This window comes from Macaca mulatta, chromosome 1, assembly GCF_049350105.2.
Source record: "Macaca mulatta isolate MMU2019108-1 chromosome 1, T2T-MMU8v2.0, whole genome shotgun sequence".
NCBI lineage: Eukaryota > Metazoa > Chordata > Mammalia > Primates > Cercopithecidae > Macaca > Macaca mulatta.
The window spans coordinates 1,684,736-1,755,545 of record NC_133406.1 but is presented as its reverse complement, the minus strand read 5'-3'; the positions used below and the strand labels follow the sequence as shown (position 1 = coordinate 1,755,545).

Genomic DNA, 70,810 nt, shown 5'->3' with positions numbered 1-70,810 from the left:
CACCTGTCCTAGCTCAGTGGCCTTGACACTCACCTGAAATCCCCCAGCGCTGCCCTCTCCCCAGCATCCCACCATCTTCTCCCTTGTTCCCCACTGTCCCCTCCCCCTGTACCCCATTATCCTTCTGTACCCCATTTTTCTCTCCTCTGCACCCCACTGCAGCAGAGCCACCTTTAAAAATACAAACTTCAGCCAGCAAGGTGGCTCACACTTGTAATCTCAGCACTTCGGGAGACTGAGGCCAGGAGTTCAAGACCAGCTTGGGCAACATGGTAAAACCTTGTCTCTACAAAAAATAAATTAAAAAATTAGCCAGGCATGGTGGAGCATGCCTGTAGTCCCGGCTACTTGGGAGGGTGAGGTAGAAGCATAGCTTGAGTCCAGGAGTTCAAGGCTGCAATGAGCTATGATGGTGCCACTGCACTCCAGCCTGGATGAGAGAGTGAGACCCTGTCTCAAAAAATAAATAAAGTAAAAATGTAAACCTGGTTATGCTACCTCCCTGCTGTGATAGGGTCTCAAGGTACATTCCAACAAGATCTGTTGCCACTCTGTCCCTTGTTCCCAAAGCTACATGGGTCCTCCTGAAGTCCGTCCAGCCATGGACAGCCCTGCCTCATCCCATTCCTGTGCTGCCTTTTCTTCATCTTCCACATCTGCCTTTCAAAGTTACTTCTCCTGGAAGGCTTCTGTGCCCTACAAACTAAGAGAAAATTCCCTGATACATTCTCTATGTATTCCTAATCTGTAGCTCTTATCACAGTGGTAATTTAAAAATCATTTATTAGTGTTCGTTACTTTATGCCTGAAAGATTCTCCCCCGGGGCCTGAAAGCTTAAGCAGATGAATAACTCCTCCCTCCTCAGGCCCAGTCCCAAGGTACAAGGCCGCTTGCGCCAGCAGCGTGCGTCAGCAAGATAGCAGAAGCTGGAAGAGGACCCGCCGGAAGACACGTACCTGGGCCGGGAGACACCTACCCTGGCGGGGAGACACCTACCCCGAAGGATGGAGAGAGGCCATTCAGGTACTACATAGCAGTCCGGTCAGAATGGGATACTTCCTGTTTACAGGACACTATAAAACCCCTGCCCCATCCTCATTTGGTGCTGACGCCATTTTAGGCCTCAGCCCGTCTGCACCCAGGTGCCCAATAAAACAGCGTGTTGCTCCACACCACCTCGTGTTGTTTGTTGGTGCGCTCCGGGGGTTCAAATGATACCCTAATCTGGTGCTGAAACCCTGGAGGGGCTCAGGTCTGCCTCCCCCGTGGACCTACCCCTGCACCCCGGAGAGCCGGCCACAGCAGTGGGACAAAGGAAGCTCCTCAGCCTCCAGTCGCCTCTCTGCACGCATCTCACCTACCTGTAAGTTTCCCGGAGCCCGGTTAACAGGGAAAAATCCTCAGGGCCTCTCTTGGTTTCTCCGTTGGAAAATCCAAGCTTGGTCCGAAGGCTAGGGCATGTGCCAGGCACTCGCTGATCATCTGGTCTTAGGGGGTCGCCTCTAAACCATTTGATCCCGTTCCCGGACGAAAAAGGCAGGGGTGATAATCGCTCCTTTTATCTTCTCCCTCCGGCTGTCCAGGATGGTCTCCTTTTCATTGTTCTCCAGAGCCTACCCTCTGTTATGGGAAATTCTCAGTCTTCCATTCCAAAGGACAGCCCGCTAGGCTGCCTCATAAAAACCTGCAAACCTTAGGCCTCAGGCAAGATGTCTGCCCTAAGCGCCTTGTCTTTTTTTCAATTCAGTCTGGCCGCAGTACAAATTAGATAACGGGCCTGCAAATGGAACATTCAACTTTGCAATTTTAACTGACTTAAGCAACTATTGCTGATGACTGGAGAAATGGGGAGAAATTCCTTATGTCCTTATGTCCAGGCCTTTTTGCACTCAGATCACAACCCGACCTCTGCAGTTCTTGCTCACCTGTTTCTTCTCCTCCATTCTCGCCGCCTTGATCGCATTTCTCCTCCCAACCCTACCTCTTTTTCCACGTGTGATCCAGCAGACTGCTGCCCACCCCTCCCAGCTCCTTCCTCTCCCTCTCAACCTTTTCTTTAACCCCCCCCCCCCCAGGCTCCTCTGTATCTTCGCAGCCGCCATCTTCCCAGTCAGCAGTATCCACTCCTTTTCCCACACCATCCGGTCCTCAGGACAATTTAGTATCGCCTGTAGCCATTCTCCTCCCCCATCGCCCTCACCTGAGGCTTGTAAACCCTTCTTGCCACCTTACACCCCTATGTAGCCTCTACGGCCTGTTAACTCAACCCGGCTTCCCCCTTCAAACCCTCAGCAGGAACCACTTCCAGGTCCTTCCTTCTCTCCAGCCCCTACTCCCTCAGGCGCCATCTTTGGCCCATGCCCCACCCTTACTTCAGTGCCTGTGCTAGAGTGCCCCCTTCAGGAAGTAGCAGGAACTGAAGGTATTGTTAGAGTTCATGTTCCCTTCTCCCTCGCTGATCGCTCTCAAATTAACAAAAGACTCGGTTCATTTCCAGAAGACCCTACCTCTTATATTAGAGAATTCCATACCTCACCCAGTCTTATGAACTAACCTTGCATGACCTCTACTTTATCCTCTCTTCCACCATCACCCCAGAAGACTGAGACCATATCTGGACCCTAACTCAGGCACCTGCAGATACAATTCATCACCAGGCTCCTGCCCAGCCTCCTGGCACAGAGGCAGTCCCCAACCAGGACCCCCTCTAGAATTATCAAGACGGGGCTTCTGGACGCCGCCATCGAGACCACATGATTGTGTGTCTCCTGCAGGACTCAAAAATGGGGCCCATAAAGCAGTCAACTATGAAAAACTTTCAGGAATCACCCAAGGTCCCGACGAAAACCCAGCCCTTTTTCTCTCTCGTTTAACTGAAGCCATGAGAAAGTATACCAACCTAGACCCAGCCAGCCCAGAAGGAACTACTATTTTTAACCTTCGGTTCATCTCCCAATCCACCCCTGATATCTGGCACAAGCTTCAGAAGGTTCACGACGGCCCTCAAACTCCACAACTAGCCTTCTTAATTTAGCTTTCAGAGTCTTTAACAATCATGATAAGGAAAATAAAGGCAAAAACAGGCAGTTCCAAATGCTTGCCTCTGCCATCAGGGGCCCTGCAGGCCCACGGGGCTGTGGGTCCACACGGAAGCCTCCTGGTAATCCACCTCCACCTGGCGCCTGTTTCAAGTGCGGCAATGTAGGCCACTGGTCCAGACAATGCCCAAACCCGGGTAAGCCCACCAGGCCATGCCCCCTCTGCGGAAAACCCCACTGGAAGTTGGACTGTGAGCGGCCCCTGTAAGGACCACCCCCATCCCTTCCTGAGCCAGCCAAAACCTCCTACTCAGATCTCATCGGCCTTGCTGCTGAAGACTGATGGTGCCCTGGAATGGACGCCCCGGCAACTACCATCACTTCATCTGAGCCAAGGGTAACCCTGATGGTGGCAGGTAGGCCAGTATGTTTTTTAGATTAATACCAGGGCAACATACTCTGCTTTACCTGACTTTTCAGGACCCACCCAGTCCTCCCAAGTCTCTGTTGTAGGAATTGATGGACAAGTCTCCAAACCCTGAACCACCGCTCCACTCTTCTGCTCCCTTCATGCCTTTTCCTTCACTCACTCTTAGTCCTGCCCTCATGCCCAACTCCACTTCTAGGCAGAGACATCCTTTCAACACTCTACACTACTCTCCACTTCCACATTCTCCATGGTACCCAACGCATCCACCCAGACCCCTCCCGTACTTCTAGCTTTCTTCTACTCCTCCAACCTCCCACCCTAAAACATGCAACCTTTCCTTATTCCCCATCCATAGTTACCCCATAGTTTGGGATAATTCCACACCCTCAGTCGCAAAACACCACACCCTCATCTGCATTACCCTTAAAGAGCCCCCCAGTTCCTCTCACAGAAGCAGTATCCCACCCCCAACCAGCTCTCATAGGCCTAAAGCCCTATCATTTCTCGCCTCCTCACCAGTCACCTACTCCACCCAACAGACTCCCCTTTTAACACATCAATTCTACCTGTTAAAAAACCAGATAGAACTTACCGCTTAGTCCAGGACCTCAGATTCATTAGCCAAGCTGTACTCCCAGTACATCCAGTAGTTCCTAACCCATATACTTTACTTGCCACAATTCCCTCCAATACCACCCATTTTTCTGTTCTAAACCTAAACGATGCTTTTTTCACAATTCCTTTACACTCTGATTCCCAAAACCTCTTTGCCTTTATGTCGGAAAACCCCGACACCCTCGGAGTCCCTGTATATAACTTAAACAGAGGAAAACGGGTTGTAAAGGTAAGAGGATGCCGAAGACGGCAAGAGGACGAGTGGCCTCCGCCAGGGATCATCAAATATTATGGTCCTGCCAGCCAGGTGGAGGATGGTTCACAGGGTCATCCCATATACATGCTAAATAGAATAATCAGACCACAGGCTGCTCTAGAGACCATAACCAACCAAACCGCCTCAGCCCTGGAAATGCTCGCGCAACAACAAAACCAAATGCGTGCGGCAATTTATCAACACAGGCTGGCACTAGACACTTACTAGCAGAAGAGGGTGGGGTCTGTGGTGAGTTTAGTATCTCCAATTGCTGTCTTAACATAGACGATAACGGAAAAGCGGTTCTAGAAATCACCTCAAACATCGGAAAAGTAGCCCATGGACCAGTCCAAACCTGGAAGGGATGGGACTCGGAAAACCTTCTAGGGGGTGGTTCTCTAATTTAGGAGGATGTAAAATGCTGGTAGGGACGGACATCTTCACCACTGGGGTCCTCCTGTTTCTCCCCTGTGTTATCCCACTGATAATGAAAGCCATTAAAAACTCTTGTTGAGGGGCCGGGCGCGGTGGCTCAAGCCTGTAATCCCAGCACTTTGGGAGGCCGAAACGGGTGGATCACGAGGTCAGGAGATTGAGACCATCCTGGCTAACACGGTGAAACCCCGTCTCTACTAAAAAATACAAAAACTAGCCGGGCGAGGTGGCGGGAGCCTGTAGTCCCAGCTACTCCGGAGGCTGAAGCAGGAGAATGGCATGAACCCGGGAGACGGAGCTTGCAGTGAGCTGAGATCTGACCACTGCACTCCAGCCTGGGCCACAGAGCGAGACTCCATCTCAAAAACAAACAAACAAACAAACCAAAAAACAACCTCTTGTTGAAACTACAGTAAACCGCCAGACAATCCAGATGATGCTCCTGCTACAACGGCAGGGTGGATGCCAACCCGTCTCTCAAGAATCCCCAAAATTGGTCGGGCGTGGTGGCTCAAGCCTGTAATCCCAGCACTTTGGGAGGCTGAGACGGGAGGATCACGAGGTCAGGAGATCGAGACCATCCTGGCTAACACGGTGAAACCCCGTCTCTACTAAAAAATACAAAAAACTAGCTGGGCGAGGTGAGGGGTGCCTGTAGTCCCAGCTACTCGGGAGGCTGAGGCAGGAGAATGGCATAAACCCGGGAGGTGGAGCTTGCAGGGAGCTGAGATCCGGCCACTGCACTCCAGCCTGGGCGACAGAGCGAGACTCCGTCTCAAAAAAAAAAAAAAAAAAAAAAATCCCCAAAACTAAGTTTTCTCTTTTGTTTCTGAGGTGCCCACGCCACCCGCTATGTCACACCTGAAGTAGTTATTGAGAACGTTGTCCCTCTTCCCTCTTCTATAGAAGACAGACAGGAATGAAAGATTCTTCCTGGGGCCTGAAAGCATGGGGGGATGAATAACTCCTACCTTCTCAGGCCCAGTCCCAAGGCGCAAGGCCACTTCCGCCAGCAGCGTGTGACAGTGAGACAGCGGAAGCAGGAAGAGGGCTGGCCGGAAGACACCTACCCCTGAGGATGGAGAGAGAGAGAGGCCATCCGGGTACCACGTAGCAGTCATGTCAGACTGGGACCCTTCCTGTTTGCAGAGGACTATAAAACCGCTGCCCTGTCCTCATTTGGTGCTGACACCATTTTAGGCCTCAGCCTGCCGGCACCCAGGTGCTCATTAAAACAGCACGTTGCTCCACACCACCTCGTGTTGTTTGTTGGCACGTTCTTGGGGTTCGAACCAATACAAGAACCTTTCAATGCCTTTCATTACTCTGTTAGCATATAGCAGCTCCACGCGCTATGAAATGCCCAAACTCTGGACAGGCTGCCTGAATTGAAATCTTGGGTCTGCTGCGTGTCCCTCAGCAACTTCTTCTATCACTGTATGGCCCATCTGTAAAATGGGCATGATGATTGTGCCTCCTTTGCAGGGTGATCATGAAGATTCAGTGAGCCGCTATGTGCCAAGCTCTTCCAAGAGGGCCTGGCGTTTCAGCAGGTGCCACGGGAGGTAAATGGTGAATAATGCAAGTCTCTTCTTCCCAGTCATAGGAAGGCTCCTAAGTCTTGTTCTGCTGGCCTGATCATCATCTACCAGAGGGAGGGCAGCTTGAGGTACAGTTAAATCTTGAAAAAAAAGTGTCCCTGGCCACTCCCCCGCCTCACCCCTCCATCCCCCCAGCTCAGGTTAAGGGCTTGCAGGCACAGCTGCACCTCTGCCCAGGCAGCCCCAGGGCGGTGCCCTGGAGCTGCTTCTACAGACTCCTAGGAAATTGCTCAGAGCCACGCAGCACTGTTGAGAATGGAATCCAGGCAGGGCTCACCCCTGCATCTCCCTACCGAGCACTCTCTGGAAAACAGACAGGCAGACTGGAGATTGGAGTTGGGAGAACTGAATACCCCCAACTTAGTGGTGCACAAGTGGTGTTTCCATGACTTATGCCAGAAAGTCAATTCAGTTATCAAGACAACTATGGACTAGGATGCACCACCATACGCAGACCTGCACCCCGCCTGAGCCTCTACTGCAGCACGGTTGGATTAAACCCATCCCAAAAGTGATGCTTTGGGATTGCAAAGATAGCTGCCCCTCTGAGGAGACAGGAAGGGGGCTGTGAGGGTCACAGGGCAGCAGAGCCACGGCGTCCTGGACTTTCCTAAGCCCGTTTCCGATGGGGCTGGTGGCTGCGGTGGCTCTGACTGGGCAAAGGAGAGGGCATGGGTGGCAAGAATGGCTCCTAGGCATTTCCAGGCAAGGGAAGTCCTCCTCTCACAAAGTCCCTTCTCCCCGACCCCATTTCAAAACAGACCAGGGTCTTCCTTTAAAAACCTTTGTTTTCTTCTCTGGATGTGTCTTCACTTCACTGTTACTGTCAGGCCTGAGGCTCAGCAGACGTCCTCTCTTCAGCCACATCCTGAGACTGAGCACAGCCTGGGGAAAGCCCACCCTCTGAAGCAGCCGCTCCAGGCTCTACCTGGAGCTGAGAGGCGCTCAGGCGGGGAGGAAACTGCCCTGCTTCAGCCATGCTTTGTCAGAAACTTCTTCCCATTCAGCCGTAAGATGCAAAAAAGTAATTGTTTCTTCCTGCTTCTTGAAACCCAGCTTAGAAAAATTTCATCGGCCGGGCGCGGTGGCTCAAGCCTGTAATCCCAGCACTTTGGGAGGCCGAGGCGGGCGGATCACGAGGTCAGGAGATCGAGACCATCCTGGCTCACACGGTGAAACCCCGTCTCTACTAAAAAATACAAAAAACTAGCCGGGCGAGGTGGCGGGCGCCTGTAGTCCCAGCTACTGGGGAGGCTGAGGCAGGAGAATTGCGTGAACCCGGGAGGCGGAGCCTGCAGTGAGCTGAGATCCGGCCACTGCACTCCAGCCTGGGCAGCAGAGCGAGACTCTGTCTCAAAAAAAAAAAAAAAAAAAGAAAAAAAAAAGAAAAATTTCATCTACCTCCATCCTGCCAAAAACAATGACAAAACCACTCACTCATTCAGTATTCTCAGACTGTCCCGTCTGAGGCTTACTCCTCCTCCAGCTTGAAGCCACCCACCGGAGGACTGTGGTGAGCAGCGTGGCTTCACTGCCACCCTGCTGAGGCAGTCTGAGGGCAAGGCACTTACAGTCCCTGCTCTTCGTCCTCGCCTGCCGCGGCGACCGCAGGATCAGTCCCAGAACTGAATGAGGTTGCAGGAAACTCGGTTCAGCCCAAACTCTGTGACCTCAGATAAAACGTTTAACTAAGTTGTCCCCCCTGGCCAAAGGAGGGCTCTGGACAACTTACTGTGTCTCTTTCAGCTTTAACATTCTAGATTCTTTTTTGTTGTTTCTGTTTTTAGACGGGGTCTTACTGTCACACAGGCTGGAGTGCAGTGGCGTGATTGAGGTTCACTGCAGCCTCGACCTCCCAGGCTCAGGTGAACCTCCTGCCTAAGCTTCCCAAGTAGCTTGAACCACAGGTGCACACCACCACACCTGGTTACTTTTTGTATTTTTTGTGGAGACAGAGTTTTGCCATGTTGCCCAGGCTGGTTTCAAATTCTTGTGCTCAAGCAATTAGCCTGCCTCGGCCTCCCAAAGTGCTGGGATTACAGGCATGAGCCACCACACCCAGTAACACTCTAGATTCTTGACTAAATGTGAGTAGCTGAGTTTCAAAATGCACTTTAAAACTCTTTTCTTTCCTCCTTTCTTTCCAGTCTCAAGATATAACCTTGAAACAAACTGTAAAAACCTTTTTTTCCTTAGTCTTAAAATATAGCCTTGAAATGTACTTTGAAACTACAGCCCCTTCCCTTTTCCACTGCACACTTCCTTACCCCATGCACCTTTATCTAACCCTACGCTTGTTAGGAAATTCCAGGGGTTAGTTTAAAATACACCAGGCATACAGGTCCAGCTGCGAAATTCTCCCCCACTTACAGATTGCCTCAAGATGGATAATCTACAGCCTGATTGTAACCAGCAAAAAAAGGCTCTGGCTGCTCGCTGCTTGTGGAAAGAAGTCAAAATAATAAAAAGTTGGCCCAGCATCGTGGCTCATGCCTGTAATCTCAGCACTTTGGGAGGCTGAGGCAGGCGGGTCACCTGAGGTCAGGAGTTTGAGACTAGCCTGGCCAACATGGTAAAACCCCATCTCTACTAAAAAATACAAAAATTAGCTGGGCATGGCGGCACATCCCTGTCATCCCAGCTACCAGGGAGGCTGAGGTATGAGAATTGCTTGAACCCAGGAGGCAGAGGCTTAAGTGAGCCCAGATCATGCCACTGCATTCCAGCCTGGGGCACAGGGCAAGACTCTGTCTCAAAAATAAGAAAGAAAGAGAGAGAGAGAAAGAGAGAGAGAGAGAGAGAGAGAAAGAAAAGAAAGAAAGAAAGAAAAGTTATTATAGCTTGAGACTAGAAGGTTCAAGGAGGAAAGGACAAAGGAAAAAAAAAAAAACGTTTTAAAACATGGTTTGAGGCTTAGCTGCCAAGCTGCTCAGTTACATGGCTGTGGCCACTGTGGAGATGGTGCCAGCCTGCGCTCCAGGTGGACCATAACTCAAGACAGCCTTCAGGGCAAGACACAGCCCCTGCACCTGCACAACTCCAGCATGGCTTTCACACCAGGCTTCCCTTTTTTAAGCCCCTGCCCTCAGCCCAAACTTTGGAAGTGGTTTCTTTAAGGTCTTGCCATTTCCCATCAGATAGCATTTCATCAGTAAAGCTGCTCTCCTTTGAACACACCTTGCTTCTTGTGAGCAGCTGAACTTGAGTTGGTTACATGAAGACAACTATTTCCTGAGGGAGTATCACTTTACTGTGGAAACCAGAATGTGGAGGGCAGCTTTGGTTTCCTGGAGTGGTAGAACACTATTGATTACCTAACTGGTTTTGAGGTTTAAATCCTCCCTTAAAAGAACTGTAGTGGTTTGAATGCGGCCCCCATGAAGATCTTTCTCTGGGGCTTGTGAATGTGACTGTATTTGGAAAGAGTGTTTGCAGAATACCTAGTTGATGCCAGAGAAACAGTGTTTGCAGGATACCTAGTTCATACCAGAGACTGGTGTCTAGACAGTGGCAGCTCTCCCCAGCACCTGAACATGCCGGTTTCCCAGCACCTGCTTGGATGGGAGTTTTGTTTCTTTTGGAGGGCAGAAGCGATGGGGTGCAGCGCTATCCAACACATACCAAGCTCTCATTTTGCAGAAGCACGTTGTCTTAGACTGCAAGCTAGATAATGTAAGCAGACACAGACAGAGGTCTCTGCCCTTGGTGAGTAACCATGGAGAAAGTGGTAAGAAAGGAATGTGTTGGATATCATCTGTCCTCTTCTTCTCAACTATAATGCAAGTCTGTACTTGCCATCTTCGAGTCCCAACACTGCACACCTGGCCATTATTTAATCTAACTGTGATCCACTCGTCCAGTGCAATAGGCCAAACATCCACTCTGAGGTTTGTGGCAGGAGAAAGGAAGGTGTTTATTTGCAGGATGCCAAGCAAGGAGAATCAGGCAGCTCACACTTAATATCTGACCTCCACAGTGGCTTGCAAGAAAGGGTTTTTAAAGGCAGGGCGGCTGGTGCAAAGGTAATGAGTTATCACGATTGTTCACAGTCAGTTACACATCAAACGCCTTGTTCTACTCTTTCCCCGATTCTCACTACTGCATCTGACTAGTCATTAAAAAAAGAAAAGGAAGAAAAAAAAGAAAAAGAAAAGAAAAAGAGAAAAAAAAAAGGCAGGGTAAATTTTAGGAAAGCAGAAATTACAAGCAAAATTGTAAATCAATACATTGAAATTACGCATTGGTTTAGCCTCAAAAGGACAGGATACCTTGAAGCGGAGGCTTACAGGTCATAGGTAGAATTCACAGATTTTTCTGATTTGCAATAGGTTAGAGAAGAGCAGCTTTGTTTAACATTTGGGGTCAGTAGAAAAGAACGTTAAGTCTGTCTCTTGGGAACGACTTCCTCCAGGGCCCTCAGGAGGAAATTTAAGACAGTACCAGTTAGAGTTTAGTCCTTAGGCCCCTTATCTGAGGTTTATGTGCCAGTGAATCCTTGACCAGCAAGGAGCATGCCTTTGATATGCAAACTAACCCATTCAGACCCATACCTCCAGTATCTGACAGGACACTCCAGGAGGCAACATTCCTCCGTCTTATGCATCCCAGAATCTGGTGCCAGGCAATTAGGAGCCATCCCTGTAACTCAAAGCCCATAGAAATCATTCAAACTAGCCAATCCTACACTGTTCCCCTTGCCCTGCTTTGACTCTCTCCAAGAAAACCACAATAAAGTTAGTGGCCCAAACCTTCTCCTTGCTCCCGTCTTTTGCTTCCTGCCTCCTGGTGTCTTTGCCATGTGGCCCTGCCTGGCCTGCTGTGCCTCCTGTCTCTAGGATCTGTGAGTAGAATGCACTTCGTCTTTTCCTAAGACTCTCCTCCATCTTCTCTTGTGGCTATACCTGATTGATCCTCACGTAAAAAGGTACAAAATAGCAGGTATCCAACCCCTCCGTATTTTGACAAGGCATAGGAAGACCAATATAATGGGGGCAGGATAGACAAACCATACCAGAGCTTTTTTTTTTTTTTTTTTTGAGACGGAATCTTGCTCTGTCACCCAGGCTGGAGTGCAGTGGCCGGATCTCAGCTCACTGCAAGCTCCGCCTCCCGGGTTCCCGCCATTCTCCTGCCTCAGCCTCCCGAGTAGCTGGGACTACAGGCGCCCGCCACCTCGCCCGGCTAGTTTTTTGTATGTTTTTAGTAGAGACGGGGTTTCACCGTGTGAGCCAGGATGGTCTCGATCTCCTGACCTTGTGATCCGCCCGTCTCTGCCTCCCAAAGTGCTGGGATTACAGGCTTGAGCCACGGCGCCCGGCCACAATTTTTTTTTTTTTAAAGCACGTGATGGAAAAAGGGTGGTTCCCCTGCCATTTGGTTGTGTGATTAGAAGACAGCCCTTTGTCACATAGTTGTCGGCCTGCCTGTGATATTCTTGGCTATGGCCAAGATGTGTGAGGTAAGCCCCTGGTTCCTCCCACTTCCGTGTATTCCTGAGGACTCTGCTTTCCCACACTTAGAGTTTTGCATCTTCTCACAGGGAATTTCTATGGCTTCTCTGTACTTTGGTGATTATATGCACATTAATCATGGTGACCTGGCTATAGGCTATGGTTTCAAGAGAAGATAAAGTTCCCAATTGGCCTCCGATGGGCAAAACAGGTACAGATGGACCCCCTGGGCTTTGCCCTTGATGAGCTCATGATTGCTAGAAACCATCCCCCAGATGCTGGACCACTGGCACTCTACCGGCTGCCCTATATATGGGTCTGGGCTGCTGGAGGTACCTGGTCTTTCAGTGGTCCCCTCAACACTCCCTTTCCTGTGGCCAGTCTGCCCTAAGCAAGTTTTCTAACCTCTAGCCTTGCTGCATGGACTAGTAGTGGGCACTGACCATCACTTTTAAGACCAAACAGTATCAGTGTTTGTTGCTAATATTAAGTGTGGCTGGAGACTGGGTGTGCTGGCTCACACTTACAATCCCAGCACTTCGGGAGGCCATGGTGGGAGAAGCTCAGGAGTCTGAGACCAGCCTGGGCAAAATAGTGAGAGCCCGTCTTTAGGGGAAAAAATAAAACAAAATAAAAGTGGGCTTATTTGATGGAATTGCTGAAGTGCTATAATCATCGCTGAGTCGTCTACATAACTCTGCAAGCAGAAGTACTTGTGTCTGGTCCAACTGCTTTTGGCAGAGGAAGGGAAACCATCTCACAGGAGAAAAGTGACTTGGACAAGATCTCCACAGCTTCAACGCTGGCCTTCTCTTTCCTTTGTACCACAGTATGATTTAGGACTGATAGGGACCCTCCCACCAGTGGCCTCATCTTTTTAATTTGTTTCTTCTTCTAGCTGAGGCAAGAGTTGGGGAGATAAAGAAAACAGAAAAAAGACTAAGGTTGGCTTAAATCTGTGGTGTGACCAGGAGTACAATCTATCCCCAGTGTATGAAACAGTTATTTCTTCTTCTTTCTTTTGGGGAGGGGCCAGATCAGGTGACCAGAACTATCTAAAGCCTACAGGTCTTAGAAAACATCTTTTGGTTGTGCTTCACATTTTATGTTATTTTTTTTTGAGATGAAGTCTTGCTCTGTTGCCCAGGCTGGAATGCAGTGGCGCTCCACCATTCACAGCAACCTCTGCCTCCTGGGTTCAAGGGATCTTCCCCCACCTCAGCCCCCCAAATAGCTACAGGCATGTGCCACCACAGCAGGCTACTATTTCTACTTTTTTTCGTAGAGATGGGGTCTCACTAGTTGCTCAGGCTGGTCTCAAACTCCTGACCTCAAGCAATCCTTCTGCCTTGGCCTCCCAAAGTGTTGGGATGATAGGAATGAGCCGCCACGCCCGGCCACATTTTACTTTTCAAATGAAAATGAAAAGCCTAACAGGAATGTTGACTCAGTGAGTTATTATGCACCTGTGGTTTTGTGGCGATGCCAAAGGATCAGAGGAACGAAGAGGGAGGATGTTGCTCAGATGGGGTCTCAACCTCCAGAGCAAGGTGGAGACATAGCTCCAGCCAGCTACCCAGCCCCTGGAGTGGGGGGGAAGGACCGAGGGGTAGGTGTTCTCAGCTAAGGCCAAAGGTATCAGTGGTCAAAAGGGAGACAAAGATCACTGGGGTGCAGCCCCCTCCACCACCATGGTGAAGGGTGTTGGGCTGGAGGGTTGGCAGACCTCTCCTGAGAGCCGGTTCCCCCAGCTGCTCCTGCTGCAGGCCTCTCCTGAGAGCCGGTTCCCCCAGCTGCTCCTGCTGCAGGCCTCTCCTGAGAGCCGGTTCCCCCAGCTGCTCCTGCTGCAGGCCTCTCCTGAGAGCCGGTTCCCCCAGCTGCTCCTGCTGCAGGCCTCTCCTGAGAGCCGGTTCCCCCAGCTGCTCCTGCTGCAGGCCTCTCCTGAGAGCCGGTTCCCCCAGCTGCTCCTGCTGCAGGCCTCTCCTGAGAGCCGGTTCCCCCAGCTGCTCCAGCTGCAGACCTCTCCTGAGAGCCGGTTCCCCCAGCTGCTCCTGCTGCAGACCTCTCCTGAGAGCCGGTTCCCCCAGCTGCTCATGGCATCAACCTGGGTTTCAGCTACATCACCCAGGAGGATTTCCAAATCCAGAGGCAATTCCATTTCCTGAGGTGCCTTGGTTGGCTCTGCATCGGTGGTGGGGACTCAAGAGACAGCCTCCCTGTGGTTTCCAGTCCCCTCACATTCCCTTTGTCGCTTTCTCCTTCATGATGTGGTTTTACACAGAAAACACTCTGGTAAGTAGAACAATGTTCTTCTCTGAGTCAGACGTCTGAAGCAGGAAGGTGAACAACCTTCTCAAGACCTCAGAGGTACTGAGAGAATCCTCAGGACAGGTAGGAGCACACAGGTAGGTGGGGTAAACGTGCACAGACAGCCTGGCTTCTACTTGGAATTTTCCCCTCCCTTGGCCTTAAAAATCGGATTTCTCCCTTTTCCAGATATGATACAAGAGACAAACTATTTAGAAAGCAAAAGCCTCAACCGTTTGTGTTCAAAGTATAACCAAATGATTTTATTGCATTTACTGCTCCTGGGCACGCAGAGGCATCTACACAGAAACAGTAGTTGTGGTTATAAAATCTTTTAACGAGTTTGGGGCAGAGGCTTTTAAATTATTTTTGAGACAGGGTCTCATTCTGTCATCCAGCTTGTGCAGTGGCGCAATCTTGGCTTACTGCAACCTCTGCCTCCCAGACTCAAGCAATCCTCCCACCTCAGCCTCCAGAGTAGCTGGGGCTGCAAACATGCACCATCACACCCAGCTAATTTTTTGTATTTTTGGTAGAGATGGGGTTTTGCCATGTGGCCCAGGCTGCTGTCACTGAGCTAGGCGATCCACCCACCTTGGCTTCCCAAAGTGTTGGGATTACAGGTGTGAGCCACTGCGCCCGGCCCAGAGTTTTCTTGATGTGAAAATTATGTGAGTGACAAGGAGCACCAGGAGCTCTGCCTGGCTCACTGCCTGTTGGTAGGATCTGACATATGAATAATACAAAATACCCGTCTGGTGTGACTTGCAGATTAAGTCACTGCTAGACTACAGCCTTGATGCCCTCTCTTGCTGACCCTAGCCAACATAACCAGTCTTCCAGGAACAATACCACGTTTTAAATTGCTTGAGGTTTCACTACCCACTGTCACTCAGTCCAGAATCCCAGCAGGAGACACAGCTCCAGCTGGCCTGCCCAGCCCCCATCAGAAGGCAGGGAGGAGGGGAATTTGTCAGCCTTAAGGCTACTGAGTAAGATTCTTCCATGCAGAGGACACCTGCCCTGAATGCCAAACTTGCGTCTGAACACTGCCTTCGAACAGTGAGCAAGCTCACTCAAGTTTGTATTGACTCATCTGTGAATCAGGAATGATAGCATACCTCACGTTTATCCGGAGTCACGGGCTGAATGCTGTCCCTTTCAAATTCCAATGTTGAAGTCCCAACCTCTAGTACCTCAGAATGTGACCTTATTGGTAAACAGCTGCTGCGGACACAGAAGACATTATAATGGAGTTGGTGGGATGGGCTCTATTCAGATATGACTGGTGTCCCTAAACAAAGGGAGGCTTGGGGACAGACACGCCACAGCAAGACTGCCACGTGGGGATGAAGGCAGAGAGTGCGTGACGCTTCCACACACCAAGGAACGGCAACTGCCAGCAAAGGCACGAAGCCACTTCTCCCTCACAGCCCTCGGAAGGCACCAACACTGAGGACATCCTGATCTCGAATGTGCAGCTCCCACAACTGTCAGGGAATACACTCCTGTTGTTCTAAGCCAGCCAGTGTGCGGTACTTCGTTACAACAGCCCTAGCAGGGAACACACTCCTGTTGTTCTAGGCCAGCCAGTGTGCGGTACTTCGTTACAACAGCCCTAGCAGGGAACACACTCCTGTTGTTCTAAGCCAGCCAGTGTGCGGTACTTCGTTACAACAGCCCTAGCAGGGAACACACTCCTGTTGTTCTAGGCCAGCCAGTGTGCGGTACTTCGTTACAACAGCCCTAGCAGGGAACACACTCCTGTTGTTCTAGGCCAGCCAGTGTGCGGCACTTCGTTACAACAGCCCTAGCAGGGAACACACTCCTGTTGTTCTAGGCCAGCCAGTGTGCGGTACTTCGTTACAACAGCCCTAGCAGGGAACACACTCCTGTTGTTCTGGGCCAGCCAGTGTGCGGTACTTCGTTACAACAGACCTAGCAGGGAACACACTCCTGTTGTTCTAGGCCAGCCAGTGTGCGGCACTTCGTTACAACAGACCTAGAAAATGGACACACCAGCACTCCAAGCTAATGTATATGTAAAGTGTGATGTCAGGGAAGGTTCTGTTCTGGAGCTTGGCTCACGGGACAGGAGAACCCCTCACTGGGGGCTGAGCTCCACATTCCCAGACAGGACAGATTGGAAGAAGGGACTTAAGTGCCTTTTAAACGATGACCACACAGCTTCCAGCACGCAAGCATTTACCAAGGATCTCTGGGGTATAAAGACACTATGGGGTGGGTGTGCAACACAAATTAAAATGTAAGCTTTGTTTTCGGTGAGCTCCGGATGCTTAGTAACTGGCCCTCAGGAAAATCAAAAGGTATGATGACTGTTACCAAACCTGAAGAAGGAGCTCTGCAGACCCCTGCCACAGACTCCAAGCCCAAAAGGGCTGCCTGATCATCTTGGATCTGCAGGGTGCTCCTGCCTACCTGATGGCCACCAATCTTGGGCTCAGACTTGACATGTCTGGCTCAGTGTGCCTGACCCTGCTCCCCACTGAACCCGCCAGTCCCACCCTGCCTTCTTCCCTCCTCCAATCCAACACCCTCCAGCAGCTTCAGTGGAAGTGCAGGCACCCTGAAGCTTCAGGTTCAGACAGGGAAGGGAGGGAGGGAGTATACTGAGGTTTGGCTGGTGACCAGGGTGCCGCCCCGACGGGGGATAACCGTTTTACTCCCCGAGCTTGGGGAGCACGGGGCAGGGGTCTCTAAGACGCAGAACACCTGGCATGTCCAACCTGGTGGTGGCACATCCCCCCGTTTTTTGGCACAGCAGAAACAGAACACTCACTTGGCCACTCTTTCAATGCCCGGGGGAGGGAGAGTGCTCCCACGGCACCACCCGAAGGCTCACTACCTGAGAGCAAGGACAGGAGGGAGGTGTGCTCTCTATCCTGGGGAAGGGGCGTCCTGGGTGGGGGCGCTGATCAGTACCAATGTGAGGGGGCAGCACCGGCCAGGGTGAGGCCGCCCCAGGTGGGCAGGCTCAGTAGGAGTTCAGAGCCTGCTTGGAACGGCGCTTCATGTGTAGGCGCTCGTGGCGGAGGAGGTCATAGTTCTGCGAGAAGCTCTTGACGCAATACCGGCACTGGAAGGGCCGGGCTTTGTCCTTCAGGTGAAAGTGGCTGCGGTGCCGAGCCAGGTGGTCGTGCCGCTGGAAGGCCTTCCCACAGTCACAGCACTGGAAGCTCAGCTTGGCCTTGCCATTTTCCAGCGGCTCTTTGGGACCCTCGTCCGCGTCCTCGGACGCCTCCTGCTCTCTCTTCTCCACCGGCTGGAGTCTGTCCGGCTGCAGGTGTATCCGCCGGTGGGAGAGCAGGTGGGAGTTGAGTCGGAAGCTCTTCCCGCAGGCACCACACCGGTAAGGCTTCTGGGCCTCGTGGCTCTCCAGGTGCCCATCCAGGTCCTCGCTGTCACTGAATAGCTCCCCGCACACTGAGCACTCGTGCGGCTTCTCCTGCTCCCTGCGGCTTCGCAGGTGTCGGATGAAGTTGACCCTCCAGCGGAAGATTTTCCCACAGTTCGGACACACGTAGGACTTCTTGGAGGTCTGCACCTCGCCCCCAGCCTCGGCGCTGCCCCGGTGGGAGGCGGGGAGGCTGCGCTGCTTCTCTTTGGGGCTCTCCGGCTCTTCCGTGCAGTACGGGCCGTGCTGGGAGTCTTCGTCCCCAGAGCTGGACAGAACGATCTCGATGGTCACTTCTTCGTCCAGGCTGTTCTCTAGAGATCGCGGGTTGCCGCCAGCTACAGGAAGGCAACATGCAGGTCAGCGGTGCTGCACAGGCCACATCCCAGCCCCTACGACCCCGGCGCAGGAAGACTCAGCTTGGAGTTTACAAACCCTTATTTTTACAATGTTCCTCGATGACCAGGGCGGCCTGGCCAGCCCTGCAGGGGCCACTGGTGTAGCCTGTGAGGAAGAAATCTTCAGCATAGGCCACGCTGTGTCCAGAGCATGCTGGACACTTTGCTCTCCCTCTTCCCAGCCATTTTCCCTTATCTTCACCCCCAACCCTTTTGATCTCTACCACCCCATCCCCCCAAGCTCTAGGAGTCTGTATTTATCTGTGCAAAGCCTTGGCCATTTACAGATCACGTACTTAACAAGGCATGGGGGAAAGCTCTATCAGGAGAGTGAAAGGCCTTGGGAGAGGAAGACTCTACACCCTACACATATCATGTGCTGGGCACCTGCATGCTCCAGCGACTGTGCTAGACTTCTGACAGGCACATTCCTATCTGCTCCTGGATGCAACCCGATGACCTATTGGTTGCCATGTTTACACATAAACTAAGGTGATCTGTCCCAGAAAGGAGGGCTGAAATGCTACTCAGCCTTGCTGGGCTGCTCAACAGTCCCAGACTGCGGGTGCCCCACGGCTCCCCGGCTCCCAGTAGCACCGCATTTCTGAGGCTACAGGTGGTGATGGGTAAAGCTGCTCTGGACTTCCTGCATCCTGAGTCTGTGATGCTGGGAAGGTGGAACCACGGGGAGGGGCTGGGTGGGCAGTGCAGAGCCCGGCCTGAGTTCATGGCTTACGGAGCAGAGCCCATCATACAGGTGGCCTGTTTCCTCACTGCTGTGAAATGCAGAAGTCAAATCTAGAACTTGGGGGAGTGAATCAGGCCCTCCTAGATATGAGTAGGAACATGGTTGGTCTGGGCTTCATGGCTGTGGGGAGGAGAGCCCTGACGGGTCAGAGCAGCTCAGGACAGGATAAGCTAGACAAACGGAAGCAGCGCGAGGAGACACAGAGGCTATGGAGAGCAGAGAGATGAAGGGCAGTGGTGGAAGCGGTGGGGGCATTTGTCCATCAGTCACAAGGGGGTCGGGGGAACATGAGTCTGCAAGTGGGTACTGAGTCTGCCAAGAACCCATGTAGTGTAGGAGGGAAATCACCAGATGAAGACATAGATTGTGTGTGTGTGTGTGTTTTAAATTTTTTGTAGTGATGGGGTTGCACTATGTTGCCCAGGCTGGTCTCAAACTCCAGGGCTCAAGCGATCCACCCATCTCAACCAATCCACCTGCCTCAGCCTCCCAAAGTGCTGGGATTACAGGTGTGAGCCACTGTGCCCCGCCGAGAGGCTATGTTTGACGCTCATCTCGACTCTTGGTTTTCTAGCTACAGGTACCTCGTTCCAGCCAGACAGCTTCTCAGAGCTTGGGTAACCTCGTCTATAAGGTGAGCATGACAGTGGCAGCCAGTCGATCTAAGGTGCTGGTGGGGCAGGTGAGGTCATGTGTGTGATGTACTCTGTGGACCTCATTGGGTGGAGACAAGAGCAAGGTGTAACTTTTACCAGGCTGCCGACAACACGGTACTTGATCGGCAGTTGGCTTCTGTTAATGGATCTGGGTGGAAGAAGAAAACAAAGTGACCAGGTGGGCCGCTAAGATCTCTTACTTGTTAACTGGGTGAGGAGACGGAATTGTGAGAGCAGACAGTGCGTGTTATTGTGTCCCCCTGAAAATTCACATGATGAAGCCCTAACCCATAGGGCCTCAGAACATGACTACTTGGAGACAGGGTCTTTCAAGAAGTAATTAAATCAAAATGAAGTCACATGGTGGGGCCAATCCAAAATCACTGGTGTCCTTCTAAGAGGAGGAGATTGGAGGCAGACTTCAACAAAGGGAAGGACCCTGTGAGGACACAGCAAGATGGGAGCCGTCTCCAAGTCAAGGAAAAGGCCTCGGAAGACACCAGCTCTGCTGATGCTTTGATTCTAGACTTGTTGCTTCTGGAATTGTGAGAAAATAAGTGTCTGTTGTTTAAGTCACCCAGCCTGTGGTACTTCGTTATGGTAGCCACAGTAGACTAACATAGACTTTGGCCCAGGAAGTAGGGTGCAGCTAAAACAAAGACCAAAAACTGTCGAAGTCATTTTAGAACTAGGTAATGGGTAGAGGCTAGGAGAGTTTTGAAGTGCATGTTTAAAAAGCCTTGAGGAGGTGGCTGGTAGAAATACAGACATTATAGGAAACTGGAGAAAAGGAGATCCTCCAATTATAAAGTGGCAAAGAATTTGGCCAAAACTCTGTGGAAACAGAAATTGTAAGTGACGAACTTGGATACTGAGCTGAGGAGATATCTAAGCAAAGTGTCAAAGGCAAAGACTAGTTTTTTGCTGCTTACAGTGAAACGTGAGATGGGAGAGAAACTCAGGAAGGAACTGTTATAGCAAAAAGGAACCATGACCTCAAGATTTGGAAAATTCTGTCTGTCCATTCTGCAAAAAATAAGAAATGTGCGCACTGGGGAGACATCAAGAGTGAGGCTGGCTCATCATCTGTTGAAGAGATTCTGAGTGTGATTCATGGATCCAATCTACCATCTCAAGAGAAGCCAGGAACACAGATGAGGTTATCCAGGAAGGTCTATGGAGGACACCCTCGTCCGACGGCCTGCAACCCTGTGAACTACATGGAGGGCAGGGTTTCTGAGTGTTATACACCAGCAGAAACACTGCCAGTTGGGACTGAAACAAAAGAAGGCTATTGGACTTCTGGGATTCTACAAACTGGCCGACAGAGCTATCTGGCTATGAATATGGACTATCCTTCAGGAAAAGGGAAGAATGATTCCAAAGGTGGCTCAGAGGGTACAGGGCTGCCGCTGTCATCACGGGACCAGAGGGTACAGGCTCAGGAGGTGAAGTCGTTTCCTTCTGAGTTCCAAAGAGCAGGGCCAGTAGCCTGCTGGGCCTGGAGAACAGAGAACTGAGCCAAAGGTTATTCCTGAGCCTTAAAATCCCATGGAAATGACCTGCTAGATTTTTTTTTTTTTGAGATGGAGTCTCGCTCTTGTTGCCGAGGCTGGAGTGCAATGGCACAGTCTTGGCTCACTGCAACCTTTGCCTCCTGGGTTCAAGCAATTCTCCTGCCTCAGCCTCCTGAGTAGCTGGGATTACAGGTTTGTGCTACCACGTCTGGCTACTTTTTGTATTTTTAGTAGAGAAAGGGTTTCCCCGTGTTGGCCAGGGTGGTCTCGAACTCCTGACCTCAGGTGATCCGCCCGCCTCAGCCTCCCAAAGTGCTGGGATTACAGGCACGTAATACACACCTAGCCCTGACCTGCTAGATTTAAGACTTGCTTGGGACCCATTACCCTTTCTTCTCTTGGATTTTTCTTTTGGAACGAGAATGGTCTATGCTATGCTGTTCTCACAGTTGTACTTTGGAAGCAGAAAACATCTGGCTTCACAGTTCATAGCTGGAGAGGATTTTGCCTCAGGATGAATCATACTTCAAGTCTAACCCATACCCATTTGAGACGTTGATATTTAGAGGAGATTTTGGACTTACAGTTGATGCTGAAATAGGCTGAGAATTTGGGGGCTGTTGGGATGAGGTGAATGGATTTTGCATGTGGGAGAGACATGGATTTTGAAGGTCCTGAGGGTGAGGTCTTACAGGGGATGAATTGTGTTCTCCCAAAATTTCATGTTGAAGTCCTAACCCCAAAGGACCTCAGAATGTGACTGTATTTGAAGATAGGCTCTTTCAAGATGTAATTAAGTTAACATGAGGACATATGGGTGGGTGGGCTCCACAGTCCAATATGACTGGTGTCTTTATGAGAGAAGATCAGGACACTGACAAACACAGAGGTAAGACCACGTGAGTACACAGCAAGGCAGTGGCCATCTCCAAGCCAAGGAGAGAGGCCTCAGAAGAAACCAGCTCTGCTGACACCTTGATCTTCTATTAGTTGCCTCTGCAATAGTGAGAAAATAAAATTCTGTTGTTTAGGCCACCTAGTCTGTGGTACTTGTTATGAAAGCCCTAACAGAGTAATATAGCTCACAGTGGACAACATCACCTCAAATCAGCTAAAATGACCAAAATTCGATGCATAATTTCTACAAAAGGGGAAATAAATCAAGGATAGTCCTATTATGTGCTATCAACACAACAATATGAAGAAAATTCCTTGGAGAAAGCAGATGAGACTGCTAGAAGTCTGCCCAAAACACCAGAGGGTAAGCAACATCTGGGAGTGTCCTGTGTGGGCGTGGATATAGAGAAGCAGACCTGTCACCAGCTATCCGGCATCAGCTGGCGGGAAAAGCCTTTTAGGAAGGCAAGCTGGCAGGAGCTACCAAAATAAAAACAGTGCCCACTCTTTGAAATCTATCATCTCTCCCTTCTCAGTAGCAACCCTTGGCTTCTGACTGTTTCAGAGCAGTCTGTGTCAGAGTCCAACAAGGGAAGAACGGAGTTGAAAACTCCTGTGTACAAATGAACATCCATCCATCTTCTAAAAGTATATTAATAGGGCTGAGAGACATGCTATGGGCAGAAAGAAGCTGGAGAAGATTCAAAGTGCATCACAAACATCAAGCCTGCGCTTGAACTCCACGTGGACCCCAAATGAATGCATCACCCTTGGCATGCAGAGGTGGGCTTCTTAGAAAACCAGGGGTGGGCATCCATGCTTGTGGAGCAGGATCTCATCCTTTCAGATCTCCCACACTAGAAAAGCCCCTTTGTCCATGCATGAAAGGGGGCCAAGTACAAGATGCATGGAGCTGGGTCAAAATGGCACAAATCTTGCCTTCAAAAGCATCACAGGTAGAACACATAATGCGTGTGAGTCGGTCTCCATAGCTGCAGAAAACTACAGTGACACGTGGGTTCCGGTAAGAATCAGAGGCTTGGGTTTGATATTTAGAACTTATGAAAGACGGCAGCATTGCAGCCTCTGCTTCTGGAGGTGGTGACTTTTACCAAGACGACTCAGAGTCTACACTGTGGCTATTTCTCTGAAAGCAGGAATGGAACATACACTTTCCAAGAGTCCTGTGCAGCTTCAGTACACTAGAAACCTGCTCTTTAATCCCAATTCCAAGACCCTGTGCCAGGATGTTGGTCATCCATGCTGAGAGAAGAAAAACATTCGCACATCACCAACAGCACTACAGCAGCACCCTGCTTTGACACACCCTCCCTGGTCCCCAGAAAAGGCAAGGAGGGTGAGCCTGGGACTGGGAGTGAGCTGGAGAATGACCACAGCACAGAGGAATCTGGGCAAGCAGGTAAGAACACCACCGCAGCGGTCAGCGGAGATCCTAAGAAGTTCAATTCCTAACTGTCCCATGCCCTCACCACCACACATTTCCATCACACACCCACATGCCCCCAACACACAGGTGCACCTGGGAACGCACACACGCACACATGCAGCACACCACACACACCGTGTGTATGCACGCACACATGCATTCCACACCACCATCCCCCATCCACACGTGCACACATACATTCATGCGACACACCAGATACACACGTGAACACACAGACACACAGGCACACACCCCACACCTCCCTGGCCCTTCTTTACCTGGGTAGGTGTTTTGAGGCACCACCGTCTGTGGGCAGGCCTGGAACCCCGGCACCTGCAGCTCCTCACGTTTCCTCCTTTCTTCTACTTGGAATGGCTGGAGACTTGGAGAGTCTTTCCAGAGGAGGAAACGGAAAAATTGATTTGTCTTGCACCTACAGCACTACCTGGAAGGGTGCTATCTGAACAGATGCCAGGCTATGATCTGGGGGCGGCCCTGGGCTCCCTCCTGGGGACTGGCAGGGGGCGGCCACTCAGGAAGTGTCTGCTGAGCGAATGAACTTGAAGGCAGAATGGGCCAACTCCACAAACATGAGCTCTGAAGCTAGACAGAGTCTACGCAGATCCGGGTTCTACTCTACTTACTCTATGGCAGAGACAAGTACCTCCCCGAGCCCCGCATTTATTCCCACTTTCTGTGGTGGGTTTTCCGTAGTCATCACCACAGGCTTCTGCACACTCTGCACACATCCTGCACAAACAGCTTGTGCAGAGCCTACGGGGTAGAGATGGGACAGGAGCTACTGTGCTACGCCGTCTCTGAACGCTTGTTCCAGGTGGGGATGGTGTGTCAAAACCTTGTCTGCTTCACGCTCTAGGTCCCAAAGGGGAAGGAGGTGTGGAGCTGCTGCTGATTCTGTCAAATTTCCTCCTGAAGGAGCAGGTGCCTCGAAGCACCATGGCATGGAGATCATGGGTGCAAGCGCTGGTGACACAGCCTGAAGGAGGGCTGGAAACTGCTGCTGCTGAGCCCCAGCACCTCCCCACACCCCAGTGTCCTCACAGCACCCCTGCACCAGGCAGATGGAAGACTAGACAGGTGAGGCACCTCAAAGGGCTGTGCTCGGTGCCCAGTTAGGAGGAGACACTCCCTCTGCAACCAGGCTTGTCGTGAGTATCTGACCTCACTCCTGGAGGGGCCGCTGTATGGTCAGCACAAACCAGATGTTACTTACAGGCAGAGGAGACAGACATTCCTATTATTTCCCAGTCCTTGGCTGAGGGAGTACAATCCCAATGCCTGGCAAAATTAAGATCCCCCATTCTTTCTATGAAAAGTCAGGGACAAGGCAAGACATGCAAGACCCACATAGAGTCTGGGGAAATGAAGAAGGCAAGTAGGGGCTGCAGAGAGAAGCCAGCAAATGGGTTCATCTCTGGCTGCCAGCAACCCTTCACCCTACTCTGTCCACTCAGTTCCGGAATCACTACTCACCCAAGTAGGAGACCTGGGGCACTTCTTTCCCCTGCAGATCCTGCGGCTCTGGAACGCGAGGCTCATTCTCCTCTCTCTGGGAGAGATCCGGCTGGGCCGCTAGCTCATCTGTTCAAAGAAAAAGGCAGGATACATGTTTATTAGTAATCTGATCCTGCAGCAACCAGGGCTGGTCCAGAAGAGAAAAGGTGGAGGGATGCCCAGCGGGCGTGGCACCATCAGGGGCGAGAAGTGAAAACGCCAGAGCCGGCAGCGCAGGGGCAGTGGGGGCAGCACACGCAGGGAGAGCTATGGGCTTGGGGGTCTCTCTGAGGCTTTTGGGTGTAAAGCAGAAGTAAAGGGACGAAAGGGTAAGAGCGATGGAAGAGAAATGGACATACAGCACATGTTCTATTTGGTTCTGATAAGCCTGATGAGGTGAGATGGCAGGTGATCAGTCGGACACACTGCCTATAGGGCCGCTGTGTGCAAATGACTTCCCATCCAGGTTGGGGGTGAACAGAGAAATATGATGCAGGCCCCGCTTCCCTGATCTTATGGGACGAAGTTGACTCTTACTCCAAGTGAGAACCCCCTGCCCAGTTCCCTGGTCTTGAGGTACGGGGGAAAGTTAAGTCTTACTTGGAGGAATTGAGACCCCGCAATCCTCCCCAATGATGAACTCTCCATAGAAGCCAGTCTGGGCAGGATCTAGAAGGGACCAATCCTCTTCAGAGAAGCATAAAATCATGTCCTTGAACGGAGAAACCCGATTCTGAAAGCACAGTAGAACAGGGATGCCTCAGTCCGGGACGAGCTAGGTGTCTCAGTCTTAGTCCATTGAGGCTGTGATAACTCAATGCTGTAGGACAGGCAGCTTCTACACAACAGAAATCTGTTCCTCACAGTTCTGGAGGCTGGACATCCAAGATCAAGGCACTAGCAGGCTGGGTGCCTGGTGAGGGCCCACTTCTTGGTTCAAACACAGGCATCCTCTGTGTCCTCACAAGATGGAGAGGGCAAGGGAGTTCTCCGGGGCCTCTTTTAGGAGGGACTAATCCCACTCATGAGGACTGTGCCCTTGTTACCAGATCATCTCCCCAAAAGGCACCACTTCCTAATACCATCATCTTGGGGATTACAATTTCAACACAAATTTTGGGGAGATACAAACACTGAAACCATTGCATTCTGCCCCGGTTCCCCCCAAATTCATATCCTTTTCACATGCCAAACAAATTCATTCCATCCCAATAACCCCCAAAGTCTTAATTCATTCCAGCATCAATTCAAAAGTCCAAAGTCCAACATCTCATTTAAATATTATCTAAATCAGTTACGGTTCAGACTCAAGGCACAATTCTACCTGAGACAAAATTTTCTCCAGCTGTGAACCTGTGAAATGAAACAAGTTATGTGCCTTCAAAATATAGTGGTGATGCCAGCGTGGTGGCTCACACCTGTCATCTCAGCACCTTGGGAGGCCAAGGCGGGCAGATCACCTGAGGTCAGGAGTTTGAGACCAGCCTGGCCAACATGGTGAAACCTCATCCCTACCAAAAATACAAAAAGTAGCCCGGCGTGGTGGTGGGTGCCTGTAATCCCAGCTACTTGGGAGGCTGAGGCAGGAGAATCATTTGAACCTGGCAGGTGGAGTGCAGTGAGCTGAGATCGTGCCACTGCACTCCACCCTGGGCAATAGGGTGAGACTCCGTCTCAAAAAAAAAAGAACCCCCCCCCACACACACAGAGGTGGAATGGCACAGGATAAACATTCCAATTCCAAAAAAGGGAAATAGAAAAAAAGAAAAGGAGTAACAGGTCCCAAGCAAGTCCTAAACCTACAGGTCACAGCACATTATGGTTTACGGCCTGAGATTAATCTCGAGAATAATCCTTTTTGTCTTGATACCGTGCTCCCTAGGCCCACTGTGTTGGGAGGTGACCCCACCTTCCAAACCCACAGGTGGCACCTTCACTGGGCAGGAGTTGAGCCCCCAAGGCCCTGGGTGGTCCTGCCCCATGGCAGCCCCTAGTGAGGGCCTGCCCTCAAGGGGGTTCTCTGTGGTGGCCCCACCTCTGTGGCAGCTCCACCTCTGTGGCAGCTCTGTGTCTCCTTCAGAGGTCCAAGGCTCTCTTGGGCTGGAACTTTGCTGATGGCCCTACCATCTAGGGCTTCAGGGGTGACTGAAGCGGGGCTCTCTGCTATGGTCCCCTGCTTGCTGCGGGTCTTGTGCTCTGGGCCTGTGATGGGCGGAACAGCTCTGATGATTTCTGAATTGCTTTTGGGGTCATTTTTCCATTTTCTTGGACTAGCTCCCAGCCTCAGTTTCAATGGCAAAACCTTTATCTTCTCTCCTAAACAGGCTGGCTCGCTCTTATCAACATAGGCTGACAAATATTCCTGATCTTTAAGTTCTGCTTCCCTTTTAAGTAACAGTCCCATCTTTAAATCACTTCTCTCTTTTCACATTTCACAAGCTGCACCTTCAAAACTTTGCTTAGATATTTCTGTGGCCGCATATCCAATTGCAGTGGCCTGTAAGTTCTACCTTCCACAAAACACTAATACATAAGCACAGTTCAGCCAAGTGATTTGCCACTATAAGAAGGATAGCCTTTCCTCCATTGCCAACCACACATTTCTCATTTCCATCTGGGATCTCATCAGAATAGCTTTACTGTTCACATTTTCACCAACATTCTGGTTGAGAATATCAAATCTCCTCTTTTCTTTTGGAGCCTCACCAGAATCACCAGTAATAGTCTGTTCATGGGCTGGGCACGGTGACTCACACCTGTAATCCCAGCGCTCTGGGAGGCTGAGGCTGGCAGATCACCTGAGGTCAGGAATTCCAGACCAGCCTAGCTAGCCAAAATGGCAAAACCCTGTCTCTACTAAAAACACAAAAATTAGCCAGGTGTGGTGGTGCACGTCTGTGATCTCCACTACTCAGGAGGCTGAGGTTGCAGCAAGCAGAGATCGCGTCACTGCACTCCTGCCTGGTGACAGAGCAGGACTTCATCTCAAAAAAAAAAATTGCCTGCTCACGGCAACACAGGCTTTTTCCAGCCTGCACTTCAAACCCTTTCAGCCTCTACCCACTACCCAGTTCCCAAGCTTCTTCCATGCTGTATTTGTTAATAGTAGCACCCCAAATTTTTGGTGCTACTTTTCTGTCTTAATCCATTTGGGCTGCTCTAACAAAATACCGCAGATTGGGGACTCATAAACAACATAAATGTATGTCTTACAGTTCTGGAGGCTGGAAGTCTCCAGCTGATACCCGCATAGTTGGGTTCTGGTGAGGGCCCAGTTCCTTGCTCCATAGATGGCCATCATTTCATTGTGTTCTCACATGGTGGAAAGGGCAAGGCTGCTCTCTGAGGCCTCTTTTATAAGGGCACTAATCCATTTACGAGAGATTTGCCCTCATAACCCGATCATCTCTCCAGTGCCCCACCTCTTAATGCCAGCAGCTTGGGGGCTAGCATTTCAACATGTCAAAGTTGTGGGGAGGGGACACAAAAACATTCAGACCATAGCACTAGGGGAGCAGGGGGTGGAAGCTGGGGCTGAGGGAAGAGCCCAAAGCAACATGTGCAGATAGAAGGGAGAGAAAGGAGACTGACTACCCCAGGTCCAGGCTCCAGGGGACACACTGCTTTGTAATTTCTGCTCTTGGATCCACCTCATCCCTATCTTGTTTGGCAAAACCCAAATGGCAGCTACCTTGCTGGGTGGCCAAGGATGTGGAGAAACAGGTCTTCCTACTCTGCTGGGGAGGCTGCACATCCACCACTCCTATGGTGGGCTGCTGGACAATGTCCAGAAGTAACCAGCGTGCTCACCCCTCAATGCAGAGATTTCTTAAGTTTATGTCGCACATGTACAATGTGAAGTCTATAAAAGCTGCTTCACTGCAGCATTGATCTAATAAATACTGGAAACCTTGACACACATCAACAAGACAGCGGATTAAGTAAGCTACAGAAACCTCCCAAGGGATGATCCTACACGCACAGAAAGAACGAAGGCCTCTCTGCACCGAGAAGGAATTCTCTTCAAAGTGTGTTGTTGCAGGAAAACACCTGTGCATGATGGAATCCAGATGGCCACCAAGTGCAGGGCGTAGGAGTTCCGAAGCTTAGCTGCCTCTGAAGAGGGACCTAGGACTCTGGGGTTAGGTGTAGCAGGGAGATTTTTTTCATAAACTTTGAATCATGGACCATGGGAATGTGTCAAAAACTGATTTTAATTTCTATTTTTATCTTTATATTGTTTTAGACCGTCTGTCACCCAGGCTGGGGTGCAGCTGCACAATCACAGCTCACTGCAGCCTCAACCTCTGGGGCTCAATCCTCCTGCTCAGCCTCCCAAGTAGCTGGGACTACAGGCGTGAGCCACCACGTCTGGCTAATTTTTTACTTTTGTAGACATGAGGTCTTGCTGTGTTACCCAAGCTGGTCTCAAACTCTTGGGCTCAAGCAGTTCTCCCACCTCAGCCTCCCACAGTGCTGGGATTACCAGTATGAGCCATGGTGCCTGGCCTAATTTTTGTTTTAAAAATGATGGTATATCCATACAATACTAGGAAACCAGGAAAATAAAGCAGTCCTTTATATAATTGGAAAGGACCACAAAATAAAATTTTTGTGGAAAAAATAAAATTAACTCATAGGACTTTTATATTACTAGTATCTATGTGACAAGCAAAAAAGGAACAGAATAATTTTTAAAACATGCCTTGTATCTGCCTACCTCTCTGGAAAACTATCAGTTACTGTCAGATGGTTTCCCCAGGTGTTGGGGCCAGGCATCCAGGACAAGGCTGGGAAGGAGTGATTTTCTTTCTCTATTTTTTGAGGAAAAATAGAATGAGAGGGTGGGGGTAGGTGAAGAAGAGAAAGAAATAATGGGGAAAGTGAAGGAAAGGGTATTTGGAAGTCTCTGTACTGTTCTTGCAATCTTCCCTAACTTTAAAATTAATTCCAAAGAAAAAATTTAAAATAAAAATAAAGAGAATACCTCAAAAATTCTAAAACTGCATCAGGGTTTTGGAACAAGGACTCTTGCCTGTACATATGAAACACAGGCACAGGCATCTTGGTAAAAATTCTGACTCAGTAGGTCAGGGGTGGAGCCTCAGAGGCTGCATCTGAATGAGCCCTAAGTGGACCTGCTGCTAGGAATAGGTCAGTGCGGAAAAGCCTCTGTCTTCCCAGGCTGTGCCACAGAATCCAAAACAGGCCTCGGGAAGCCACTGGATTTCCTTACAAGGACTTGTGGGAGACAACCTGATGTTGGTTTCTTAAACCATGGTTGACAAAAAATACAAAAGAATCCAGCACTCTGACAAGACTTCCCAGAAGGGTGTGTGTGTGTGTGTGTGTGTGTGTGTGTGTGTGTGTGTGTGTGTGTGTGTGTGTGTGTGTACGCGGGCAGAGTATACATTAACAACAGATGGGCTGCTTTTTCCTTTCAGCCTTGGGGGTGTGTGTGTGTGTGTGTGTGTCTGTGTGTGTGTGTGTGTGTACGCGGGCAGAGTATACATTAACAACAGATGGGCTGCTTTTTCCTTTCAGCCTTGGTTAGGTGTTTGAGAATCTACTTGCTATAGTGTGAATGTGTCCCTGAAATGTCTTGTGTTGGAAACTTGATCCTTCACGTGGCAGGATTGAAAGGTGTGGCTTTTAAGAGGTGATGAATGGGTTGTCATGGGAGTGGAACTGGTGGCTTTGTAAGCGGAGGAAGAGAGACTTGAGCAAGCGTGTCAGGACACTCAGCCCCTCGCCATGTGACGCCCTGCACCCACCTCGGAACACCACAGAGCCCCCACCAGCACCAAGGCTCTCACCAGATGGAGCCCCTCGACCTGAATCTTCTCAGCCTCCATAACTATGAGAAGTCAATCTATTTTCTTTATAAATTACAGTTTCAGGTATTCTGTTATAAGCGACAGAAAACTGACTAGTCAGTCATGGCATCGCAGGAGCAAACCCAGGTCCAAGGGCCAGGTGGGTGGACAGCCAGTACTCCAGTCACCTACAGAATCCGACACGGCCACTTGGCAGGATACCCAGGGAGCTTTTAGAACCATGAGGACCAATGCTTACCTGTTGGGGAGGAGGATAAAAACAGGACAGTGATCTACAGCAGGGTCCTTTTATTTGTGATAGATTTGTTTGTGAGGCACACAAATAAACTGGCAGAGAAAAGTCCAGAAGGGAGATCATTAGACCATGCAGAAGCTTCTCACATGACTGGGAACGAGTGGTATCTTTTCACTTCCTACATTTTGTTGATTTTTCACATGAGAAGGGATGGGGAAAATAGATAAACATGTCTATTTACGATTAAATCTTCAGAGGAGATTTTTCTAATGCCTCCCACTAGGCACAATGAAAACCCTGGCCATTGCGCATAAACGAGCACAGGAGACTCTGAAAGGTGGAGAGAGGGTGGCAGAATAGTCAGGGACCTTGGAAGAACATGTGCTAAGTTCACTGGTTTTTCTTTCCACCACGTATTTCCCTGACTTGAAGCCAAAGGAGCCAGCCACCAATAAATACCCATGGGCATAGACCAAAAAAAAACTCCAACAAAAGCCTGCTCTCTCAGTCACAGGACCCGGAAAGGGGCAGCCGAGACAAACAGATAATAACTGCTCTTCTCCACTTAATCCCATGTGAGAAAACCGTGGCCCCTTCTTACCAGCACCAGCGGAGAATGAGTGGGCAGCCTAGACTTCCACTCTCACCGGGTGCAATGAGGTTCCCTAACACCCCTGCTGGGGTGGTCTCACAGACGGCCAAACAGGAAGCTGGGACCTCCCCCACGGCTAGCTAAGAACAAGCCCCCTGCCCGCCCGTGGAGAACATGTAGGGAGCTGGAACTCCACTCCCACTCAGGCTTACGAGGAGCATCCCCACTTTGGTGCCCGGGAAGACCCAGGAGGAAACCTGACATTCTCTCACCAGGTAATAACAAGTGGTGGCCCACCTGCCCTTCTCTTGCTGGAGCAATGTCAAAAACAACACAGCACAACCAAACAAAACCAGCTACACCAAAGTTAAGGTCCAGAGTCTCATCACACAAAAATATGCAGGCAGAAAATCACTCACTATACCAAGAACTGGAAAGATCTGAAACAGAATGAACAAAGATAACCACCAACAGATGCCAACCCTCAGGCGACAGATATGTTAGAACTATCTGACAAAGAAGCCGTCATAAAATACTTCAGTGAACAATTATAAGCACACTCCAAACAAACGAAAAAACAGACACAGAACGTCTCAGCAAAGAAACAGAAGATACAGAAAATAATTAACTAGAAATGTGAACAGCACACACCACAATATGAGATAAGAAGCTCAGTGAATAGGCTCAGCTGAGGAGAGGACAGAAGAAAGACTCAGTCAACTTGAAGACGGAAAAATAAAGTTATTCAATCTGAACAACAGAGAGAATACAGGCTGGAAAAAAAAAATGAACAGAGTCTCAGGTACCTTTATAAATGACACAGTTTCTAACAAGAGATCTAAAACCTGTCTCCTTAGCACTTTGGAGAGGAGAAAGAGAGGGAATAAAAAAGTACTAGAAAAATCTAGCTCAAGACTTCCCAAACTTGGAAAGAGACATAAACCTAGAAATTTAAGAAGCTGAGCAAACCCGCTGGGGCACGGTGGCTCACGCCTGTAATCCCAGCACGTTGGGAGGCCGAGGCGGGCGGATCACCTGAGGTCAGAAGTTCGAAACCATCCTGGCGAACACGGTGAAACCCCGTCTCTACTAAAAACACAAAAAATTAGAGCCAGGCATGGTGGCACACGCCTGTAGTCCCAGCTACTTGGGAGGCTGAGGCAGGAGAATCACTTGAACCTGGGAGGCAGAAGTTGCAGTGAGCCGAGATTGTACCACTGCACTCCAGCCTGGGCGACAGAGCAAGACTCTGTCTCAAAAAAAAAAAAAAAAAAGTATTAAAAAAAAAAAAAAGCTGAGCAAACTCTAAACAGGTTAATCTAAAGAAATCCATGACAAGACCCAGCATAATTTAACTTCTGAAAACTGAAGGCAAAAAAAAGAAAAAAATCTTAGTCAGAGTAAAATAATACCTTCCTTATAGGGAAAAAATTTTTGAATGACAGCAGATTTCTCATCAAAAGCCATGGAGGCCAGAAGGAAATAACACAGTATTTTTCAAGTGCTGAAAGAAAACTGTCAACTGTGACTCTTTCATCTGGTGAAAACATCCTTCAGGAATGACGGGGAAATGAAGACCTACTAAGATGAGGAAAAAACAGGTAAGTCCATCACCAGCAGATCTATTTTAAGAGAACGGCTAAAGAAACACTCTAAACAAAAAGAAGGAACCTTGAAACATAAGAAGAAAGAAAACAGTAAGCCAAAATATGGGTAACAAATAGGTTTTCTTTTTCCTTTTGAGTTTTCTGAATAATGTTTGACAGTTGAAGCACAAATTACAACACTCTATGATGTGGTTCTCAATGTACGTAGAGGAAATATTTAACACACTGCATTATAATAGGGGAAGAAGGGTGAGGGTATGTAAAAGGAGGCATATTATATTTCTTTCTTTCTTTTTCTTTTTCTTTTTTTTTTCTGATGGGGTCTCACTCTGTCACCTGAGCTGGAGTGCAGTGATACAATCACAGCTCACTGTGCAGCCTCAACCTCCTGGGCTCGAGCAATCCTCTGCCTCAGCTTCCCAAGAAGCTGGCACTATAGGAGCGCACCACCTTTCCCAGCTAATTTTTTAGAATTATTATTTGTAGAGACAAGGTCTCGCTATGTTGTCCAGGCTGGTCTCAAAATCCTGGGCTCAAGCAATCCTCCCACCTTGACCTCTCAAAGTGCTGGGATTATAGGCGTGAGCCACGGCACCCGAACAAAGGAAGTAAGTTTCTACACTTCACTCAAACTGATAAAATGATACTCAGTAGATAAGTTATGTATATATAATGTAATACTTAGAATAACCACTAAAAAGGCTAAACAAAAATATACATACACTCAACACCACACTAGGTAAATCGAAATGGAATTCTACATGTTCAAGTAACCCACAGAAAAATAGGAAAAAGGAAACAGAGAAACAAAAACAGAGCCAGAAAAATAGAAAGTCTTAAGCCCTAACATGTCAGTGATGACATTAAATACAAATGGTCTACACACATCAATTAAAACACAGTAAATGGCAGAGTAGATTAGAAAACATTATCCAAATATATACTGTCTAGGCCGGGTGCAGTGGCTCACACCTGTAATCCCAACACTTTGGGAGGACGAAGCAGGTGGATCACCTGAGGTCAGAAGTTCAAGACCAGCCTGGCCAACACGGTGAAACCCCGTCTCTACTAAAAACACAAAAATTAGCCGGGCCTGGTGGTAGTACTCTCAGTTACTAGGGAGGCTGAGGCAAGAGAATTGCTTGAACCCAGGAGGTGGGGGTTGCAGTGAGCTGAGATTGCGCCACTGTACTCTAGTCTGGATGACATGAGACTCCGCCTCAAACAAAATAAAACAAAACAACAAATATATACTATTTAAAAGTAACTCACTTCAAATATAATAATGTAAGCAGGTTGACTGTAAAAGGATGGAATAAATATATTATGCAATTAGTAATCAAAAGAAAGAAGAGAAGCTATATTAATATCAGATAAGAGCAGTTCCTTACAAAACTAAACACGTACTTACCAACGATTGCATACCCAGGCATTTATCCCAGAGAATGAAGACTGATGTGCACATAAAAACCTGCACACAAATATTTAGAGCAGCTTTATACAATAATGACCCCAAAACAACTTGGATGTTCCTCAACCAGTGAATGGTTAAATGAACTGCTGGACCTCCATGCCATGGAATACTACTCAGCAATGAAAAGCAATGGACTAGTAACACACGCAACAACCTGAATAAAGCGCCACAGAATTGTGTTGAATGAAAACAGCCAATCCCCAAAGGTTACATACCATACTAATCCATTTATATAACATTCTTGGCCGGGCGCGGTGGCTCACGCCTGTAATCCCAGCACTTTGGGAGGCCGAGGCGGGCGGATCACAAGGTCAGGAGATCGAGACCACGGTGAAACCCTGTCTCTACTGAAAATACAAAAAATTAGCCGGGCGCGGTTGTGGGCGCCTGTAGTCCCAGCTACTCGGGAGGCTGAGGCAGGAGAATGGCGTGAACCCGGGAGGCGGAGCTTGCAGTGAGCCAAGATCGCGCCACTGCACTCCAGCCTGGGCGACAGAGCGAGACTCCGTCTCAAAAAAAAAAAAAAAAAAAAAAAAAAATTCTTGAAATGAAACGACATTATAGAGCTGAAAAACAGATCAGTGGTTGCCAGAGGTTGAAGAGAGGGTGAGGGTAGGAAAGAAATGAGTGTGGACATTAGGTAACAGGAGATATCCTTCTGGTGAAGCACCTGTTCTGTATCTTGAACGTATCAATGTCAATACCTTGGCTGTGACATTGTACTACATTTACAGAATACAGATTTTTACTCTATATTTTACCATTGAGCGTTTAAAAAGTTCACAGGATCTCTCTGTGTTATTTCTTACAATGGTATGTGAATCTATAATTATGTAAAAATAAGAAGGTTAATTTAAAAAGAAAAACAAAACTTCATGTGTACCATGTTCGTAGCAGCATTATTCACAACAGCCAAAATGTGGAAGCAATGCAAATGTCCATCGACAGATGAATGGATCAACAATGTGATATATACACACATGGGATTATTATTCAACCTTAAAAAGGAAGGGAATTCATGGTCGGGTGCAGTGGCTCACACCTGTAATCCCAGCACTTTGGGAGGCCGAGGTGGGTGGATCACGAGGTCAAGGGTTCGAGACCAGCCTGACTAACATGGTGAAACCCTGTCTCTACTAAGAATACAAAAATTAGCCAAGCATGGTGGTGGGTACCTGTAATCCCAGCTACTCGGGAAGCTGAGGAAGGAGAATTGCTTGAACCCGGAATGCGGAAATTGCAGTGAGCCGAGATCGAGCCACTTGCACTCCAGCCTGGGTGACAGAGCAAGACTCTGTCTCAGAAAAAAAAAAAACAAAACGGAAGGGAATTCCGACACACATTACGACATAGATGAACCTTGAGGACAGTATGCTGAGTGAAATAAACCAGTCACGAAAAGGCAAATAGTGTACAATTCCACTTATATCAGGTATTTATAGTCAAATTAGTAGGGACTGAAAGTAGGATGGAGGTTGCCAGGAACTAAGGAAAGGGTAAATGGGGAGTTATTATTTAACATATAGGGAATTTCGGTTTGGGAAGATGAAAAAGTTCTACAGATTGGGTGTACAACAATGTAAATGTACTTAACACCACTGAACTGCATACTGAAAAACAGTTAAGATGGAAAATTTTATGCTATGTGTATATTACCACAATTAAAAATAGAAATTAAAAAAACACTTATAAACAAGATCTTCACGATGGCAACCTTTAGTGCACTGGGAAGAAACTATCAGAGTAACAAAACAACACTGACTTATCGAAATCTCTGTACTGTGCTCGCTACGGCATTTACCAGGGACTGCAAGAACTGAAAGATGAAGACCAACCTCAATAGGTACCGAATGAACAGCATCCCCTTGTGCGTTACACTGGTTAAAGACGCAACTTTTAATAAGAAATACTGGTTTTACCTCCTCATGTTTGGGAATGGTCACAGTACGTAGCAAATGCTGACATGTATGTGTTGAGCATCAGGGTAAACGGGCGTGTGTCACAGCTTTGGTGGGGCAAAAGCAAGTTATGGAGATGCCCCCTAACTGGGTAACCTGGCTCACTCCTTCCCATCCCTAGCCCTCCCTTCTCCAAGTTTGAAGCCATGTCGGCTGCGCACAGTGGCTCATGCCGGTAATCCCAACACTTTGGGAGGCTGAGGCAGGAGGATCACTTGAGGTCAGGAGTTCGAGACCAGCCTGGGCAACATAGTGAGACCCTGTCTCTACAAGAAAATACAAAACTAGGCCGGGCGCGGTGGCTCAAGCCTGTAATCCCAGCACTTTGGGAGGCCGAGACGGGCGGATCACGAGGTCAGGAGATCGAGACCATCCTGGCTAACACGGTGAAACCCCGTCTCTACTAAAAAATACAAAAATCTAGCAGGGCGAGGTGGCGGGCGCCTGTAGTCCCAGCTGCTCGGGAGGCTGAGGCAGGAGAATGGTGTAAACCCGGGAGGCGGAGCTTGCAGTGAGCTGAGATCCGGCCACTGCAGTCCAGCCTGGGCAACAGAGCAAGACTCCGTCTCAAAAAAAAAAAAAAAAAAAAAAAAAAAAAAAAAAAAAAAAAAAAAAGAAAATACAAAACTTAGCTGGGTATAGTGGCATGCACCTGTAGTCCCAGCTGCTCAGGAGACCGAGGTGGGAGGATGGCTTGAGCTCAGGAGTTTGAGGTTGCGGTGAGCTGCAACTGTGCCACAGCATTGAAACCTGAGTGACAAGGCAAGACCCTGTCTCTAAAAATAAAAATATAATAAAGTCATGGCAAATGAACTGTGCAGAAAGCAAACTGCTCAGTTTCTGACATTCTGCTGAGATATGATAATAGTGTGTCTACTGTTTTTCAGTTTTCTGTTGGGTAAGGAGCAACTAAACAAAAACAGGAGCCACACCTCCTGTTCCCACGGGAGGGGATGATGCTGTCATAACTAAATCTCATGCCAGCCAGTGGAAAGTATTAGGAGGGAAAGTGAAGGAGATACGGCCAGAAAACATGGTCAAAGGCAGCAACTGGGCTAGAGAGAGGTGAGTAAGATCACCTGCTGGACCAGCCCCCAGCCCTGACTCCGACTCCTCAGAGCGCCCGAGTAAGCAAGTCTTATACAAAAAAACGAACGAGAACATTCGAGGAAATTCTGGAATGACTCACCATATAGATCTGTGACAGGACTGAAATTATCTGTGCTTTCTTCCCTCCACTTCCTAACATTTCTAAAATATAACCATTGCTGCGATGATTATTAAATTGAAAAATTCTCTGTAAAATGAAAGAGCAGAGAGAGCTCCTTTTTCACAAGAGGGGAACTTAGACACGCTGAGAGGCCCATCAGTGGGGACTCATGGGCCTTTGTTTCCTGCTATCGTCTGCACAAAGCTTCCTGAAGGTGGCCTGATGACAGTCAACCCAGTGAGCGGCGGCTGGGACCATAGGGCAGGAGGAGAAATGGGGCGTCTCTTAAGCTGACGCTCTGCCTATTTTAGCTTTTCTGGGCCTGGACTGAACATCCTGTGTGGCAGTCAGAAAGCTGGCTGGGGCCCTAGGAAAGCTGCCCTGTAGCCTACAGAGGCAAACGCGGGATTATCAAGGACTCCTGTAGAAACCACTCACCGGGGGTAGCTGGAGGGTGGTCACCTGCTGTGTGTCCCGCACATTCTCTTCCTGAAGAAGGAAAGCATCTTGCAGAACTGAAAGAGATCAGAAAATGGTGTCCCAAAGAGGACCAGGGCCAGGCCTGGTGCTGATACCTTCTGAGCTTCCCATGGCTCTTCACTTCCATTTTGGTAGCAAAGAAAATCACAAGAGAGGCACCAACAGGGAGCTGTTCCACGGTGCTTTTCATAAAACCCCAGTCTCTGTTCCTACCTGTAAAATGAGGATTACAAAATGCTGCACATGAAAAGCACTCTGTAAACCACAAAGATTGCTGCGACTTTGTTTCCAGATATAACAAGGGGGGCTATAACAGAGAGTGCCTGGGTTCATGATGACACGGTCAAAAACGAACTCTTTCACCTCGGGTAGGTCCCTGGACCTCAGCACTGTTACCCAAACCATGGGAAAATAAAGGTTAAAACTCCATGGAGCTCAGCCATGTGTGGTGGTACAAGCCTGTAATCTCAGCTCCTCCTATTCTGGGGACTAAGGTGGGAGAATCACTGGAGCCCACGAGTTCCAGACCAGTATGGACAACACAGAGAGTATTTGTCTCTTAAAAAGAAAAAGAGAAAAAAAAAAAAATAGAAGAAAAAGAAAAAGCCGTAGAGTTGAGGAATCTGTAAGAACTGTTAGGGTCTGGACGTGGTGACTCATGCCTCTAATCCTAGCTCTTTGGGAAGCCAAAGGGGGAGGACTGCTTAAGCTCGGGAGTTCAAGACCAGTCTGGGCAACACAGTAAGACCTCATCTCTACTAAAAATAAAAAAACTGGAAAGCTGAAACAGAAGGATTGCTTGAGCCTGAGAGATCGAGGCTGCAGTGAGCCACAGCTACACCACTGCATTCCAGCCTGGGCGACAGAACATGGCTCTATCTCAAATGAAAAAAAAAAGTAAGGGCTATTGGCAATCAGAATTACTGTGGAACTCCATAAAAAAAGAAGGAAAATCCTGTCATTTGTGATGACATGGATGAACTTGAAAGACATGCTATGAGCAATAAGCCAGACACAAAAAGAGAAATACTCCATGTTCTCACTTAAATGTGGATTCTAAAAAAGTTGAACTCATAGAAGCAGAGAGTAGAATGCTGGTTACCAGAGGCTAGGGAATGGGGGACTGGGGAGACACTGGTCAAAAGGTACAAAATTTCAGTGACATGAAAGGAGTAAGCTCAGGAGTCCTATTGCATAACATGGTGACTATAGGCAGTAACAATGTACTGGGTGCTTGAAAATTGCAAAGAGGGTAGATCTGAAGTATTTTCACCACACGCAGAAAAAGGAGAGGTGTATGAGGTAATGCATTATATTAATTAGCTTGACTTTTTTTTAAGAGACTGGTCTCACTATGTTGCCCAGGCTGGAACAGAACTCCTGAGCTCAAGGGATCCTCCCACCTCAGCCTCCTGAGTAGCTGGGACCACAGGTGTGCCACCATGCCCAGCTAATCAGCTTGATTTAATCATTCACAGTGTGTATAGATATCAAAACCTCACACTGTTCACCGTAAATACATACAATTTTTTGTCAATTTGAAAACAGAAATTAAACAAAGAAGAAAAACTGTTACCACCGTAGGTACTCCTGAAAGAGCATTTGACACAGTGCCCTAAAGACCCTCATACAAAATGTAAAGTGTGGCTTTGGGACCATCTCACCAGCCTTATTTTGGGCTATCAGGGACTCTGCCACTCTTCTCCTGAAATTGGAAACTACCCCTTGTTGAGGCTTCTGCCATGAGCTACATTCCCTGCCAGCAGGGCAGCCATGTAAAAATGAGCTCTGTGTTTCCAACAGTACTCTTTTCTCAGATTAAGACTTGGAGAGCTGTGCTACAGTCTATTGGTTAACCCCAGGTCATATGTTAAGTCACTATCAAAGCAAACCCCAGAGGTCAGTGTCCCTGGCCTTTCAGAGCTGGGACACAAAGCCTGCAGGAAACAGCAGCTGCAAGAGTGGCTATGTGGAACAAAGGATGGGGTCAGGAGCCCACACAGATGGCAGTGCCATTCTAGGGGTCTCAGTGGAAGGCAGCCTTTTCACTGTATCTGAAGGGAAGCTCAGGCTGGATGGGTGTAGATTTGAGGAGGTGGTATTTTTGTGTGTGTATGTTCTATTTTAAGTTTCTATCTTCATCTTTATTTAACTTACTTTTACCTCCCAGTTTTATTAAGGTATAATTGACAAAAATTCTATGTATGAAAACTGTACAATGTGATAACTATACATTGTGAAATGATTAAGCTAGTTAACAAATCTACACCTCATACATTTTTGTGATGAGAACATTTCTTACTTTCTTAGCAATTTTCAAGTATAAGATGCATTATTTTTAATCAACATCACCATGCTGTACCATAGATCTCCAGAATTTATTCATCTTATCTAATGGAAACTTCGACTCTTTGACCAACATCTCCCAGAGGGGATGTTTTATTTTTTAGAGGTGGGTTCTCACTATGTTGCTCAGGCTGGTCTCAAACTCCTGGCCTCAAGCAATGCTTCTGCTTCAGCCCCCAGTAGCTGGAACTATAGGCGTGAGCCACTGTGCCTGGCTAGCAGGTGGTATTTTAGTTCTGCTTCCTCACACCTGCCACCTTCTGGGATATGCAGCTATCCCAGATATATATATGAATATGTAGCCCCACCCTACCTTTGGCCCCGATAAATGAATACATGGACCCTTTCGAGAATCACTTTGGAGAGCTGCAGACCCTACACAGAACCTAGGGGAAGATCTTCAAGATGAGGAACTATACAGCTATGACGGGTAGTGCATTCCAATGATAAATTGTCCTAATAGTTAAGGTTTTCCTGACTGCTAACTCTTGTCACACCTACTTTGCCTATTGCTAATTGCTCATGGAAATGGGAGAGCTGGCCTTGTTTTCCTAAACCCCATCTGTGGTTGCTGGCTTATCTCAGAACTTTATCAAGAAGCAACTGCACAGGCTGCTGTAGTTCCTGAAACTCTTCCCCTCCTCCTACGTGCCTTCCCAGACCCCACTACAAGGCCTCTCACAGCCCCCCACTTCCTGCATAACCCAAGCTACTTGCACGTGCATTATGTGGGTGACTGGCTGCTTCCCTTATGCCTGTTGTTACGGGCTAAGTTATGCTCCTCTCAAATTCCTATGTTGAAGCCCTAATCCTTAGGTACCCCAGAAGGCGACTGTATTTGGAGACAGGGTCTTTAAAGAGGTCATTACGATAAAATCAGGTCATACGGGTGGGCCCTAATCCAATAGGACTGGTGTACTTACAAGAAGAGGAGATAAAGCACAGACACACACAAAGGAAAGACCATGTAAGAGACCCAGAGAGAGAAGGTGTCTGTTACACTCGCTCTGCAAACTTCTCTTAGTGTAAACATCTTCCTCTTCCTCTCCCTGAAAGAAAACTGCCCGTCACCAAGAGTCCTGGCACAAAGCTTGTTGTCAGCTTTCAGGGCCAGATATTCATAGGTTTTTACGGGTCCCAAGGAGAGCCAGTGGCATAAGAGACTTCCCCTCCCAGCTCCTTCTTTTGTTTTGTTTTGTTTTCTTTTTGTTTTGAGACGGAGTTTCACTGTTTTTACCCAGGCTGGAATGCAATGGTGTAATCTCAGCTCACTGCAATCTCCGCCTCCTAGGTTCAAGTGATTCTCCTGCCTCAGTCTCCCGAAAAGCTGGAATTACAGGCACCCACCACCACACACAGCTAATTTTGTATTTTTAGTAGAGATGGGGTTTCACCATCTTGGCCAGGCTGGTCTCAAACTCTTGACCTCAGGTGATCCGCCCGCCTCAGCCTCCCAAAGTGTTGGGATTACAGGCGTGAGCCACTGCGCTCAGCCCCTAGCTCCTTCTAAATGCCTATCTGCAAACTTCTCTTAGTGTTAACATTAGGCACGTCTAGAGCCAAGGAGAGAGGCTTCAGAAGAACCCAAGGCTGCTGATACTTTGACTTCAGACTTCCAGCCTCCTAAACTGTAAGAGAATATATTTCTGTTACATAAGCCATCCACTCTGTGGTACTTTGTTATGGCAGCAAACAACACACCAGCCTCCTGAACTGTGAGAGAATACATTTCTGTTACATAAGCCACCCACTCTGGTACTTTGTTATGGCAGCAAACGACACACCAATCTTGACTTACGAGCAAGAAAAGGCTGAAGAGTTTGTATGATTTGTACAGGAGTCACTATAGTTTTTCCACACAGAGATATTTAATAGGCATTTTGGTTTTATTACTGAAAAGCTTATCATAAGGCCAACACAACTTCTGCAAATCATAAGAACGCCCCCTGGCCCCCCAGACACTTTCTTTCCATTGTACCTATACAGCACTGTGGCAAGTCCACCCAGAGTCCTAAGAAAGCCCCCCTGGCCCCCTAGACACTCTCTTTCCACTGTACCTACAGAGCACTGTGGAAAGTCCACCCAGAGGAACCCACGTGCCAGACTTCCTTCAACCCAAGAGTACTGGTTTCCCATGATATGTACTTAAAAGTTTTGGGCGGCCAGGCGCGGTGGCTCACGCCTGTAATCCCAGCACTTTGGGAGGCCGAGGCAGGCAGATCACCTGAGGTCAGGAGTTCGAGACCAGCCTGGCCAACATGGCGAAACCCCGTCTCTACTAAAAATATAAAAATCAGCCAGGCGTGGTGGCAAGCGCCTATAACCCAGCTAATTGGGAGGCTAAGGCGAGAGAACTGCTTGAACCTGGAAGGTGGTGGTTGCAGTGAGCCGAGATTGCGCCACTGCACTCCAGCCTGGGTGACAGAGCGAGACTCCGTCTCAAAAAAAAAAAAAAAAAAAAAAAAAAAAAAAAGTTTTGGGCATCTCTGGCTTTGTGCTCAGCCTTTTATAGGTTGTATCTCATTTAATCGTCCAAAAACCCCAAAAAAGGTAATTACTATCTCTGTTGGACAGAGGAAGAAACTGAGGCTTTCGGAGTTTAGAAGCATGCCTCATGTCATACCCAGAAGATTCAAATCTAAGTTTATCTGATGACAAAACTACTTTTCTGTAGCAACCATGTACTTCATACACATACTCAAACCATGTCTAGCTGATGTTCTGGTCCCACACACTAGATACCATCCTCTGTTCTCCAAAGTATTTTTATATCTCTTTGCAGAATCACAATGCTCCTGTAAATAGGAATTGTTTAGCCAAAGAAACAGAGGTTCCAAGAGACAAGAGATGGCCATGCTCCATTCATGCAGCAGGTCCTAGCTGTCATCAAACTGACAAATCCTGCAAAGATGCATCCTCAAAGAGATGAGAGGGCACCACCTCAGTGACACCCACTTACAGAAGAGTTAGCTCTGAGAGGATCTAGAACCATGAAGAGAACAAACATCCTGATGAGATTCTCGTTTAATTGCTCCAGGAAGGGACTCAGACCCTGATAACAGCTCACAGCCCCTCAGGGAACAGGAGAAAACTGCTGATGCAAAAGCCATCAGCTTAAAAACCACCCCAGTGTATAGTGTGTGGTGTGCACTCCCCCAGATCACCCCTGCTACTCCCCGGGCTGCATACCTGGATCCCCGCTGAGCTGGCTTGGTGCTCTGCTTGGGAGCCCCAGGCACTGTGCCAGGGCTATGGGCTGGGCATCCTGGCTCTTTGCAAGGTCGCTGTGGGGCTCTACCGGCAGCTGCTCCTGCTCCTGGTCCAGAGGGCTGTCCCCATCATCAATCACCACAGGGTCTTCACAGTGCTTGAGCTGCAATCCCAGAGAAAGCTTTTCAGAGCTAGGCGAAGAGGTCCCATCTCTCCCTGGGCCTGGTGACCATCCACTCCACAGCTGCCCACCAAAGGCTCCACTTAGGCCTTGGACTGGGCCGTAAAGGGGCATGACACCATCATGCCCAAATTAGAGGCTTCAGGGAGTAAAACTGGCTTTCTTAGGAAACTCTAGTCTGGTCCTAACCAAAGTACACGGCTCTCAGTGGAATTCCTCATTCCCTGGCCAGTGCATACATGGCCCAGTCAAAGTGTCTAAGCACCAGATCTCTACCCGTCCCAGCCCCACCCCTTCTACTCACCCACTGCCAGGGTCTCCCAGGCTCCCGTTCCAGTGCCTCCACCGCGGCCACAGCCTGCTCTCCACTCTCAGGCTCCTGCGCCCGCACCCAGCTCTGGATCTCCCGGGGCAGGATGGCCAGGAACTGCTCTAGCACCAGCAGCTCCAGAATCTGCTCCTTGGTGTGCCTCTCAGGCCGCAGCCAGCCCCGGCACAGGTCCCAGAGGCGTTGCAGGGCCTCCCGGGGGCCCGCCGCCTCCTGGTAGCGGAAACGGCGGAAGAGGCGCCGAGAAGACTCGGGACTGGGAAGCTCCCCTTGGGGGCTAGGGTTCTCTCCAGGTGGGCTCCTCATTTTCCTGGGCTCCTCACTTTCCTTCGGAGCCAAGACTCGGGGGCACAGGGCTGTGGGCATGATGGGATTTGATGGGGGTCAGCAGCAGAAGACGACCCTATTTCCAAACAGAAATCACTGGCTTCAGTGTTCTGGTCTCCTGTGGTCATTTCTGGGGGACAGTGACAAGGAAACTGTCAATGCCCTCAGAGACCAGCCCTTTGGAGAAGCCCTGGGAAAGGTAGGGAGTGTCGGTGTGGCTGGTCTTTACACACAGAATGAAACAGACAGAAAGATACCCTCCCCCCATCAGTACCATTACGTGTGGATTCCCGTAAGCGGGTGACTGGATGAACAAGGCAGGAAATCTGGGAGAAAGTGGTGGCATTTCAACGTGACACTGGTGTTTTGAGCATCCCAGGAAACCAACAGCGCCACATGCAGATGTAATCAAGACTCTCTGGTACCTTAAGTGGCTGGGTCCTCCGGGAGACCCGAGATGGGCAGGCCAAGCAGGCCACTATATTGAAGCTCCGCAGCCGAAGTCACTGTTCTTGTTCTCAAGACCTTTACAAATAGAGCTGGAAAGACAAAGACAGACATGCATCGGATGAGCCTTCCAGCACATCCAGGAATGGAAAATCCATCCTGCTGGTGGCAGAGGGCTGATGGTGCTCAGTGCTGGATGGACAACCCAGCCAGAATCAGCTTTGCCCAACAGAGTCTGCAACGGGAGGCAGGGAAAATACCCAGACACAGGGAACATCACATGAGACAGCCACATGCAGTCCACGGGGGACAAATAACACTGCATTTAGAAATATCAGTGGTTTCCTATGAACCTTCTGCCAACACTTGCCTGACGTTCAACCTCGCCTCCACCCTCTTGTCTATCCTTGACCTCTTCAAACCACATTCAAGGCAACGGCACACCCGCGAAAGCCGTTCCTCGGCCAGGACAGGAGAGTGGGTCCGTCACGGCACAGCTCAGCCCTCAAAGAACCCCTGGACACTGCAGCTGCCACACCCTCAAGGTGGGCCTCAGGGGTCCCTCCACCTCCCCGCTGGTGTGCAGACAACTAGCCGACACATACAGGGTGGCAAAAGAGACCAGCAACCAGTATACCTGGCTGGTGTTCATGACTCGCACCCTAGAACACTGACCCGTGAAAGGGCACATGGGGACACTCACGGTGCCCTTCTCTGCCATCAGGCCTCTGTGATCCTTAGGACCGGCAGTGCCTGCCACTCCTCCATCTGCAGGAGGTTGTCCAGCGTGGCCGCGCCTTATCCTCCAACAGCTCACAAGGGGGACTCGGGCCTCACTCCCATTTCACAGGAAGACAAGTGATGCCAGAAAAGCTACGAAACAACTCAGTGGTTCCAGAAACACCCACTGCTCTGAATCTCCTTGCTTTCCAAAGTAACAACACATACAGAAACGCATATGGGGGCCGTGGAGGCGTCGGGCTGGACGCATTACAGGGCTCCCCACCACCGGATTCCCTTCCAAGGCGGCTCCGGCATCTGGAGCCCGGGGTGGGCCCCGCCCGCCCTGCTCGGCGGCCCCCTGCGGCGCCCATCACACACCTGCAGCGCCCAGGACTACTCAGGTCCGCCCCCCCGGAGCACCGGCGCCCACCCGGGCTGCCACTCGGATCGTCTCCAACCAGACGGCCGCGTCCGTCTTTGTCACGGCGGCACCTGGCGCGTCGGAGGCTCGGAGGAGACGCCTGATGAATGAACTAACGTGAGTGAGGCGGAGGAGGGCCCCGCAGGGGCGGAGCGAGCTCCCAGCCGTTCGCGGAGGAGGGACCGAGCCGGATCGGCAGAAGGGGAAGGAGAAGGTCGCTGCGGGCCAGGGAAGGGGGAGCGCGCCCTCCGCGCCCTCGGTCTCCCTCACACGCGCGTCTCCCGTCTCGCCGGCTCCGGGGCTCCTCACCTCACAGCCCGGAGCTCCCTCCCGGCGTCCGGCCGAAAGCCCTCCTGTGGCGGCGGAAGTCCAGGGCAGCCGTCCTCATCCTCCCGGCCCGCCCGGCCGGGCGTACTCGCTGAGGCGGCGTCTCCGCAGGCGCCCGGCTCCTTTCCCGGCCCGTCCAGACCGCGTCTCCCGACCATCCGGAACGCCACGGCTCGGCTCGGGGGCAAATGGAGGCGCCTGAAAAACAATGGTGTTGCTTTCTCCCCCGCCCGCACCTTCCTGAGCGCTGGGCTCTGGGCCGGGAGGCGGCGCCGCGGAGGCCGGGCGCGGGCCGAGGAGGGCGGGGCGGGGCCGGCCGCGGGAGCCGGGGTGCACTCACCGCCGCGACTCGTCCCTGTTGGCGGGCGGCGCAGGCCTGGCCACTGCCGGAGCCCGCCGGACGCCGAGGAAAGGAAAGGCCGGAGCCCTCCGGCTCCCTCCCCTGGGACACTTCCTGCTCCGCTCTAGGACCGGGGAGGTCTCCGCATCTCAGTGGTTCGCTCCCCCGCCCCCCGGCCGAGGTGTGCGCTGGGGGTGACATCCGACACCCCCGGCCCGCCCAGCTCCGCGCGCGCCTGGGCCTGGCCGCCGGGCCGGGGGCTTTGTGGGTCAGCCACGTCGCCGCGCCCGGTCCTCCCCGCGGGCCCGCCGGTCCGGAAAGTCAGCCCGGGGCTCTTTTCTCCGCTGTTCTCCTTCTCCGGCGCCCCCAGGACACGCGGGCCGGTGGACGCCCGGAACGGCCGACCGGGAGGCGCGGCTGGGATGGAAGCTGGAATTGGGGGTGCGGGATGGAGCGGAGGGAGGAGGCCCCGCGCGCCGTCGGCCGCCTCATTTCAGACGCCCCCTGCGAGCCCCAGCCAGCCGAATTCCGGGCCGCCCAGCCCCTCCCGTCGCTGCGGGACGCCAAAGGTAGCGCTCGCACCCGCGCCTTCCGGGCCTGGCGCCCACGTGCGGAGTCCCCGCGTTAGGAAAGGCCGCGCAGCCGGAGGCCACTCCGAGCCTCGGGACGACCCTGAGGGATGCGCAGGGGGTCTGCCGTGAGTCCTGGCCCTGAGTGGGGGTCACGGGGCTCGCAGAAGTGAACACGGTTACCGCTGTGCGCAGTGGCGGAGGGAGAGGATGAGGGACTCTGACCCAAGGTCATGTGGCAGTGAGGGGCAAGCAGGAATGAGGGCCTCCGGACCCCACCCTGAGACAGGGCTGCTGGCTGCTACACTGTGCTGAATATAGCCCAAATTCTGACATGGGTCGTCCCCGGGGAGTGGTCATTTTTCAGGCTCCAGAGCTTGAGAGAAAGTGTGAACCCGGTCCCTGGGCAGGCCTGATTCCCATGGCCCCTTCTCCATCTGCTCTGCACCGAAATTGGATTCTCCCACGCAGAAGGGGAGAAGGTTCTCCATCTTCCAGAGGGTAGCTACTGCCCGTTGCTCCGATTTCCTTAGGATCCCCTTTCAAGGGCAAGCAGAAGGAAATCGGTTTCCCCAGAGAAAGTGGCCCGGCTGAGTAAGTGGGGACAAGGTGGTTGGACTGAGGCACAGGATCCTTTAGCTCTGTTACTCTTCTAATCCCGTGGCCCTGGGCACCACCACTTCCTCCTCTGAACTGCTGGAATAATCACTTCTGAGTAGCAGAGTTACTGGGAGCCGCTGTTTGTCAATGTTCACATTCTGACTTTAGCAGGAGATGGACCAAGCGAAGGAGTGAAGCCCTTGTTTGTGAACAGTGATTGTTTCCCAGATGACAGCCAGATGCCCGGCAGGGCCACACAGATTTTAGCTGGAGCCTACAGGTGCAAGGAGGAGCCACCCCCTTTGACTTAACTGGACTGACATTTACAGGACTCATGTACAGCCTGCTCTCAGGAACACCAGCCAGGAACTGTGACATGGAGGAGAGGAAGTGGGAAGGCTGGTAGGGCTTAGGTGCTTTGGCAAACATCCTAGTCTGTGGGGTTCCAGAGCCCTGGTGCCACAGCTCCCAACCCTGTGACTGGCCCAGGAACTGGCTGTTGAGTGGGCATCTGTGTTCATAGCTCTGCCCCTTGCAACCCTAAAGCAGGTAAAATGCAGGAGGCAGAAATTGCTGGCAGACAGTATCCAGTTAATCCCCACTACCCAATTCAGTTTCTTCCCCTGACCTGACACGTCCCTGCCCAGTTGTGCCTCTCACTGTTCACCTTTTGAGGCACAAAGTGGGCTGTTTATGCTGCTTCTGCATTTAGCTCAAAACGGGGCTTAAGAGTCAAAGTTCTGGAGTCAGGCACCTGGGTTAAATCCTGCCCCATCAATTCCTAGCCAGGTGACCTCAGGCCTACATAACCTTTCTGTGCCTCAGTTTCCTCATCCAGAAAACAGGGATGATGCTGTGTACCTCATTTGATGGTTGTGTGGGATTGAAGCTTCTGTCATTCAGCAAACCTATACCGAGTACCTCCTGTGCATTTATGAGTGCCAGGCAGCCTTCCAGGTGCTCAGGTAATCTGTGAACACAACTGGCTATTGGAGGAAGCAAAATCAGTAACATGACCTGCTCTCTTTGATCTGTGCTACAGAAAAAAAGGAAAGTGGAGAGAAAAGGAAAGGGAGAGGCATCAGGAAGTCAGGAGTGCTGGGGAGGGGCTGGTAACAGTCATGGTATTAAAGAGGAGGGCAGGCAGGCAGGCCTTACTGTGAAGGTGGTATTTGAGATGAAGGAGTTGATCAGAGTCCCTTTTTCCCACATGGAGACCACCTTGACAGCAAAGGCCCTAAGGGGGAGTGGTGCAAAGCAAGGTGGCGGGTGAATGAGAGGAGAGGGATGGTGTAGAGCTGGGTGGGGGCACAGGAGCCCGTGGGGAAGGTGTTTGCCTCTGGACGCAGTGGACGAGGTGGGGTTGTATCAGATGCCACGGGTGAAGCATCGGGAAGAGGACCCTGCACGTAAATCGTGCTCAAGGACCGCGCCATCGTCATGCCCAGTGTGTGCATGTATTCGGTTTGTATGAATATGATATTGCCAATCATATCTGTTTTTATGAAATGTTTGCTATGTGCCAATGATTCCATCCATGGGGAGACCATAGAAGAATGATCCAAGGAGCTGGGAGGGGAATCAAATAATAAATCAGCGATTCTGCAATATAACGCCATTGGTGATAGGTGTCATGAAAGAAATAGAACATGGTGGGGAAGCGTGTGCTGGGGATGTTCAGGTAGGGCCTCTGTCAGGAGGTGACATTTGAGTGGAGAGCAGGTGGGGGGGCCCCTGAGCAGAGGAGTGTGGGAAGAGTATTCCAGCAAAGGAAACAGCGTGTGCTTGCTCAGCTGGGCAGAGGAACAGTGAGAATGGTGAGGCTGGAACCAGGTCACCGGATTTTATAGTCATTAGAGGGTTTCAAGTAGGAGTGTGGCCTATCGGAATCTTGATTTTAGCAAGATCACTGTGCAGAACAGATGAAGCAGAGTCCCTGTTAGGAATCGCTGTAGAGATCCAGGCAGGAGATGCTCGGTTCCTGGAGTTGGCTGGTGGGGGCACAGCTGGTGAGCAGTAGCCCAGTCCAGGCTCTGTGTTGAAGGCATGCTGCCCGTGTTAGAGGAGTGAGGAACGGCTGTGACTGGGGCTGAAACTGGGTGACTGAACGGGCCCTCTAGAGATGGCAGATGCAAGGAAGCAGGTTTCCAGGAAGGGGCTGGGTTTGGGGTTGAGTTGGTGGATTTGGGACTTGCTGGTTTTCAGATGCCCGGGAGACAAGTGGGGATGACCCTCTGGGACAGAAAGCTGTGGCTGGAGGTGGAAATCTGGAGTCACAGTGTGTAGCAGGAGTTGGGACAAGAGGGTTGAGTGTGTTTTGAGAAGCAGCCCCAGGGAGGGCAGACCCTGTGAAATGCCAGCCCCGGACCCTGGGAGCCCAAGGGGTTAGTGGAGGAGAAGGGAGAGAAGGGGAAGTAGGAGGAGGAAAGTGAGGGGGAGGACGAGGGCAAGAGAAGGGGGTAGGGAGAGCTGCTACCGCCTTGAGAGAGAAGGAAAATTGCAGGTTTGGAGCCCTGGAATCCAAGTGAGCACCTATGTTTCAAGGAGAGAAAGAGGTCGGGGGATAAATCCAGCCCCAAGATCGAATCTATGAGCAAAGGACACTGCCCATTGAATCTGGTAGAGAGGCCCCTGAGCAGAGCAGACAGTGGAGTTCCTGGGCTAGAGTACTTTCTGGAGGAGAAGGGAGGTGACAGAGTGGACACAGCCCCGTGGAGAAAAATGGTCTCATCTTAAAGATGGGAGAAATTGCAGTGCATCGCCTGGAGGAGGGAGGGCTGGCGCCCAGGGCCCGTGGGGAGCCAGAAGGCAGGGAAGGCTGCGTCTGGACCCGGGGCAGGTCCACAGGAGCTGGGCAGGGAGAGCCTGGGGCAGGCTTCTTCCAACTTTGCCAACACTCCAGTAAAATAAGGAGCGAGTGTGACGTTTTATTTTATGAGCCAACTTGGCTAGCTGTGGTACTCAGTTTTTGTTCAAACACCAGTCTGGCTGTTTCTGTGAGGCTGTTTTTTAGATGTGATTAATATTAAATCTGTAGACTTGGAATGCAGCGGGTTACCCTCAATAGCGTGGGCGGGCTTCGTCCGATCTGTCAAAGGCGGTAAGAGCAAAGACTAAGAGCAAAGACTGCAGTCTCCCGAGGAAGGAATTCCCCCTGCGGCGTGCCTTCTGACTTGCTACAGCCTCGGCTCTTTCTGGATCTGCAGCCTGCCCTGCAGCTTTTGGACTTGCAAGCCAATCAGCTCCTTAAAAGAAAACTCTCTCTCTCTCATCTCTCTCTCACTTTTGATCTCTAACCCCCACCCCCTTCCCTCCCCCGACTCCACATGCTGTTTGTTCTGTTTCTCTGGAGAACCCTGACTGCTTCACAGGGCCCTTAAGTGACAGGGAGAAAGAGGGGGTGAAATGTGAGAGCAGGGGGAAGAGGGTGTGAGACAGCCATCTTGCAGTGTGGAAAGGTGAATGGGCAATAGCAGAGGAAAATGTGAATTATGTATCACCTGGAAAGTGAAGTGTGCACAGGGAAATGTGATGTGTAACCTAAAGCCCAGTGCTTTGCAGGTGGGCAGCCATTCCACTGTGACATCGACCCCTGCAGAGGAGGTCGTCATTCCACATAATATGCTTGTAGACCGATGACAAATACAGGTGTGCAAATATGTGAAGCCCCATCACTGGACCAAGCGCACCTGCCTCCTCTGGGAGCTGTCAGAACCCACAGTCCCCAACCACAGCTTGTGCGGCTAACCAGGCACCAGGGATTTGCATGCTTTTTGCAGTGCGAGAAGCTCTGTTGTAAGCTGGGTATAGTAGATACTCAATAAACTGTGGCTTTAGGAACAGTCCTAGGAATAGTAGTGCTAGTTCTTACTGTGTTAGTCACAGACTTCTAGGGTGCACAGATAGCAAGGCATTAATCTGGTCCCTTATTGTGGCCTGTGGAAAGGGGTCAGTGAGAAGCTTTGTGTGATGACATTTTCTCACTATAGAGGCCTCCCAGCTGTCACAGAGGCCTGTTCATCTATTTTTTTTTTCTTTTGTTGAAAGCAAAAGCACTTTGAGATTTGCGGGTAGACTGACATAACCCACTCTCAGGGGCTCCAGTGAAAGTACCTCTGAAAATGGCCAAGTTGTCACTAAAGGGATGACATCTTTTTCCTTGAAATCAGCATTGGATGCTACAGTCAAGAAAATAAAGACCCCAAACATTGGTATTTGGGGGGAGCTATTCTTGAGCATTGGGTTGTTCATACTTATTCAGCCAGACCATCAGGGACGAGCTTGTGCCTCGACAAATTCAGATTTGCTGAAATGACCAGATTTATTGTCTTGATGCAGTGAGCGGGGGCGGGGGGGGGGCGCATTCAGAGGAGGCTTGATAAGGGGAGAGGTATTTTTGCAAGGTTTGGCTCCAGGTGGTGGGGGGAGGGGGAGGGGAGGATGTCAGGTGTGATCCTGACAAGTATGGGAGTAAGTCTCCCTTGTGAGATCTGTAACAATCACTCCCAAGTGGCTGCAGCGATTACAGTCCAAGAATGATATGAAATTACAGGATTTGTGATGCTCAAAGGTCCCGGAGACGGCGGCACCGCATGCGTGCAGAGGCCGTGTTGGAGGAGAGCTAAGGGCCCAGGCAGTGCAGGTGGAGGGTTGAGAAAGAGAACCTGTGGGCGAGTACCTGTGTCAGGGGGTCAGGGTGGGGCACACAAGCAGAAGGTATGAGGGGATTTTACTGGTGCATTGGAATGTCACTGGGTCACAGTCATGGGAAGGAAAGAAGGGGACCTGGAGGCGGAGACCAGGCTTATCACACCAGTGTGCTTAGTTGCTTGGGGGACTCACGGAAGTATGAAGTTTTAATAACGGATAATGTGTCAGGGAAGTGGGAGTCTTATCTGCACTGGTTGTTGTTTAGAGGTGGGCTCAGGAGAAGTAGGGGTTCACTGAGGGTGATGGGCTGTCAGGAGACAAGGATGCCTTAGTCATTGCATTCCCCCAGTCATAAATGAGTTTAGCAAGTGGGTCTAGGGTGTTCTTGGTTAGAAAGCAGGAGTCCGTCTGTCCAGTGGGCATTGTGGCGTTTCAAAGCTTCGGCAAGACCTTGGGGAAAACCATGTGTCCTGTGAATGCACGGTGGGTTACTCTGTCTCCTTAGTCTGATGAAAGGCAGGGCTGCCTGTTCTCTTTCCTCAGTCCTTGGAGATCTTGCAGATTTTCTCATGTTTGCTCCTGGAGAGGTTTTGTTTTGTTTTGTTTTTGTTGTTGTTTTGAGATGGAGTCTCGCTCTGTTGTTAGGCTGGAGTGCAGTGGTGCCATCTCGGCTCTCTGCAACCTCCGCCTCCTGGGTTCAAGTGATTCTCCTGCCTCAGCCTCCTGAGTAGCTGGGATTACAGGTGTGTGCCACCACGCCTGGCTAATTTTTGTATTTTTTAGTAGAGACAGGGTATCACCATGTTGGTCAGGCTGGTCTGGAACTCCTGACCTGGTGATCCACCTGCCTCAGCCTCCCAAAGTGCTGGAATTACAGGCGTGAGCCACCGTGCCCAGCCTGGAGAGGTTTTGACTCTCTTAGGAGGGAAACGCCCTGATCGTTACAGTTCTGCAGATGTTTCCATGAATGTGAGTTTGATCTTTTGTGATTGTCTTTGCTGTCCGCTCCTTAAATGGGTTGAATCCCAGCATCCTGGAATTTCAGGAGAGAAACTGATGTTCAGAGAAAGAGGATAGTGGGACCCAGTGTTACAGGGGTATGTGTGTGTGTCTGAATGAGGGAGGAGTGGGGAAGTAGACTTTGTACAGAATATGTTCGGCATTCGCTAGGTATATTATCTGCATTGTATTGCTTAATTCTCACCACCATCCCAGGAAGTTGGAGCCCTGAGTAGAGTTTGGACTCTGCCTTCCAGAAAAGAAGGGTTTGCTGCAGGCCTCAAATGGTGTGATTGGTTCTTGGGCGAGTAAATGCAGACCGTCGGTATTGTAGGACAGTGTTTCAGTCGATCTAGTAAAGGAGGAAAACATCCTTACTCACAGTTATGGGATTTTATGTCCAGCTATTCCTTGTATGCCATGTCACTTAGGAAAATTTAAAAAGTATCTAGCTAGGCATGGTGGCTCATGCATGCCTGTAATCCCAGCACTTTGAGAGACCAAGGCAGGAGGATCACTTGAGTCCAGAAGTTTGAGACCAGCCTAAGCAACATAGCAAGAACCCATCTCCGCATCTCTTTCCATAGCATTTTCTGAAATTCAAGTCATCTCTGACAACGCTGCATTTCTCTCCTCATATCTAGTATTTGCCAATTGATAAAAAGTCTGGGAGCCTCAATGCATCTTAGATTTATTTTTTTCTGTGCAGTCCCACTTAGAAACCCTAACCCATATCCTGATTTCACCTCATAGCACAGACTTCATCCTGGATCCCACACCCTGTTATGTGTCCTGATTCCAGCTCAGAGCACAGACCTCATCCTGGATCCCACATACTGATGTGTGTCCTGATTCCATCGCATAGCAGAGACCTGATTCCATCGCATAGCAGAGACCTGGGATCCTGGATCCCAGACCCTGTTGTGTGTCCTGATTTCACCTTATAGCACAGACCTCATCCTGGACCCCACACCCTGATATGTGTCCTGATTCCAGCTCAGAGCACAGACTTCTTCCTGACCTCAGCCTCTCTCTCCAGCCTGCTCACTAAGGTGCAGTTGAAGCCATGCTGTCCCTACCCTGGGTATTTTCCTTCTGTCAGACCCACGTACAGGCAAATTCTATTTCTGCCCCCTTGCTATGTGTGTTGCTTAAGTGGTGGGAAGTGATGGGTTAATTTTTCCATTCATAAACTGTTGATACACCTGGTCCAAATGGATAGAACAAAATCTGGCACTTAAATACCCAGCGTAGAGTTTGAGATACTTAGCAGGTTCTTGCTCGTCACAGTCCTTCTTCCTCCTCTATTAGCTGCATATAAACTTTTAAACTTTATAGTGTTTGACATTTCTCATTTTAGTGTGTCTTAATCTGCCCTTCTGCCATTGAACACTGTAATAATTAATTTTCGGTGGCAGCTTGACTGGGCTAAGGGATGACCTGATAGCTGGTGAAACAATAACTCCAGGTCTGTCTGTGAGGGTGTTTCCCAAAGAGACTGGCATTTGAGTCAGACTGAGTAATGAAGATTTGCCCTCACTGATGTGGGCCGGCATTATCCAATCTGTTGAATGCCCAGAGAGAGTGAAAAGGCAGATGAAGGAGGAATTCTCTTTTCTTCTTGAGCTAGAGCACCCACTTTCTCCTGGCCTTAGACACTGGGGCTCCAGGTTCTTGCAGCTTCATACTCTGACAGTGGTCCCCCAGTTTCTTAGGCCTTCAGCCTCGGACCTAGAGTTATACCAATAGCTTCCCTGTTTCTCCAGCCTGCAGATTGCATATCATAAGGCTTCTCAGTCTCTATAATCATCCAAGCCAGTTTCCATAATGAATACCATCTTCATCTATCTGTTTCAATCTGTATCCTGCTGGTTCTGTTTCTCTGAAGAACCCTAATGCAGACGCCACCTGCCAGTTATTTGTGCTCCCACATGAAGTATTCTGAATTCCTCTCAACCTCCAAACATTCCAAGTACTTTCTCTAAGTCTTTTATTTTATTTATTTATTTCTCTGAGACAGGATCTCTGTTGCCTAGGCTGGAGTGCAGTGGCACAGTCACAGCTCACTGTAGCCTCTACATCCTGGACTCAAGCAGTCCTCCCACCTCAGCCTCTCAAGTAGCTGGGACTACAGGCATGTGCCACCGTGCCCTGCTAAACTGTTGAATTTTTTGTAGAGGCAGTCTCACTATGTTGCTCAGGTTGGTCTCAAACTCTTGGGCTCAAGGCATCCTCTCACCTTGGCTTCTCAAAGTCTTGGGATTACAGGTATGAGCCACCATGCCAGGCCACTAAATCTTATAAGCATAGCATGATCTGTTGCAGGAATTCTTCAGCACTCTGTAGCTACTGTTTTTTGTTTTTTTTTTTTTTTAACTTTGCTAGTCTTCTTCCGTCCCTGTTCCTTCAGGCCTAGTTCACTCCATGTGCAAATAGGGGTAGCAGGGAGAGTCCTTGGGTAAAATTGTGTCCCCTAACAAGGTTTATGTCTTAACTTTTGGTTCCTGAAAATGTGGATTAATTTGGAAATAGAATATTTGCAGATGTAATCAAGTTAAGATGACACTGAATAAAGGTCATCGTGAGTTAGAGTAGGCCCAACATCCAATGACAGGTGTCCCTGTAAGGCCATGTGAGATGATAGAGACGGAGACTGGAGGGATGTGTACAAGGTCAGGAGCACCACAGATGGCTGTCATTCACCAGAGTCCAGGAGGAGGCAAGGAGGGATCCATTCTCAGAGCCTTTGGAGACAGCATGGCCCGGCAGATGCCTTGATTTCTGACTCTGTTGTTTCAGGCCACTCAGTTTATGGCAATCATGACAGCAGCCCTGGGAAACAAACAGAGGCTTGTACCCACCCACCCTCTGACACCCACTGACTTGACCGACAGTCTTAGGAAACTTGCTGCCATCCTATATGCTTGTTTTATAATGATTGTTACCAGACTGTATACATTAAATATTTTTGCTTGTTTTGTAATGTTACCAGACTGTTTATATTAAATATCTCATAAACAAATCTGAAATGCTGCATTGAGACTTGAAACTTGTCACCTTCAGCTTTACCCACCAACACTTTTTTTTTTTTGAGATGGAGTCTCGCTCTGTCACCCAGGCTGGAGTGCAGTGGCGCGATCTCAGCTCACTGCATCCTCTGCCTGCCGTGTTCAAGCGATTCCTCTGCCTCAGCCTCCTGAGTAGCTGGGACTATAGGCGCCTGCCACCACGCCCGGCTAATTTTTTTGTATTTTTGGTAGAGACAGAGGTTTCACCATGCTGGCCAGGCTGGTCTCAAACTCCTCACCTTGTGATCCACCCACCTCAGCCTCCCAAAGTGTTGGGATTACAGGCGTGAGCCACCGTGCCTAGCCCACTTTTTTTTTTTTTGAAACGAGGTCTTGCCACATTGCCCAGGCAATCTTGAACTCCTAGGCCCACATGATTTTCCCAAGTAGCCAGGATTACAGGCACACACCCCCATGACCAGCTTTTCCCCTGCCTTTTAGTTCCCACACCTCACTGGTTTAAATTTACAATGTCCCCCAACTCCGATCCATCAGCTCTTTTGAATTCTGGTTGCCTTTTGTTGAGTTGTCTCCTGGAATATCGAGATAATTGCCAACAGACCTTAGGGCCTTTATTTCTTTCCCTCTGAGTTAATTCAACTTGGCATTTACTGAGTATCAAATCAGACAGCAGCCTCACTCAAGCGTGAGCAAGTGGGGCTTATTCTGGATGACCTGGAAACCCCCGGGTGCAATCGGAAGATGAAATAAGTGAGACTGACAGTAATGCAAAGAGGTGGGCGGCCACCTCCCAAGGAGAGGAACACAATGCCTCCCTGGTAAGTCCCCCCTCCCACCACCAAGACAGTGTAGCAGCCAAGGGAACTGGCCTCTGAAGGTTTGCTGAAAAATCAACTGACAAAATTCAGATGAATAGGAGAAAAGGCATACAGATTTATTCTATCATAGTTCTAAATGACTCAGAAGCCTTTAGAATGAAGACCAAAAGACACAGGGAAAAACCGTCTATTTTTTTATTTTTATTTTTTGAGATGGAGTCTCTCTCTGTCGCCCAGGCTGGATTGCGACAGGACGATCTCGGCTCACTGCAACCTCCACCTCACGGGTTCAAGCGATTCTCCTGCCACAGCCTCCTGAGTAGCTGGGATTACAGGCACGTGCCACGATGCCCAGCTGATTTTTGTATTTTTAGTAGAGATGGGGGTTTCACCATGTTGGTCAGGCTGGTCTTGAACTCCTAACCTGTTGATCTGCCTGCCTCAGCCTCCCAAAGTGCTGGGATTACAGGCGAGAGCCACCATGCCCAGTGGAAAACTGTCTATTTTTATGCTGAGGTTCAACAAAGTGTAGATAGCAGCGCAGAGAAATGATTCGGGAAAAGGGCATGATCTAAGGCTAACAGGCCGAGTGGGGAAACCCAGCAGGGCATCTGCTTAGATTCTTCCTGGCTTTCCCGTGCAGCATTTCTTCTGGCTACGGGACAGGCCCTCTGTGGGATGGTGGCGGGGGTCTTATGACCTGCAGTCCAAAAAGGTAGGTCAGATTATTAATTTATGATCAGTTTTTATACAGAAAGGTGGGGGGAAGTTAGATTAATATTTTTAGGTATAATGGCTGGCTTTAGGGAAAAGGGATTCTGGTTTCACTTTGGAGAAGAATTCTAGTTTCTATTACTGGCCTCAGGGAAAAATGAGGGGCCAGAGACAGGAAGGCAGGAGAAGGTCTGAGAGAAAATTTGCTTCTGAGGCTGCTACTGAGGTCTTCATTTTGGGGTATCATCTTCTGAACCCCAAGAACAAGAAGCTTCATTCCCTACAGAGGTGTTCACAGCCAGGAGGGGCGGCTTGCAGGTGACTAGGGCACAGCGGTATTTGGAGAAGAACCAGCAGGACAATCAGCAGGCCCACATTAGCTCTGGACTTCCCTGCCCTGTCATCAGCCAGGGATGGCTCCAAGGGGGCATCTTTTAGGTTTGTTTCAGGCTTATTGGGGATTCACCAGCTTAAAAGAAAGAGGGAAGGGCATCCCGGAGACCTACACAAAGGTGGGGCCTCTTTTTTTGTTTTTTTTTCTTAGACAGAGCCTCACTCTGTTGCCCAGGCTGGAGTGCGGTGGTGTGATCAACTCATGGCAACCTCTGCCTCCCGGGTGCAAGCAATTCTCATTCCTCAGCCTCCCAAGTAGCTGGAATTACAGGCATGCACCACCATGCCCGGCTAAGTTTTGTAATTTTAGTAGAGATGGGGTTTTGCTGTGTTGGCCAGGCTATTCTCAAACTCCTGGCCTCAAGCAATCTGCCCACCTGGACCTCCGGAAGTGCTGGGATGACAGGAATGAGCGACCACACCCAGCCAAGCCTCTTGAAAACACTATTTGGAGGGAACTGTGTGACAGACTTGGAGATAAGACCTGGAGGCCCCCCGGGTACACCAAGCTAAATAATTTGGATTTTACTCTGCAGGCTGGAGTTTATGGTTTTTTGCCTGCGTCCCCAAGAAAGGCATGTGCTCTGATAATTCCTGCTCTCTTCTGTTAGAAGAAGGCAGGACTAGGTCGGTGTGGTGACTCCCACCTGTAATCCCAGCACTTTGGGAGACACATGGATCACCTGAGGTCAGGAGTTGGAGAGCAGCCTGGCCAACATGGTGAAGCACTGTCTGTACTAAAAATACAGAAAATTAGTTGGGTGCGGTGTCAGATTGCTGTAATCCCAGCGATTTGGGAGGCTGAGACAGTAGAATCCTTTGAACCTGGGAGACGGAGGTTGCAGTGAGCCGAGATCACACGAGATCACACCACTGTACTCCAGCCTGGGCAACAAGAGGGAAACTTCATATCAAAAAAAAAAAAAAAAGAAAGAAAGGCAGGACTGCTATTGACAAAGATTTTCTGAACCAAACTTTACTCATGCTCCTGAACTCTTCTCAAGCCCTGATTTTTGGGCTTCTGTGTTTATCTCTGCATTGTTTAATCCTGCTAAGTCAGGTTAGCCAGAATCCTGCACTACTGATACTGATCACCTTGATATCTGATTGAGTTCCTCATTCTCCATCATGCCTCTGCTGATGTGATATCTGATCACCGTGATATCCGATCAGGTTCCTTGTCCTCCATCGTCCCCTAGGTAATGTCTGATCACCATGGCCTGCCTTCAGCAAGAGTCCTGTTAAGTCCGTTTAGCCAGAATCCCCGCACCCGTGGTGTTTCTTCTTAGTAATTTTCTGCTGGCCCCCACCCTGCTCCTTGGCTTTAAATTTCCACCTTTATTTGTGTGCAGAGTTGTGCCGATCTCTCTTCCCCACTGTAAAACACTGTTGTGGTGGTCCCTGTACTTATCTCGATTGGCCACCTGAATAAAGTCTGCCTAACTGTTCTTTAATCAGTAGCATCATAATTTTTTCATAAACACTGTCACATGTTATAATGGGTCTTTCAAGACAACAAAGTGGGCCAGGCATGGTGGCTCACACCTGGAATCCCAGCCTTGGGAGGTTAAGGCGGGCAGATCATTTGAGCCCAGGAGTTAAAGACCAGCATAGGCAAATCTCTACAAAAAACAAATAACTTAATAAAACAATTAAGTAGGCATGGTGGCTCACACCTAGATTCCCAGCTACTCCAGAGAATTTTATTTTTTCTTGAGACAGAGTCTTGCTCCATCACCCAGGCTGGAGTGTAGTGGCACCATCTCGGCTCACTGCAACATCTGCTTCCCGAGCTCAAGCAATTCTCCTGCCTCAGCCTCCTGAGTAGCTGGGACTACAGGTGTGTGTCACCATGCCCGGCTAATTTTTGTATTTTTAGTAGACATGGGATTTCACCATGTTGGCCAGGCTGGTTTCGAACTCCTGACCTCAAGTGATACCCCTGCCTCAGCCTCCCAAAGTGCTGGGATTACAAGCAGCACTGCGTCCGGCCTTGAAAAGACTGTTTGAACTCAGGAAGTCAAGACTGCAGCGAGCTGTGATTGTACCACTGCATCTAGCCTGGGCAATAGTGAAAATCCTGTCTCTGAAAACAAACGAAAAAGACAACAAGGTGTTAGTGAAAGGTTCTCATCAGGCTAAGGGCATCTTAACGGGTAGCAGGGTTCAGTTAGCATATCTGAGGACAAACTGTAGCCCCAAGGCCAGGAGAGAGAAGCGCAGGTCTCTGGTTCACTGGCCAAATGACAAGAAAAGATGACGCCACAAGTGGAAAAGTGCACACTTGACCTTGTGATGGTTATATCATGTTCTTTAAAATACTGTACAAAATTAGCTTTGGGTTATAACTATAAGATGTATATAAAACATAAATGAGACAGGTGTGGTGGCATCACGCCTATAATCCCAGCACTTTGGGAGGTTAAAGCAGGAGGATTGCTTAAGGCCAGGAGTTTGAGGTCAGTCTAGGCAATATAGGGAGACCGTATCAATAAACATTAAAAAACAAACAAACAAAAAACCAGCCGGGCACAATGGCACCTGGCTGAGCCTGAGTTTGAGACTGCAGCGAGCTATGACCCCACCACTGCACTCCAGCTGGGCCACAGAGCAAGACACTGGCTTTTTCTTTTTTCTTTTTTTAAAGAAAGAAAAATGAATTTTATGTTTAGATTCGATTCCCATCTTCAAGATATCTCATTATGTATTTGTAAACATTCCAAAATTTAAAAAAATCCAATATCCAAAATCCAAACCACCACTGCTCCCAAGCATGTCAGATAAGGGATACTCAACCTGTACCACAGACGGGCCGACATGAACAAACGTTTATTTCTGGAGGCTTAGACGTCCCAGATCAAGGTGCCGGTATAATCAAATGGTGGAGATCCCCTCTCTGGTTCACAGAGGGCTATCTTTCTGTGGTGGGGGTGGGTAGAGCTCTCTGGGGTCTCTTTTATGAGGGCACATTCCATTTATGAGTGCTCCATCTTCATGACCTAATCACCTCCCAAAGCCCCACCTCCTAATGCCATCACAGTGGGGGTTAAGATCTCAACATAGGAATCTAGGGGGACATAAACATTCATTCCAGTTATGTCCCCCCAGATTCATATGTTTGGACGGGGCGTGTTGGCTCACACCTGTAATCCCAGCATTTTGGGAGGCCTATGTGGGAGGATCACTTGAGCTCATGAGTTCCAGACCAGCCTGGGCAATATAGGGAGACCCCGTCTCTACAAACAAAAAATAATAAAAAATATTATCCTGGTGTGGTGGTGTGGCTTATGGTCCCAGCTACTTGGGAGGCTGGGGCATGAGAATCGCTTGAACCCGGGAGGCAGAGGTTGCCGTGAGCCGAGACCGCACCACTCTATTCCAGCAGGGACAACAGAGCGAGACCCTGTCTCAAAAGACAAAAGCAAAAAGTTACTTTGCATGCTCATTTATTGTGTGTTGAATTAGAATTTACTTCCATCCTTCGTGTAGCTTTCAAAAATCTGTGTCTCACCATCATCAGTCTACTTGATAATTTCTTTTAAAAGTTTTTTCCCTCGCTCCTATGTAACTGCCCCTATCAGCAAATTCTGAGAATTCTGGGGACTCTGAGAAGTCCTCAGAAATTATCCTGTATCGTATTATCTAATTGAGTTGAAACCAAGGCCAGGAAAGAGGAAGGACCTAGAGCGCTGGAAGAATATCGGGGCCACAGTCCTTGGTTCTCACTCCGTTTCGGGTCTCTTTCTACCAGGGACTGGTGCAAGACTGTTTAGAATTCCAGAGCCTTCTCGATGCTCGGGTCAGACCTCCATGCTCTCCAGCACCACTCCTCCCCAGCCCTCTCCAGGGTCCCCTGGTCTAGCACGGTTCCCCCTCCCCGGCCTCCACCTCCCCAGTAAGTGCAAGCAGTTTTCCGGGGCTGCCCTACAGCTGGTGCGTGCGGGGAAGTGGAGAGCAGGGGCAGCTGGCTGGAGCGGGGGTCTCCAAGGTGGGCCTGGAGCCCGGCGGGCTCCGGGGCGCTCAGCTCGTCCCGCCACGCCCTCCACGCACCCGCGCAGAAATTGCGGAGGTGGGGTTGAGTCTCGCAGGCTCCTCTCCGCCAGGCTGGGCCGCCACGCACGCCGCCTCCCCCATCACCGCTCTGCAGCTTCGGCCCAGGAAGACCCGCGGCCCTGGCTCCCTTGCAGGGGTGCAGCTGGGGTCTCACCCGGTTCCCGGCGTACATGAATGGGAGAGGCCTAGGGGTGAACGTTTATCTCCACATTACTGTGCAGATCATTCAAATCGGGAATAACCAGACTTCAGTCTTCCTATTTCTAGGGCGGAAAGTTGCTCGTATAAAATTTAAAGTAAATAAGTTTCCTAGAGGACCTCCTTTAAGGGGAAATTGGTATATTCACCCCTCAGTTGTTCCAGTGCTTTGTTTGTGTCAGAAATTTAATGAATAAGCCAGAGAGAACCTCTTGGACCTGCTGCACTTAAACTCACAAATGAAAAGCTCATCACCCCTTGAGGGCGAGTGGCTTCTGGGGCTGAGCTCTCAGTCACCTCTAACAACGGCTCCTCACCAGGTTCCAGGGAACTGGAAAGAGGAATCCCCTGTTCTCTTTTCCAGGAAAGTCGCTGATTCCCAGTGTCTCTCCTACTGAGGGCTTTTTGAAGCCTTCGGAGTTCAGTTTCTCTGGATTGTTGTGGCCCAGCTTCTGGGGCCCGCCCAGCACCACTCCATCTGAGAAGAGAGTAAACAGGCAGTTACCTTTCTTGGGCAAAGATGTTCCGATCCATCCCCTCTGAACTTGGAAAGAAACCCCCCTTCTCAACAGGTCTTCTTGCACGGTGGTTTTTCACCCTGTGAGTTGTGCATGGTTTATTCAACAGGGTGGGTCTCCACAGATGTTTTTTAATGAAAGAGGCTGGTGGAGATTAGATGTGAGAGCATATTGCTCTTTTTTTTTTTTTTTCTTTTCCCCAGACGGAGTCTCGCTCTGTCACCCAGGCTGGAGTGCAGTGGCACGATCTCGTCTCACTGCAACCTCCACCTCCTGGGTTCAAGCGATTCTTCTGCCTCAGCCTCACGAGTAGCTGGGACGACATGTGCCTGACACCACACCCAGCCAATTTTTGTATTTTTAGTAGATTACAGGGTTTCACCATATTGGCCAGGCTGATCTCGAACTCCTGACCTCATGATCCGTCCGCCTCGGCCTCCCGTAGTGCTGGGATTACAGGAGTGAGCCACCACGCCCGGCCGAGTATATTGCTTTTATCTGGGAAATAACCCATAGAAGTTCAAGACCAACCTGACCAACATGGTGAAACCCCATCTCTACTAAAAATACAAAATATTAGCTGGGTGTGGTGGTGGGCGCCTGTAATTCCAGCTACCCGGGAGGCTGGGGTGGAAGAATCGCTTGAACCCGGGAGGCAGAAGTTGCAGTGAGCCAAGATCATGCCATTGCACTCCAGCCTGGGCAACAAGAGGGAAACTCCATCTCAAAAAAAGGAGGGCTTTTCACATCTGCCAGCAGGAAGCCTGAGGGGAGCATCCGCCCATCGGAAACCACTGCTTGCTTTAGCACAGCCCTTACCTCCAACAGTTTTACGGGCTCTCCTTTTTGAGGAAAGGAGACATCCTTCTCTAGTCATAGTTTTGGTTGGGAGATCCAGCAGGAGGCAGATATGTTACAGGAAAGGGGTCCCGGTCCAGACCCCTAGAGAGGGTTCTTGGATCTCAGGCAAGGGAGAATTCAGGGCAAGTCGACAATGCAAAGCAAAAGCAAGTCTGTTTGTTTGTTTTATGTTTTTTTTTTTTTTTTTTTTTTTTTTTGGAGACAGAGTCTTGCTCTGTCGCCCAGGCTGGAGTGCAGTGGTGCTATCTCAGCTCACTGCAAGCTCCGCCTCCCGGGTTCGTGCCATTCTCCTGCTTCAGCTTCCCCAGTAGCTGGGACTACAGGCGCCGCCACCACGCCCGGCTAATTTTTTTGTATTTTTTTTTAGTAGAGACAGGGTTTCACCATGTTAGCCAGGATGGTCTCCATCTCTTGACCTCGTGATCCGCCTGCCTCGGCCTCCCAAAGTGCTGGGATTACAGGCGTGAGCCACTGCGCCTGGCCAATTTTATTAAGAAAGTAAAAGAAAAGAATGTTTATGGCTACTGCCCTTTTTTTTTTTTTTTTTTTTTTTTTTTTGTGAGACGGAGTCTCGCTCTGTCCCCCAGGCTGGGGTGCAGTGGCGCGATCTCGGCTCACTGCAAGCTCCGCCTCCCGGGTTCCCGCCATTCTCCTGCCTCAGCCTCCCGAGTAGCTGGGACTACAGGCGCCGCCACCTCGCCCGGCTAGTTTTTTTTTTTTTTTTTTTTTGTATCTTTTTAGTAGAGACGGGGTTTCACTGCGTTAGCCAGGATGGTCCTCGATCTCCTGACCTCGTGATCCGCCCATCTCGGCCTCCCAAAGTGCTGGGATTACAGGCTTGAGCCACCGTGCCCGGCCACTACTGCCCATTTTTATGGTTATTTCTTGATGATATGCTAAACAAGGGTGTATTATTCATGCCTCCCCTTTTTAGGCCATATAGGGTAACTTCCTGACGTTGTCCTGGCATTTGTAAACTCATGGCGCTGGTGGGAGTATAGCAGTGAGGAAGACCAGAGGTCACTCTCATCACCACCTTGGTTCTGGTGGCATTTAGCCACCTTCTTTCAGCCACCTGTTTTATCAGCATGGTTTGTATGACCTGTACTGTGTGCCTACCTCCTGTCTCATCCTATGACTTAGAATGTCTTATCTATCTGGGAGTGCAGCCCAGTAGGTCTCAGCCTCATTTTACCCAGCTCCTATTCAAGATGGAGTTGCTCTTGTTCAAACACTTCTGACAGATCTACCTCCTCAAAAGTCCTGGAAAGTAAGTATGCCTTTAACCTATCTTCAGAAAGCTATTCAAGTATACAACTTGAAAATCAGCCTAAATAACCATAGATACGTTGAAATATGCGCTTGAAAGTTATCTAGATGAGGCCAGGTGTGCTCACACCCGTAATCCCAGCACTTTGGGAGGCTGAGGAGGGTGGATCACTTGAGGTCAGAAGTTCAAGACCAACCTGACCAACATGGTGAAACCTCATCTCTACTAAAAATACAAAATATTAGCTGGGTGTGGTGGTGGGCGCCTGTAATTCCAGCTACTCGGGAGGCGGGGGTGGAAGAATCGCTTGAACCTGGGAGGCAGAAGTTGCAGTGAGCCAAGATTGCACTCCAGCCTGGGCAACAAGAGGGAAACTCCATCTCAAAAAAATAAATAAATAAATAAGTTATCCAGATGTACATTTTAACAGAAAAGGAGTTAGGGGTTATACTTACCCAATTGTTATAAATAGCTTAAAAGAAAAAAAGAGTTTTTTTGGCTCTGGAAAGCAAAACATACAAACAGCAATGTTTCAAACAAAAAGAATTATTAAAAATTAATTTCAGTCCAGTGTAATTAATTCTTGTTCTGCTCGATGTGAGGTTAGCAATTTTATGAGTTCAGGTTTTTTGTTTTTTGGGTTTTTTTTAAGTTCTGGACATTTTTACAGTCTCAATGTTGTCAGGCATGTCAGTGACTCAGGCCTGTCATCGAGCACTTTAGGAGGCTGATGCGGGAGGATCACTTGAGGCCGGGAGTTTAACACCAGACAGGGCTTAGGCTTTGTGGACACACAAGGCTTTGCACTGTGGACTTGCCCTGAATTCTTTCTTGCCTGAGATCCAGGAACCCTCTCTGGAGGTCTGGATTGGGACCACTTTCCTGTATCAGATCTACCTCCTGCTGGATCCCCAAACTAAGTCCAAGCCTCACCACGGCCACCTGTCTAGACCCCAGAATCTAAAGCCTCAACACCAGAGACATAAACTCACGGACAAATCAAGCAAGTATCCAAAATGTCACAAAACAACTGTTTTATGACTTTGAAACATCTAGCAGAGTCTGGGTGTGGTGGCTCACACCTGTAATCCCAGCACTTTGGGAGGCTAAAGCTGGAGGATCACTTGAGCCCAGGAGTTCTAGACCAGCTTGGGCCACACAGCGAGACCCTGTCTCTACAAAAAAATTTAAGAATTAGCCAGGCACGGTGGCACCCACCTGTAGTCCCAGCTACATGGGAGGCTGAGGTGGGAGGATCACTTGAGCCCAGGAGGTCAAGGCTGCAGTGAGCCATGATTGCACACTGCACTGCAGCCTGAGTGACAGAGTGAGACCCTGTCTCAAAAATAAAATAAAATTTTAGCCATGAGACTGAAAAAACTCACTCATTTTAAAGGACATTTGGGACCAGGAGTAGTGGCTCACACCTGTAATCCCAACTGATAGGGTTTGGCTGTGTCCCCACCGAAATATGACCTTGAATTATAGCTCCCATAATTTCCCACGTGTTATGGGAGGGACCTGGTGAGAGATAACTGAATCATGGGGGCGGTTCCCCCATGCCGTTTGCGTGGTAGTGAATAAGTCTCATGAGATCTGATGGTTTTGTAAAGGGAAACCCCTTTTGCTTGGCTCGTTCTCTCTGTTGCCTGCTGCCATGTAAGATGTGCCTTTTGCCTTCCACCATGATGGTGAGGCCTCTTCAGACATGTGGAACTGTGAGTCCATTAAGCCTCTTTTTCTTTATAATTGACCCAATTTTAGGTATGTCTTTATCCGCTGTGTGAAAATGACTAATACATCAGCTCTTGGAGAGGCCAAGACAGGAGGATCCCTTGAGGCCTGAAGTTTGAGACCAGCCTGAGGCAAAATGGCCAGACCTCATCTCTACCAAAAAATGTTTAAAAAAGTGAAATAACTGGGTGTGACGGTATGTGCCTGCACTCCCAGTTACTTGGGAGGCTGTGGTGGGCGGGGCCACTTCAGCCCAGAAGTTGGAGGTTGCAGTGAGGTGTGACTGCACCACTGCACTCCAGTGTGGGTGACAGAGTGAGACTCTGTTTCTAAAGAAAAAATAATAATAATAAAAATAAATGAAAGGACAGTTGGATTAAAACTGTGTCTCTGTAAATGGAACAAGTTAATCTGTCCCACATAGCTGAGTTGTAGAGAATATAGGGCAGCAAATCTATACCTCAGAGCATAGAGAAAGAATTTAAGCATTTTTTTTTTTTTTTGGTGAGACAGACTCACTCTGTCACCCAGGCTGAAGTGCAGTGGCGTGATCTCAGCTTACTGCAACCTCTACCTCCCAGGTTCAAGCTATTCTCCTGCTTCAGTCTCCCAAGTATCTGGGATTATAGGCGTCTGCCACCACACCTGGCTAATTTTTGTATGTGTGTGTATATATATATATAAAAATATATTTTTTTTGAGGCAGAGTCTCATACCGTCGCCCAGGCTGGAGTGCAGTGGCGCGATCTCGGCTCACTGCAACCTCCTGGGTTCAAGCAATTCTCCTGCCTCAGCCTCCCGAGTAGCTGGGATTACAGGTGCGTGCCACCACACCCAGCTAATTTTTTTTTTTTTTGTATTTTCAGTAGAGACAGGGTTTCACTATGTTAGCCAGGATGGTCTCAATCTCCTGACCTTGTGATCTGCCCGCCTCGGCCTCCCAAAGTGCTGGGATTACAGGTGTGAACCACCACGCCCGGCCTAATTTTTGTATTTCTAGTAGAGACGGGATTTCGCCATGTTGGTCAGACTGGTCTTGAACTCCTGACCTTAAGTGATCCACCTGCCTTGGCCTCCCATAGTGCTGGGGTTACAGGCACAAGCCACTGCGCCTGGCCAAATTTAAACATTTTAAAGAATAAATTTGTGTGTGTTAGGTAAAGGGAGGTTAAAAATGGATACCAAGGTAACACAGAATCATAGGAATTTACAAGAGCATATAAGGAGACAAATTTTAGGTAGTTTCCAATTTAGTACCCATTAGAAATGGGTTCCCTTAATCATTGGATCCCTCCCCTAGTTCAGACAGAGCTGAACTCCCGTTTCCAAGTGGATAGTTTCCAATTTGGTTTTCATTTTCCAGCTGAACCACTGAGCTCAGTGCAGAGCCCATTAATGAGTAGGACCAACAAAGCATTTGCAGTTTTCAGGGCCTAATACTTATATCTCTGAAAAGCAAGCACAGCTGGAAGGCAGAACACCTAGATCCTCAGAAATCAAAGATCCTGTTTTTACACGGAGTCCTGGGTGTCTCAGAGGTGTGTTAAAAGCCCAAGAGGGAAATGTCATGGGCCAGGCTGAGCAACACTTCTACAGTGCTTCCACAGTGCACCTGCGGCAAAGGTATCCCCGGGGCTGTTGGATGGCCCAGTGCCAATCAGCCCACTGTGTGATCAGCCCATCCCTCATATGTACCTTTTTTTTTTTTCAGTATTAAGTGTCCCTACAGTCTCCAAGTTTCCAAACTTCACATTTCTTATCTAAATGTTCAAAGAAATGAGTAGTCCCCTATAGTAATAACCATTTTCTACAACTGCAGTCAGCCACCTCCAAAATTACACTTGCCAGTGCGTCACCAGCCATAACACACCCAAAGGTAAAGTGCTCTCTTACAATACAAAATACTCCTGGTACCCATAAAAGCCAAAAAATATCAGGAAACTCAGACTGGGTGCAGTGGCTTATGCCTATAATCCCAGCACTTTGGGAGGCTGAGGCAGGAGGATCACTTGAACCCAGGAGTTTAAGAACAGCCAGGGCAACATGGTGAAAACCCATTGGTACAAAAAAATTAGCCGGGTGTGGTGATGTGTGCCCGTTGTCCCAGCTGATTGGGAGGCTGAGGTGGGAGGATCACCTGAGCCCGGGAGTTTGAGGCTGTAGTGAGCCATGATTGTCATAGGAACAGAAGGCAGAGAAATTCTGGGAGGCCAGTTCCCCAGCCAGGGCCCACTTAATCTGAAAAGCCTGATACTGCGGCCCAAAGTGAGAACTTACATCCCTGTTTTCCCGTTCAAATGGTGCCTTTTCCAAAACCACCTGTGGCCCACCCTGCCCCCCATCCTGTGCCCATAAAAAACCCAGGCTCAACTGGCAGAGAGAGGGGAAGCAGCTGGACGTCGCAGACTGTGGTTGGATATCACTGAGAAGCGGCTTGACTTCAGAGGGACAGCTTGACAGCACAGCTTTAGAGAGGAGTCCAGCTGGGGATGGCCAGACTTCAAGGGAAGATTACCTTCCTGCTCCATCCCCTTTTCAGCTCCCTTTGCCACTGAGAGCCACTTTCTTCGGCAATAAAGTCCCCCACATTTACCATCTTTTTTTCCATGTGACCTGATTCCTCCTGGACACCAGACAAGAACTCAGGTACCACGAGTGTGAGTGCAAAAGGCTGTCACACTGAGCCTCCAATGAGCTGTTAACGCTTAAGCTGGCCATGGACGGCAGAGCTAAAAGAGCACTGTGACACTTCTTCTGGGGCTTCAGGGATTGTGGGCACTCTCCCCCAAATGCTGCTGTGGGGCCAGTATGGAGTTCGCTTTTGCCAGTGCCCGAAAGCGCTCACTCAGGCTTCTGCACCCATTCACTGGTGCTCCCTCTCCGAGGGGTGGAGCAGTGAGTGACTGGAGTTTGCCCCTGCTGGTGCCAAAGCAGCTGGCTGGTCTAGCACCCGTGCACCCCAGTTTCTGCCCACAAAAGGGTCAAGGAAATGCCCTGCTTCAAATGTTCAAATGTGTGAGAAAGCATTTTCTCTGGTCCATTTTCAAGGCATGATAAATCTAAGTACTGGCAGCCAGTCTGTAAATATAACAAACCACATGGTTCATGCACCGAGAAGGTCACAATAAGCAAACAGAATGTAGAGGAGGGGTCAGTCCATAAAAGGGAAGAAAGTTTTGTGATTGGGAAATCGAAACTTAAGCGGGAGCCGGGTGCAGTGGCTCACGCCTGTAATCCCAGCACCTTGGGAGGCCGAGGCAGGTGGATCCCCTGAGGTCAGGAGTTCGAGATCAGCCTGGCCAACATGGTGAAACCTCATCTCTACTAAAAATACAAAAATTAGCCAGGTGTGGTGGCAGATACCTGTAATCCCAGCTACTCAGGGGGCTGAAGGAGGAGAATTGCTTGAACCCGGGAGGCAGAAGTTGCAGTGAGCCAAGATTGTGCCATTGCACTCCAGCCTGGGTGACAGAGTGAGACTCTGTCTCAAAAAAAAAAAAAAAAAAAAAAAGAAAAAGAAAAGAAAAAAGAAACTTAAGCAGGGAGGGACTTGTGCACTGGGAGATAAATTACCTATTGTGACTGCCTGGTTGTGTGTGCCCACCAGACACCCGATCTTTCAAGAGCATTATTAA

General features: G+C 49.6%; 1 protein-coding gene and 1 long non-coding RNA gene across 3 annotated transcripts in view; one reads left to right on the top strand and one right to left on the bottom strand.

Moving 5' to 3' along the window:
* Nucleotides 1–1,171, top strand: part of LOC114678594 (uncharacterized) — an 11,862-nt gene extending 10,691 nt beyond the window's left edge. The window contains exon 3 of the long non-coding RNA XR_013415808.1: nucleotides 867–1,171. This is a non-coding gene — a long non-coding RNA (uncharacterized LOC114678594). The remainder of the gene's footprint in view (nucleotides 1–866) is intronic.
* A 13,197-nt stretch (nucleotides 1,172–14,368) lies between these two features.
* ZNF496 (zinc finger protein 496) lies at nucleotides 14,369–46,847 on the bottom strand. 2 transcript variants are annotated; one of them, XM_001098253.5, is made up of 10 exons: nucleotides 46,770–46,847; nucleotides 46,412–46,627; nucleotides 44,937–45,050; nucleotides 44,161–44,587; nucleotides 43,655–43,838; nucleotides 38,078–38,154; nucleotides 25,327–25,459; nucleotides 24,706–24,813; nucleotides 23,490–23,603; nucleotides 14,369–17,886 (listed from the first exon to the last, which is right to left on the bottom strand). In XM_001098253.5, the coding sequence occupies exons 4-10, from the start codon at nucleotides 44,548–44,550 to the stop codon at nucleotides 17,129–17,131; spliced, it is 1,764 nt and encodes a 587-aa protein (XP_001098253.2). In that variant the 5' UTR covers nucleotides 44,551–44,587; nucleotides 44,937–45,050; nucleotides 46,412–46,627; nucleotides 46,770–46,847; the 3' UTR covers nucleotides 14,369–17,128. The 2 variants fall into 2 exon arrangements, with proteins under 2 accessions (XP_001098253.2, XP_077854008.1); XM_077997882.1 differs by having other exon boundaries at nucleotides 44,161–44,540.
* Nucleotides 46,848–70,810: the final 23,963 nt, after the last annotated feature.

Bases quoted from the DNA above. Each gene is read 5' to 3' on its own strand.
- ZNF496 (XM_001098253.5), bottom strand. From the start codon at position 44,550: ATGCCCACAGCCCTGTGCCCCCGAGTCTTGGCTCCGAAGGAAAGTGAG. The intron at 43,839-44,160 runs GTGAGTAGAAGG...CTGGGATTGCAG, and splicing joins CTGGGAGACCCTGGCAGTGG to CTCAAGCACTGTGAAGACCC. The intron at 24,814-25,326 runs GTAAGACTTAAC...TTCTTTGAACAG, and splicing joins CGGGGTCTCAATTCCTCCAA to ATGAGCTAGCGGCCCAGCCG.